General features: G+C 29.2%; 1 protein-coding gene across 1 annotated transcript; it reads left to right on the top strand.

The window, feature by feature from the left end:
* The first annotated feature begins 40,251 nt into the window (after nt 1–40,251).
* LOC100214419 (P2X receptor E) lies at nt 40,252–68,352 on the top strand. The gene is made up of 6 exons (XM_065791305.1): nt 40,252–40,472; nt 44,460–44,710; nt 45,611–45,751; nt 64,317–64,502; nt 67,345–67,502; nt 68,095–68,352. The coding sequence occupies exons 1-6, from the start codon at nt 40,305–40,307 to the stop codon at nt 68,298–68,300; spliced, it is 1,110 nt and encodes a 369-aa protein (XP_065647377.1). The 5' UTR covers nt 40,252–40,304; the 3' UTR covers nt 68,301–68,352.
* The last annotated feature ends 3,737 nt before the right edge of the window (nt 68,353–72,089 follow it).

The raw sequence follows: 72,089 nt of genomic DNA, 5'->3' as shown, positions 1-72,089 counted from the left end.
ATATATATATATATATATATATAGACACTTACATACACAAACAAAAATTACTTGTAAAATATTTTAATAAATGCTTAAAGATAAAAATCAAGTATGAAATTAATAAGACAAAAACTTGTTAAACGCTTGTAAATTTTCGCTTTTTTTTTAACCCATCTTTGCTAAAACAATTTTGCACGCAACGCTTTATTAAACAATCTATCTCGTTCCTAATAAGTATTCTTGGACTTGGTCCGCCCACAGTTTCAATCTGACGAATCTATACACAAAAGTAAAACATAAACAGTATTATTTTATTACTCCATGATAAAACAAACCAGAAACGGTTGCGTCAACTAATTTTTTTTATTTTTTTTATATACATATGTATTTTACAACTACAAAGTATTTACAAGTAATCAATCACAAATTGGCGGTTGAGATATACAAATATAAATATCATAAACATAAAGTTTGAAATATACGAAATAAATAAAAATATAATTGCATACAACTCCGAGACATGATTAAAATAAATATCAACTCCAGCAGTATAATAACGTGTATGTAAAAATAATCCGAGAAAAATATCTCTATATTCTTCCAATTAAAATAGAAAACACAATAGATAAAAATAAATCTGCTGATTTTTTGGAGATTTTGATGTTTCACTATAAGTTTATTTACCACATTTCAAAATAATGTTTGTGCATAAATATGATAAAAACGACATTTGTGTAAGATTGTTAAAAAGAATTACTTGTTTGCAGTTATAGGAAGCTCGCAGAAGACTTAAGTCAGTCTTGCCATAGAGTACCTTTAAAAATTAAAAGTGATTTTATAGCTATTTTAAGTTCGTCTTGATTTATTTAATTGAAAGTGTGAGCCTGTTAAGTAACTTTTAAATGTATTTTTTGGTCATTAACTTTTTGGTGCATGATCAGCACCAATGTTGGCAAAGTAGTTGTTAAATTCATTGGAAATATCTCGCTTGTTGTTTTATTCACCTTCATTAATTATTACTCTAGAAGGCGTTTCGTTAAAATTAGATTTACTTTTACCAATTATTTCCTTCGTAATGTCCCATGTCTTTTTTAAGCCTCCATTAAATTTTTGTATTTTATTAGAACAACGTAAAAAAAATTTTTCGTTAGAGTTTTTGTATTGCTTGTAGAGAATAGGTTCGCTTCGCTTCTATTTTTTAAGTATTTTACGTATAGTGTTTGTTTTTGTTTTGAGGATAATTACAATTAGAATACAAAACTCTCCATTTGATACTAAGGTTACACTAACAAAATTGCTTTCAAGTAAATCCAAGCGATCGATAACCCTTTTTTAACTTTTTTGATCAGCGTAAATTCATTGGCCAACTCTTTGAATATCGCATAATGAAATTCTAGTAATCATTTAATTATTGCAACATTTTAAATTTGAAAATCAACTGTAGTAGTTTTTATATACTAAATACTACATTGTATAATGGAATATGTTTTAAAATGTACCTTTAAGTGATGGCCAATATCTCATTCATACTGACAATAAAACATATTTGATTTGAAATCTACTAAAACAAGTACAAAAAAAAACAAAAATAATATTGCAATGTTGTTTTATATTAACGCAACAACCTTAAAAAACTGTTTTACACATATATTTTATATATATGCTTTTTAAAATTAGAATTTTAAAGAATTTCATAAGTCTGATATCGTCAGTATAAACATGGTACTATCATAGAATTATAATTCTAACCTCGCGATAGATTAGTAACAGTTTTTATTTTGCTGAAATATTCTACAGCTAAATATATACATATTCTGGAAACGGCCATCATGAAGAAAGTAAATTATACATGCTATACGTAAATATAAAATAATAAAGAAGCGTTAAGGGTTTAAAATTTTCCTAAATCAATAGTTTCAAATAATGATATAAATGAGCTACTTTGCCAAAAAAATTATGTATTGAACAACGTAAAAAGGTGGGCAGTTTTCATGCTCTTGATTACCGCCTGTCGCTGAACTAGCAACACCTGAAGTGCCGTAAACATTGTGAGTATGGTGCCCGTTGCTCTCCGATTCTCTTCGCATCTGGTGCCCTTCATTATTCTTATTTGATCTACCTGATCCAGAACCTAATGGAACACTTACTTCGATGTTTGACTGTTTAAATATTCTACGAAAACTGTCACTGTAAAAAATGTCTTGATAACCGTGAATATGCTCCCCAGCTTGATTGGTATGTAGACTAATTTCATGAGTGTGTGGATGTGAATGCGAGGGAATTTGTTCCAGTGTCAGTTTCACTCGGGAAGATCCTCCTGTTTTTCCAACCTTTTCAAATTCTTTTTCATCTTTTCCAACTAGAAAGCGGCCACGCAAGTCTGGTGTACCATTTCTTCCGTCGCATAAATACCAGCCTTTCATCTCTCCTTTACCCTTTCCATCAGAATCAAATAAATCAAGCATATCTTCTGAGACCAGCATCTTAATTTGATTTTTTTGATTTTTTTCAAATCCGTCTACCTTCTCTTTCATTTGGACTATTTCTTTTTTTATTTCTAATTGGAATTGATTTATTTCCTTTTTTTTATTTTGAGTGTTGAGACTGAATTCTTGTTTGTAATCAGCGTCGTAATAAAAGTTTTTTATTCGAGAAAAAAAAATAGTTTTCTTAAATGCCGATGATTGTAGTTTACTCACCTCAAGTGTCTTGGGCACAATTTTGTTACCCTCAAATTTATACGTCATTTTGTTCTCTAAGTGCGTATTTAAATTTATCAGTTGATCATCCAAGCTGATTCTATTTTCTACCCAATGATCAGACTGACTTTTTGCAAACGATGCTGCAGCTGAACCGCCGCCAATCGAAAATATTTTAGCTGACACACTTCCGGCGCCATTTGAAGATGATTGTTTTTCCAAAGCTTTAAAATATTTTTCATCAAATATAATTCGGCTTTTATTTGCTCGATTTTCAATTTTGAATACTTCAGATAACTCTTTTGTTATTTGAGTTGGGTTCAAGTCGTTTTTGATATCAATGGAATATTTTGATAGTATCTGCAAAGCGTTGTTAAAGCTTACAGGCTCAAAAGATGTTTTACTACTAAGGCTAATTAAATTCTCTACAAAAGTTGACCTAAACTGTTCTTCGGTAATTTGGTAATCTTCAACTACATTAAAGTAGGTGTTGACTTCATTGCTTAGTTCAAACAATTGATTTCGTGTAACGTAACACTCCGTGGCCGGACCAAACAGTTTATCTCTAAGTTGGATATTATTGCTCTCTTGCAATGTGATGGTAAATGTGTTCGACTTTTTTATCTGAGCACCAGCTGTTACCGTGCATACAATCTCAAAATTAGGCTCTGTTTTGAATTCATTGTCAAAAAGTTTCCTTTTTTTGGTTCCAACCGGATATTTAAAATTAATTTTGTAAGGTGATTTATTCAAGTTGACTACTTTACCTTTAAGAATATTTGTTTTCAACTCGTTAACGTCGTACAACTCAATGTAGCATTCAATTGAGTTAGCGTTTATGTCCGAAAATTGAGATGGTTCTACAAATATTTTTTTTGCTCGACCAACCTCATCCGCCAACTCTTTTTTATCTTGGATTGTTAACATTTCAAACTGAAGCCAGAATAAAAGTTTATTAAATCCAAATGTAATGTTTTCGCTAATTTCAACAACTTCTGGTTGACCCAATGAAAGCCATCTTAAACCGCTATGTTGGTTAGTTTCTAGTAATTTATCATTGTTTTTAGTCCGATAAGCGTCAAGACGTATTTTTACTCCGTCCTCTCTAATATACTCTCTAATAACATCTGGGGTATCAAAAATGTAGTCACTTAATTTTAGTTTCAAATTATTACTAGTTTCGGTATCAACAGCTGCTGCAAACAACATACTAGAGAAACAAACCACGACATAAATTTTAGAACTCAAAAACATTTTGATAATTTTAAAAGTCATAAAAATAATAAAAATGCAATTCGTATCAAATTTTTAGCAGATTTGTTTTAACCTATTTATGATATCAAATGTAAATATATCCACAAGATATCGTGGTATTAAATAACATATTTACATTATTCTATAATGGGAATTCTTATAACTATTTATCTATAAGTTTTGCGTTACTTCTATACTTTTCCATTTTTAATTTAAACGCAATGTATATACTTTATATGTTTAAATTTTTACATAATGTTATAAGTATAATTTTCAGTCTACATTTTGAGTACAAAAGTATGTGTTAATTTTAACAAAAAAAAATTTAATTTCTGAGAAAAAGTTGAATCACGTGATGAAACAAAAATGCTAAAATGAAATAAAATTAATAATCGAAGAGAATGTCTTTTGTCACTTCACAGTGATCAGGATAACTTTAAATCAAGCAATATTAATTTTGTTACAAATATTTATTCAAAATTGATGAAAATTTTCTCCGTCATTTAAAAAAGGAAGAAAAGGAGAGAAGGTAAAAAAGTCTTTCATATAGGGTCAGGTATAGTCAGTATTTTTATTATATTTTTTAACATCTTTTAAAGCGTTCTTTGATAATTAAGTTTTTTAATTTTACTTCTAACTTGAGAAAATATTTTAGTTAATATTATTGGATCACTTCTAATAAGAAGATATTGAAGTTTGTCCTCAATTTTATGGAGTCTTGTATCTTTTCTTGAATTGTGAAGTCTGAATCTTCACTTCTAGATTCTTGAGCTTCTTCTGAAAACATTCTAATTGGCAACAAAAACTTATTTCAGAACTATGAAGCAATAACTTATGCATAGATACAGGCATATAAAACCAATTATATTTTTTACAAAAAAACTTTACTGTTTTAGTGTAATATTCCCTGAACTTTGTGGTATCTCTCTCATAACTTGAATTTATTATGTTTTAAATTGAATTTATTATGTGTAAAATGTTTGTTAAACGTTCTATTATTTTTATATTCTTTTTATACTTCTGTAATAAAAGAAAGTAAATCGGAATGTTTAAATGCTCGTCTGCAGTGTTACAACCATTTGAAGTTCCATAACCACTTTACCTAGAGAAATCTACTCTCAAGCCTAGCTTGAGAGTAGATTTCTCTAGACAAAGTGGCTCCTTTGTTTTGGATTTCTAGTTCTGGACAACGGGTTCTGAAACCCCTATTGCAAAACAGGGTTCTGAAAAACTTGGTGCTCTAAAATTCCTTAAACTGAGTTTCAAAAACTAGAGTTCTAAACCTTTCGTGTAAAAAAAGGGTTCGCAACCCCAAAAAGTTCCAGAGCACCAATTAATCAGATTTCCAAACCCCAATTATAACCAGGTGTACTAAAACTACTTTTTCACACAAAGTGGTTTGAATAAGTAATGCATATATTAAAGTGCCTTACTCAACTAACGTTTTCAAGTAACTAAGAAAAGTTTAAAATATAAAAAAGTAGTATTTTTTTTATTTTTTTATTTTTGTTCTTTGTTACAATGTTTAAAATACAAATACAAACATACATGAGAAAAATTACAAGTGAAGATATCGTAAAAATAAATAAAGGAAAAATAAATGAAAAACGTGGATACTCAAAGAAGACCATTAGGTTCATCATTGAGAACAGCAAGTATTTGATTTAATTAATAAAAAGAAAGCGGACACTTGCAGAAGACCATTAAGTCTTCATCGAGAAGACTTAATGGTCTTCTGCAATGCTCATAAATTTAAAATTTTCATAAAAATCAAATCCATACATACATGGTCGAGTGTATAAAGTACAAGAAAAATCTTACTGCATTCATATGCATATTCAGTTACGTCACTTCATAAAAAATAAAAAGTAAGTTATTCAATGTTTAAAAATACAAAAATATATCATCAATAGGTAAAATGATTTTCTTAAGACTTTTTTTGAACTCCATTTCAAAGAAAAATCAAAATGTTTTAAAACTATTTTATTCCAAAGAGAAGCTCTACGAAATGAAATGCTTGATTTTCCAAAAAATGGTTTGAAAAAATGGCTGAAGAATTAAATTATCATTTCTTAAGTTGTATTTATTTTCATCTTTTAAGGTATATAAATTATGGAAAGAAACTGGGTTGGAGTTAGTTTACATTTGTACATAAAACAAAGAATATTAAAAACATTTAGCTGATATATATCAAGAATTTTCATTTTAAATAAGAGAGGCTTAGTATGAGTAAATCTATCTTTAAAATTACTAAGACGAGCAACGTGCTTTTGTTGACGATAAAGAGGCCTAAGTTTGGATTTATTAGCACTACACCAAGCAATATTTGCAAAGTTTAAATGACAATGGATAAAGGAGTAATATAATTGAGTTAAACTACGTTTATTTAAAGCACTTCTAGCTTTATACAATATTCCTATGCTTTTAGCAACTTTATTACACAAGAATTCTAAGTGATATTTCCAATTAAAGTTTTCATTGATATAGATACCTAAAAAGTTTTTATTAATTACCCTTTTTATTAGAATTTTGTCATAAAAAGTAACGGTAAATCGCAAGGCAGAAGTATTTTTTTTAGATGCTGAATGAAAAAGTATCCAATTATTTTTTTCAACATTAAGTGAAAACTTATTTTAAACCATTCATAAATTTTTGTTAATTCGATATTCATATTATGAAATAATGTTGAAATGTTGTTATCAGATAAAAAAAGGTTAGAGTCATCTGCAAACGTAACAGCGATCAAGTTTGAAGCTTTGCGTAAATCATTGATGTAAATGAGAAAGAGAAGGGGCTTAAGTGTAAAACCCTGGGGAACACCAAAGGTTATATTTAATAGATTGGATGAGTCAGTTAAATTAATATAAACAAACTATTTACGGTTGGTTAAGTAGCTTTTAAGTAACAGTAAAACATTTCCTTTAACTCCATAATATTCAAATGTTTAACTCCATAATATTCAAACATTCAACTCCATAATATTCAAACATTTAACTCCATAATATTCAAATGTTTACTCCATAATATTCAAATGTTTAAATCCATAATGTTCAAATTTTTTTAGAAGAACTAAACAGTAACAAGTGACAACCACTGGATTTTGATATAAATAAAAACTTGAAATTATATTAAACAAAAGTTATTAAATTTATTTCATTTTCTAAGAGGACTTGATATGAATTGAATTAAATTAACTTACAACTTATACTTGAGTTAATTGTAAACCTACACTCTTAAATAAAAGATATAAAATTACATCGCTTTGTTGTTAATATAACCTCAAACGGTGTTTTTTGAAACTTATTTAAGCAAAAAGTTTAAATTTACACCGTTTTGGTGTAATTGTACACTCTGAAGGTTAATTTTTAATAAAACTGTGTAAAATAACACCTTTTTTAATCACTACACTGTTTTAAAAAGGTATAAAAATCGAATATTATGATGTTTTTTCATTTACACCTTTTAATAAAACGGTGTAAAGCTGTTTTACACTGTTTTACACCGTTTCAACCGTGTAAGGTGTAAAGGGAGAAAAACTTTACAGTGCTTAATTTTTACACCTTTTTGATACGGTGTAGTAAATATAAAAAGGTGTTATTTTACACCGTAATATTAAAAATCAACCTTCAGAGTGTACACTCTTAATTTAAAGGTGTAAAATTACACCATTTTGTTGTTTACCTAACTCTAAGCGGTGCTTTTGAAAGTTATTTAAGCAAGAAGTTTAAATTTATACCGTTTTGGTGTGAAACGGTGTAAAGCTGTTTTACACTTTTTCTCCAATGCTTTTGTTAACAAGGCAACGACAAGGAGTTAATAATTTAATGTTAACAGATAGTAACGAGGACCTCGTCTCTGCTTGTTAACATCAAATCTTGCAATCAATTTTTGAGTAACTTCCTGAGGATAGATTTTCTTCAAATTTTGCATACATACTCCTGCTTGATGACAATACAATATTCAATAATTAGTTTTCCAATAAGTCAATAACCTTAGGTAATTTTAATTAAGTTTATTCTTTATATGGTTAGAAGAAGAATAATTTTAAAAATAAGTATATTATTTGGTGTCACTTAAACGCGCATCAAGCTTATTTGGAAAAAGCGTTGAAAATGTAAACGGAATGTCTGTGGTTCGAAACCCACCTTTTCCTGAATTTCTTTTGTTTTTTTACACACGCATTCAGCCGAATGTTATTAAAAAAAAAGTAATATCAGAAAAAATTGATTGCAAAATTTGTGTTGTAATAACATATAAAAGCATTGGGTTTTAAAATTTTTAGAATATATATATATATATATATATATATATATATATATATATATATATATATATACATATATATATATATATATATATATATATATATATATATATATATATATATATATATATATATATATATATATATATATATATATATATATATATATATATATATATTGGGCAAATATCTTATCAGTAATAAGACATTTGCCCAATATTTATGGTAATAGTACTGAAATATAAACTCAATGAAAGTTTTTCTTTTCTTTAATAGTAATAATAACAATAAAGTAAATAACAATCAACTTGTGAAAAATAAGTTACTAATATTGTTAGTAAACAAATATTTAAATGAAATTATAAATATGTGTAAAGCATTTAAAAGTATTTTTACATTTATAATATTCGAGCTATAAGTTTCCTTTTTCCTTTACAGTTAAATTATTTTTACTATATTTTACTTGTTCATATTGTTAAATTGAATGACAGAAAATTGAATGACAGAAAATTGAATGACAGAAAATGTTTTATTTTTGTTATTTATTAGTATTAACTTTTTAGAATTTGTTCCACGTGTTGTTCAGGATAATACTTCTCCTGAATAACATCAATATCAAAGGTGTAGAAAGAATTTTTTGGAGTTCGAGATTGGTAACTTCCAGACATGGAACAAACTCCAAACGTTTATATGTTTATACTTATGTCAAATAATGAGGGTTTGCAAAAAATTGCGATGATTGGAGGTTGGGAACAAAAAAGCCCGAAAATTTTCGCCCCCCTGCCCCAAACGTGAGTGCAACAAGTTGATGAAGTATTTTTTGTACTATTCTTAACTAGACTTATATTCATCGATAAATTTTAGATTTCATTTTAAAATATTTTAGCGTTCAAAAATTATGACCATATAAAGTTTTAACCCCCCTCAATTTGAGGGGGTTGCAAATTTTATATGGTAATAATTTTTAAACGCTAATAGATAATACTATGAAACTATCCCCCTAACCACCACCAAAATAATAATAATTAAAAAAATAAATTGTTATAAACTATTATTTCTAGTATTCACAATATATTTGAAAAATTCGGTATTTAAGACAGTTCACGAACTAAACAATAAAACACAACAAAGAAAAAAAAATATTTCTAGATTTGCTATCAAGTTTTTATGGCATTATATAAAGACTTTACGAGCTTTTCTAGCAGCAAAGTTGGAAGTTACAACATCGTAATTAACTTTCGTTGCAAGATCTGTTTCAATTGAAAGGAAAATACAGTCGTTAAGACGATCCTTCCCTATAGTAGCTCTTAGGGAGTGTTTAATAAGAGTTAACTTGCTAATAGATCTCTCGCCTTCAGCCACATATCCTAGCAAAGTAAAAAAGATACGAAGACAGATGCTTATCTGGGGGAAAGTCCCTTCAAATCCTTTCGAATATATGTTATTCAGAAAATCTAAGGGCCGATCATGTGTCAGTAGATGGCGTCGAACAGAAAAAAAGTGGCAGAATCATAAACTCATCTTCATTAAGATCATTTGGATACAGATGCACAAGATCTTTCATTTTACTTGACTGAACAATTCTTCAATGTTTGTTAATTCCGAATTACTTTTTTTTATTTTTTATTTTAGGTGCCCCAAGAAACGGTCTTGTCACAGAGCACCACGGAAATGCATTTAACCAGGAATTTAACGCCTTCTTCCTTACCGTGACGCGAAAATATGTCGAGAGCTCGTTTGGAACCTAGATCTCCTGCTTATAAAGAAAGCGTTCTAACCACTGCGCCACGGCCGCATATCATATCAGGCGTATATTAAATGAAGGAAATTATTCTACATTGCTGCTTCAGAGCTTAAAATCCCTCTGTAACTTAATGCATGAAGATAACAAAGTAAACAATTTTTATTTCTTTATTGAATGTTTTCAATTTTTTATTTAGCATACTGATATTTTTTTTTTGTCATTTGATGATGCCCTCTAAACGTGATGTGCGGGGAAAACCGACCCGGATCCATCATCAGTTTCATAGTATTATCTTTCAACGTTCAAAAATAATGACTATATAAAATTTACAACCCCCTCAAATTGAGGGGGGTTTAAACTTTATATGGTCATAATTTTTGAAAGCTAAAATATTTTACTATGAAATTTAAAATTTATCGATGAATATAAGTCAAGTTGAGAATAATACAAAAAATACTTCATCAACTTGTTGCTCTCACGTTTGGGGCAGTGGGGCACAAATTTTGAAGCTTTTTTGTTCCCGGCCTCCAATCATCGAAATTTTTTGCAAAGCATCCTTATTTGACATAAGTATAAACATATAAATGTTTGGAGTTTGCTCCATGTCTGGAAGTTAGCTATCTCAAAGACCAAAAAAAGCTGGTTCCGGCTCTGTATATATATATATATATAAATATAGTGATTTCTTCAGCTAACCCTGTATATATATATATATATATATATATATATATATATATATATATATATATATATATATATACATACACTCAGTATACTCAGTGTAAGCCATCTATTAAATGCTTTTAGTAAAAAATCTTTAAGTCGCTTTTTCAACTAGAAAAGTTTCCTTAACATTTTAACTACTTTTCATCGTAGTGAAAACATTTTAACTACAATAGACTAATTTTACTTTTTTTGTTGTTGATGAGCTATAGATTATATTCAGTATAATTTTATATTTCAGGGCCAACGACAGGGGGGAGCCAGGGAGATGTACCTCCCCACTTTTTTTCTAAAGGACTTTTTTTTTTTTAAGAAAATTATAGATATAGAAGACTTTTATTAAGAATTGGCGATTGTGCCCACCCACTTTGAAACCTGTGTTGCCAGCCCTGTATTTGTTTTTACAAACTTTAGGGTATAAATTCAATAAAATATCTCACTTTTTCCTGGCTTTAAAAATGTATTTTTTAACTTTTAAAAATGTATACATTTTGTTAAAAACAAATCAAATAAACTTTTTAAGTTGCAGTCTTCACATTTTTAATAGACTTTAAAGATCATGTCTTCTAAGCACAATATCTTCTCAAATAGACAATTACAAAATGTAAATAATATCGCAGATGCATAAAAGGGACAGAGTTTATTTCATACAACCAAAGTGTTTTTTTCCACCACAATAGTTTAAATAATTCGAAAATATAAAGCCTTAAGTAAGCTTGAACAATAAGTTAAGTAACATTATGCTTAAGGGCTTTAAAATTAGAGCTTAGAAATTCATAGAATATTAGTGTATACACACACACACACATCTTTATTTATATATGTGTGAGTGTGTGGGAGTGTGTGTGTGCGTGTGTGTGCGTGTGTGTGTGTGTGTGTGTGTGTGTGTGTGTGTGTGTGTGTGTGTGTGTGTGTGTGTGTGTGTGTGTGTGTGTGTGTGTGTGTGTGTGTGTGTGTGCAGACGCTGAAGACACCACAAGTATGTCATAATAGAATATTATAACAATTTTTATTTCCTGCTTTGTTAAAATTTTAACTAGTTTAGTTGGACTATATCAATATCAATATCTATATCAATAATAAGGATTAAAAAATCATGTTTTTTTGTTTGTTTATTTTAGGATTATGATGACGACATTCTTTCAATGGCTATTGTGTATTATTTAAATCCTTGTTCAACTGTTATTAAGCAAAACCCAGAAGTTACTGACATGCAGTTTGCAGACTACTATGGAGGAGATGAATATCTTGTTGTTGTTGTGGTTGCCCCCCCAAAAAGCTTGTTGATATTATACACGCTAAACTATGATTTTTTTAATACATTTAAACTAGAGTGTTCTTTTAATTCAAAATCATTTTAGAAAATGTTAGCAGTCTACATTAAAAAAAAGTCATCAATTGAAATCATTAACTTTAAATGAACCATAGAGACATTTTTTAAGAACTTTTTTAATGAGTAGAACGTAAACAGGAACATATTTTTATCTACTTTATAATTAAGTATGTGTGTATGTTAATTTTTAGATGTGTTTTGTTTGTTTGAAACTAGCTTGAAATAATCAAAACAATCTAAATAAACTCTAAAACGGTGTGAATTTACAATAAAAAGGTGTGCTACATAAAATAAACCAAAACGGTGTAATTTAACACCAAAACGGTATTAAGTTACACCGTTTTGGTGATTAAATTACACCGGTGATGCACACTTTTTTAGTGTAATTTAATACCTTTTAATTAAGAGTGTAGAATAACTTGTGCCATTTCATAACAAAGTGGAAGAACTAACTTCCGAATATCTCTCACTATGATAACACATCCATATTTAATTCAATGACTGATCATTTTTGTAATCAGGAGAAAAGCATTCAATTTGTTTTTTAATGCTTTGTATTACTGGATTATATTTACTTTGTTCTTTGATAAATTTGGCATTTTCCTTTTGCAACTTTTTGGCCAATTTCTGTTCTTAAAGTATTGTTTTTTTCTCCGTAGCTTAAAGTGGTGTTCTGTTTCTATTCTCCGTAGCCTAAAGTGGTGTTCTATTTCTGTTTTCCGTATCTTAAAGTAATGTTGACTTCTATATCCTGGTCTACAACATATTTGTTTTCTGTTTCGATTTCTAAAACTCGAGCATTTTTTTATAATTTAGCTTTCTATTTTGACTTTAGTAATCTTAGGCCCAATATTTCTAGATAAGATAATGCTGATAATGAGATAAGTTTGAGATAATTTCTTTTTATGTTTTCCTATCTTACAATGACAGCACAAAATACAGGTTTATATAATATTTCATGACATTGAAACAATTAAAATTATTCTTTGTGGCTGGTGAGCCCCGACTTCTTCCAATGTACACTACAACGACAAAACGGACATTAGGCTATCCCGCTGGATGTGGTTACGGCGCTTCTATTAGCCATCCATTTCCTTATGCAATGTTTTGCTATCATGCTTTTACACTATATTTTTAGGTATCACCTAACGTTAATCGTTCTGCTTGTAATTTTTTGGTTGCTATTTTACCAGGTCACATTTAATCAAAATACAACTGCAACGTTTTCCATTTATTCAATGAGAATACAAAACTATTAACCTCTTCTCTTAATTCATTTAATTAAATCTCGATATGGTGCAATAGATTTTAACATATCAAAGTTAAAGGCCATCTAGTCAAAACAACTAAAACTGATCGTTTCAAATTCCTAATTATCAATTATTTATAGTATTGTGGTGTTCATAGTTTTTTTGAAGCAGTTCTAAATCTTTAGATTAAGTCGTGGTTTTTAAATACCTTTTCCACGGCAGTAATTACCAAATCCAAAGTATGGGCTGAACAACTTTTGTTGCAATTTAAAATTTTAATCTTAATATGTTATTTTTATGTTCCAAACATATTTCGGATATAATTTTCTATCCTTTTTCTAATTATTTTTTAGATTTTAATGTTTTTCCAAGTTCATTTTATTAATTGTCTGAAAAGGTTATAGATCATAGTTGAATAAATAATATGAAATATGCAACAGGTATTACCAAATTTAATTGAAAGACGAATTTCTATTTTAAATTTGGCGCCGAAGTCGACGCAGAAGCCAACTTCGCTTTTCAGTAAAATTTGAATTTTAACGAATACGAATATTTACTCCCCCATTATGAATGGAAAATGAAATATTTAAAATATTTCACGCATTGTTTTTTATAGTATTCTGCGTCTATAATTATAATTAAAAAACAAAAAAAGAAAAAAATATTTCGCATCTGCGGATCATGGTATTCAACCAAACGATATTTACGAAATGTCAGTGTGGTAATCCCAATCATCAAATGCAAGAAATAAAAGCTTAATTTTTTTAATAATATTTGTTATTTTTATACTTTTTATATTATGTTGTATTATATAATTATTTAAGATGTCGTGTTATAAAACAAAACTTTCTCTCTGTTATATAATAAAAATAAAGATAGGCAATGTCATTGAGTACGTTGTATTAAATTTTATAAATTGATTCATATTTTTATGTGTAGTTGTTTTCACATTAAAGCTTGAATACATAAATTAAAAAATAGTGTCTAGAAAAAATCTTTCTGGTTTACTGAAACTCTGTTTTTATAAGACAGCAAGAGCCGATAAAAATTCACTCCACTTTATTTACTGTTTATGTATATTAAAAACAAGGAGAAGTTAATTGTTCGCGTTTGGTTTAAAAGTCCTAATTTGTCTTTCAGCTAAGTTCAGGGTACACTTAAGGCCTAAATTCGTCTTCTAGTTAAATTAATGTATGCCGTAAATGTTGCACTACCGAACGGGACGGCCCCACTACCAACCACTCACCCACTCAAAAGAAAAAAAAAGTAATTAAACATTGGTATTCTAACGGCAAAACATTCGCTCCAATGATGATTTATTTTGTAACATTTTGTTCAATAGGAAAGTTTACTCCTTTTTGTCGGTGCGTATGTATCAAAGTTAACAAAAAACTAAATTAATTAGCGATTCAATTAAGAGTAAATAATTAAACATAACCTAACGACATAAAACATTTACCAAAACTATTTTTTTACATACATTCTTCACTCACCTTGACTTCATTATTGCTTTACTTTGCCCATATTTTCTCAGCTGTTCTGGTTTTTTGTAGTTGCTCTTTTTTCTGTTTTACATAATTGTAGAACTCGCTACACTAAACTTAAACATTCACAACACATTTAATTCTACATTACGCTTATTACTCTTATCTTTTCACTGCGTTAATGAGAACACACAGTCAACATGCGCATTAAGCGGTAAAACATCGAACAAATATTGGCACATTTTTATTAGATTATTTTTTCTTTCTATACTTTAATTCTTTATGATATAGTGCAACCATTTATTATGCACATCTTTCATTTTAAATTCTTCATATGGTTCTTTTTCAATAAAAAATTTCAACACATAACTTCCTCATTAATTGAATCCGTAAAAAATAGGCTCTTTTTACTTAAATATATAGTAGTTTATTCAACATGTTCTCATTTGGGTACTTCGTTAAAAAATATCCATGAAAAACATCATCTTTGGCTATTGGAACTGACCACTTTGCCAATTTAAATAATCCCAACGTTAAAAAAATTGTCCACATCATTTTCAAATTCTTTTTATTGTGTCATAGTAATTTTTTTATATTTTAGTTTATTGTATGCCTGTCTTGTTTGAGCACCAAAAATCTTATTACTTTGTCTTTCAGTTAATTATTTTTTTAAGTCTTAAATATTTTTTAATCCAATAAAAGTTAAAATCAATTTTTTGATTTTCTATATTTTTTTTTTAAACCAAAATATTTGACTGTGCACAAATGAGGAGCCCATCTGCAAAACGCGCTAAGTCACAAAAATAAAAAAATTGAGTTAATTACATTTCTACATTCTAGATACTGAAATCTATAATCTATTTAAATATTAGTCCTAATAAAAGGCTCTAGGTAAAATTTCCCTAAAAATATTTAGGGAAAAGATCACAGCATTTTCAAAACACGCTAAGTCAAACAGAGTTACAGCTTCAAAACGTACTAAGTCCGCAGCAAATCAAATGACGTTATGATTTTTTAACAACCAATAAAAGGAGTGTTTATACTAAAATTAACGCAATCTTTTTTTGGCGCTTCAAGTTTTATTTAATATTCACATAGAAAAAAATGGCTGAAATTACACAAGGTTTTATAGCTGTTGGAGAAAAAGCAAGCCACCGTCTTACTAAGGGTAACGCAAGGAAAAGAAAACAAGTCGAAAGGCATGTAGTGTATTTTTATAATATGAATATTAAAAGTTTTATACAAAAAGAATCAGCAAGCTTATTACAGTAGACAACTATACATATACAACTTGTGTTGTAGAAAAAAAAGTAACGGATCATTAAATCAAGATAATGTCACTATCTATACTTGAAGAGAACGATTTCAAAAAGAATAGTTCTTCCTATTCCAGTGCAGTATTTGACAAGCTCTGCAATACAAACATTGATAGCATAGACACTGTTCATTTAGTTTCTGATGCATGTGGTGGTCAAAATGAAAATAGTAAAAACAATTGAACTTTTGTTTCCTGTTCGAGAACATACATTTTTGCCTTGTGATCGTGTATTTGGAACTTTAGAAAAAAAGCTTAAAAAGATTGAACGAATATATTTCCCCGAAGATCACTATAATGTTTACAGTAGGCGAGAACGGGGTGAGGTGGGAGAAAAAAATTTGCTTGCGCGCAGCGCTTTAAATTCTCCACAAAAACCATACAAATCGGTTTAAAACTATAGTCCAATGAATTGTCATGTTAAATTATTGAAAAACCCATTATTTAACCATCAAATTAAGTTCAAGGGCTTGGTTTTTTAAAGTGACACTATTTGTCTCATGTCACCCCATGTTGGGGTGAAATGGGACAATGGTTGGGGTGAAATTGGACAAAAATAAAAAACAAATAATTTTAAGCATTATTTTATTGTTTATTCTACTCCTTATAAAACATAACAATACACAAATATTATTTATGCTTAACAAAAATAAAATACCATTCTAAATGCATTTGTAACTTTGTTCAACAGGTTGCTTGATGTTTAAATTGAGTCAAAATTACGTTGATGTCTGAGGGGGTAACTTTTTTTCTTTTTCTTATCTTTATCTTCTTTTTTTTTTTTACATTCTGATAAACTTTCAACTAGTTCATTTCTTGTTGGTTTGTCAGTCAATACGAGAGACCTAGAACATTTTCTTTTTCCATTTTTTCTATTTGTCACCCTTTCACCCGCTTTTGGAAATGACCTTATATCTTCTGCTGTCCAATGGTAGGCAGAAGTGCTGATTTGCTGTTTCTTTTCATTAATAACTTAAGATACAATACACAGTGATGTAAGGATTATTTGTTTGTCGGAATTGTCATTTGCTGGAATTGGTCGATCAGATACATAAGAACATAAAAAGTTGACATGAAAAAAATGCCAGCTGCTTTAAAACCATTTTGAATGTTTTGGGAAGTAAAGGCACTCGTCTAAGCTATTCCTAAATTTTCAGAAATGTCATATATCGTCATAGGAGTATTTGGATGTGCCTTTAACCATGAATCACATGCTGAATTGTAAAATGGCCCAAATACTGATCTGTCAAGTGGTTGGAGTTTGTGGCTGCAATGGGGTGGCATTGTCAAGAGCACAACATTGCTTTCCTTAGCTTTATCCATCAGTTCAATCAATGAGTTTTGTGGTTGTCCATTATTAAAAGTAATGGATGATCCTTGCTAGGATGTCCATACTCCACAAAATGATCAAACCATTTCAAAAAAATTTCTATATTTATCCATCCACTAGGATTAGCATCACCTTTTGTACCTGTTAGTGCACCTTTAAGCATATGGCTACGAAAGTGGACACAAGGAAATATCAAAAACGGTGGAATAAAATTTCCAAGGGCATTAATGCAACCCAGCATTGTAATAAGGGTTCCCCTTTCAGAAGAAGTTACCTGTCCTACTTGCTTTACTCCTTTACCAGCAATCACTTTCACTGGCTTATGAACAGTTGTCAGACCTGTTTCATCAATATTGTAAATGCAATCAGCAGAAAAGTTATAGCACTTCAACACACTGTCAAGGTTTTTGAAGAAAGTATCTACATTTGTACGATTGAAACTAGTTGTTCGACTAAGGCTGGTAGCTTCTGGCGTACGAATAGATAATTTTGTACGATTTAAGAATAAATAAAACCATTCAGTTCCAGCTGTTTCATTCTTTTTCCAGTTTTCTGGTATTTTAATGTCATTTTTAATTGCATATTGATATGCAAGTTGTTTTGTTTCTCTAACATCAAGTCCATAATGCATATTAGATGCTTGACGAAGATATATTGAAAGTTCATCTTCTTGTGTCTTATTAAAAATATATTTATGTTGTTCATCATAGTATAAGTTACTGTAAGAAGTTTCTTTATTAACCTTTATTTTCCGCTGTAAACTTGATTTTAAAATTGTATGCTCTTGTGCAGCTGCTCGTAGTGATAAACTGCCAGATTCGACAGCCATCACAGCAGCTTCTATGTATGTAAAACCATCGCAAAACTTAATTTTTTTTACGATCTAAACCTAGTATTGATCCAATGTCTCAACGTTGATTCAATAACCCAACGTTGATTCAATGTATACGGATTGAGGTTGACCCAATGTATATAACCCAACATTGATTCAATACATATGAATCAACGATGTAAGTAAATCTTTTTATGTTGTAAAAAATGGATTTCTTAAAAAGATATCTATACAGCTATCTGAGGCTAAAACACACTACTTCATGCAAAAAACAAATCAGCCATTGTTACAGCTACTACAAGAAGAGACAACATACAGAATTAGTAGCAATCAAAGAATAACTTAATGAGTAATGATCATGTAGAGTCTACTATAAGGCCAAACATCACCATCCGCAAAAACAAAATCAATCAAATTTTCAGAATGAATAATAATGAAGAACTAAGTGAAATCTTGCTACCTAACTTAGAAATAACTCTTCCGAAACTCGACCGCAATAATATAAAACTTGGTTCTAAACATAAAAACAATAAAGACTCATTCTCCAGCTTAAATTTTTTTACACGAATGCCACCTCTGTTGTTAACAAAATGGATGAATCTCTTGCAACAATCATAAGCTCTCCACATATTTTTTCAATTACGGAAACATGGTTTAATATCGATTCGAATACATTGATTTCAAGCTATCAATTATTCGACAAGAACAGAGAAATCAGACGAGGTGACGTTGCTATTTATGTTATAGACAATATTAAAGACATCGAGATTAAAGTCATAAATGAAAATCAGGACTGCAAACAGATTTGGTTTCAAAAATGAATCCTTGTTGAATGTATTTATTGACCTCCGAACGCATTTACTACTCTCGATATCAATAATTCTATTAAAACAGCCATCAATCTAGTTTACACTGGTCTACCGATTTACATTTACCAATCAAACATACACAGTTCTATTGATCATGGGGGGTTTCAATCATCAAGACATTAAATGGACTCATTTTGGTGGTCTGTTTATACATAGAGGTAAACTTGCTAGTCGTGAATTCATCGATCATTTGAACAACAACTTCCTATTACAATACGTGCACGAACCAACTTTTGAACCAAACAAGCAATACTCTAGATCTTGTCATCACTGAAAATCCTACAAAAATATTTTAAACTAGTATTGGTCCACCTTTGAGCTCTTCTAATGTTAACCATTTTCTCTCAACTCTGACTTGGAACAAACGATTTGAGAAATTTAACTAAACTTAAATACAAGCTCTGGTTTAAAATGTTTAGCTCGGCTAATAAATCCAATACTATTATGGAATTTAAACAAATCTCGAAAGAAGTTAAAAAACAAATCAAATTTTATTTTTGATAAAAAATTGTTCGAATGTCAACCATTTACTCCCTATTTTCAAAACACAAACATCTAACATCTGCTTATTCAATCATTTTTCTCTCTAGATTTCGATAATTGATGGGAAGCTACAAAATCTCGACTCACGCAAGACTCCTGGTGGTAACAACATCCACCCTCAACCACTACACGAGTGTCATTCCAGCTTTTCTGAAGCTCTTCTTCCGATCTTTGTTCAAACCCTTTAAAATAGTACTCTTCCCATCTCTTTTCTATTTGTTTGTCTCCGATTTTCAAAAACGGAGACAAACAAATAGCTTCAAATTATCTACCAATCTCCCTCACATCTGTACCTTGCAAGATTATGGAACGCATGATTAAAGCAGTAATGATGAAACACCTTATCGAAAACAATCTCAATTCGGCAAAGCACGTCTTTGTTCCCAAAAAACCATGCCTAACGAATTTAATAGAACTAATTGACATTATCTCACAAGCTCTAAACGAAGATAATGTGGAAAATGTTACATTCTTAGATTTTGCAAAAACCTTTGATCTTGTTCATCACAACTTTCTTCTCTTTAAACTCCGTGCGTATGGTTTTAAAGATCACTTGCTTGTTTGGCTAAAATCTTTCTTGACAGGTCAAATACAGAGAGTAGTCATAGGTTCAAACTTGTCAGAATGGAAAGAGGTAAAAAGTAAGCCTTGACCCAAAATACATTAGGTTAAGGCTTAGTATTGGGCCCGCAGCTTTTTATTATAACAATCAATGACATTCCCGATGCGATGACACACTATGTTAAACTCTTTGCAGATAACTGTAAACTTATAGGAATTATCAAAAGTTTGAACAATCGAATGGCGCAAAAGATTTGAATGAAATTGTTGATTGGTCAAATGACGCTACAAAATGATTTTAATGAAATTGTTGATTGGTCAAAAAATGGAAAATGAAGTTGAATTATGCAAAATGCAAATCGATGGTAATCAGGAAATCTTCAGCGACGCCAAAAGTTCCTACATATAATTATACAATACTTAACAACAATGGGTCTCATTATTCGCTAGAAAAAAAAAAAAAAAACTTTTTTTCTAATGAGCTAAGACTTGAGCTTCTCTTAAAACTGAAGTTGTCAACACGTAATGAAGTGGATGTCTTTAAATCTACATCATTACTGATCTACAAGATGCTGACTTTATGGAAGTATATTATACTGGTTTCTTGTGGTGTCTCCTTAAAATTAAAGATGCAAACAATTTAGTAAACTAGGTTAATGCTATTTCAAACTCAACTATTTAATCCAAGTTTTTTAAACTATTAAAGGTAAAAAAACTATGGGCTGTGGGAAAGAGTATTTTAAACTAACTCTTTGTAAACTGGATAAAAATGCAACTCAGCCAATTTTTTCAGAAAATGGATTACAAATACTTGTAAAAATATGATAAGTATTCTAGATGGCATAATGGTAGATTTATTGGTGGGTGCTGCTCTAGCCTTTTTCTACTTCTGCAACAGTTGTGATACCAATGACCTGGCATGCATTTTAAGTGGGTTAACCATTAAATAAAAAAAAAATACAATGGTGCAATCTGCATTATTAAGAAACTAGTAAATTTTTAAATTTCTTTTAAAGATGCTGAAAGATGAGGTCATTGCCATGAGCCTATAGTATCAAATATAACATTTTTTATCTATTCTTCACCAGACGCTACGGGTACTAGACCACTATCTGACACTGTTTTACAACATTGTGGGCTACAGACTCACACAAGGTCTGAGTAGCACGAAAGGGTAAAAACTGCGATTAAGACAGCAAATAAAAAAGTTGTTAAACCTGTACGCAAGAAAAAAGGAATGCTTTTTGATTATCCTTCTTCCGGTGGTGGAAATACTAGCAATAGACCAATGCACATTGGGCCAAAATTAACTTTTACTGGACAAAACTATTAACTCGTCATATAAAAAAAATTTAGGAACCATTTTTGCACTGTTTACTAATTTGATATTTGCGGTTCAATGGTGACATTAGTTTTAATTTTGGGTTGTTATGAATACCTAAATTGCTTAGCAATCATATATTTATTAACCTTAACAAATATAAACTGAAAAAAGTAATAACTTTGAAAGACTAAGTATTTTTATACTAAAAATGTAGCGTACCATGGATTTTTTATTTGGCAGATAGTGACACCTGGAATGCCTGGCAACGGTTCATTTTGTATAGTTACTAGCTTAAGTAACATTTCTTAAAGCACTAATGTTATAAACTAGACTAATATTAATGTGACAATCTGATTAAAAACTATTTTATGCATTTAAAAAATTTAACTCATTTCCAATTAGTAATTTTAAGTAGTTTTTGCAAATCCAGAGCTCTTTTTTATATTTCATGAAACTACTACATAATCCATACAAAGGAACCTAAAACCTAAACCTTTTTGTGCATATAATAATATAAAAATTTTGATTTTTATATTGTTATATACCAAAACTCATATATTTTGATCAGTATAAAACAGCTTTAGCTTCTTTTTCTTTGCCATCTTGGCGCAAACTACAACCTGGTTCTTATGGCATCAATTTTCTTTTCCTTGTTTTACCACTTTAGGTATCAAAATTTAACTGGGGCCTGCCACATAATACAGTTGGATAAGAGCACAGTTTTTCTATCAATGGAAGCAGTTAGTAGAACTTTTTTTATTATCAGTTACAAATTGAACTGATATTAGTTCATTTTGTAGCCATTGATTGTTATTCTCTTCAAAACGAATTTTAGAGTTTTTGCATATATACCTTTGTCAAAGATGCTTTATGAAATTAGACAGGTTATTATTTCCAGTTAAGTTTATGCCATTTGCAACTGCATCCAAACTATTAGGATTAGCTGATTTAAAGTTTTCTTGTATTATATATGAATAGATGTCAATATTTTTCATGTTTTAACTATATAAAAATATGAACTTCATTTATAAAATCTTATATGTAGTTATTATAAAAATATACATAATTTATAGCAAATTCATAAGCATTTGCAAGCAGGGCGACTAACGAAGCCCCGCTATGATAAATGTTAATTCGTTTTGTTTTTAATTAAAAGTTTTTAAAAAAATAAGTCAAGTTGACTTATAAAGGCGTTAACTGACGCGGCAGATACGATGGAGTTTGGAAGGATGTTCCAGTCAGGTACGATGCGATTACAGAGGAAGGATTCTCTTTGTAAACAATTTGCTACTGCTTGACGTTGAAGACAATGGCGTTGGCCACAGAGACCGTTGGCTGGTCCTTGCACATTTATTTCTAGAGTTAGTGAGTTTGGTTTACAAAGCTCAACTTCTTTAATGCCGTGGTATAGTTTGAAAAACTGTATTAGGTCAGCGCTGTGCCTTCTATCCTTAAGAGACTGAATGTTTATTGCGGATAGTCTTTGGTAATAAATTAAAGGCTTGAAATGAGGTACAAGCTTAGCGGCTCTTTCTTGCACTGATTCAAGAGCATATATGTCTCCGTAATAATAGGGGTTCTAGGCGTATATAAGTTGTATAAATTACGCGAAAGCTGTTAATGTCCCAATAATTCTTTTTAACATGCCTAGTGCCGTGTTGGCTACAGCATGTGCGACTTGGTCTTGCCACTTAAGTTGGTCGTTGACAATGATACCAAGGTCACGCTCGGAGGTGGTCTCACTAAGGTTGTGGTAGTTACCAATGCGGTCAGTTATGGTAAATAATACCAGACAAATTGTCAATAAATGCAGTGTTGCTATCCAGCTACATGTACTTGTGTCAAAGTCGTACCCGCGTAGTTTGACAATTAGAAGCGAGTGACTAACCTTGTGCGTTAGATATAATGTCAAAAGTCTCAATTAGATTTTACATGCACGATCTGCGAAGAACAAAACCGTGCTGATTATTGTCAAGCAGATTATGATCATTCGTATGCTTGAGCATGGAATCACGAACTAACCGTTCCATCACCTTGCATGGAAAAGAGGTAAGAGAGATTGGGCTGCAGTTACCTGGCTTTGTCTTGCAACCTTTTTTAAAAATTAGTAATGAAAGACTTTGTGAAGACCAGAGAGAAAGATAGTGCAAACGCTTAACGAGCTTCTGAAAGTATGAAAAGATGATCCGTATCAATACCTGGTGGTTTGTGTTTGTCTAGTATGGAGAAACGCAACTAGACAGCGGCTCGGGAGAAGTTTTCTTTATTTATAGTGTAAATCGTATTGATGCGTGGTTGGAGAACAGGAGCATCACCAGAAGATCCTTGCTATATGCAGAGAAGAACTGATTGTTTAACAAGTTGCATATCTCAGTTCCGTTGGATGTTAGCACGCCGTTTCCATTCTAGAGAGCCCTAATACGATTTTTGCAGTTTTTTGCCTTGTTAAGGTGAAAAGGTCTAGAGTTTTGCTTATGATGTTACGTCGTATGTGCAAAGGGCTTTATAAACAATTCTTTTCATTTTCCGTTAGGCTTTGTTAAACTCCAGCTTTACTACGTGTTTTCGGACTCGGGATGCTGCAAGAAGTTGGGCAAAATAGCAGATTTCTCTTTTGACGCTTCATCGTTAACATTCATTAACTTTATCATTAGGCCATTTTGGGTCTGTTCTAATTCAGAATAATTTGCGGCGAGTTGGAGTGAATGGTGATATAGCGGTGAGATACACTTTCAATAGATAGGCATAACACTGGTCAACCATCAGGTGAGAAAATTCCAGGACCCAATTGATCATGTTGAAGTAGTTAATCATACTTTTAAAGTTGGTGAGTTTGAAGTTGAGATGCTTGCAATTTTTATCGAAGCTGTCCGAACGGTTGTCCTTAATTATAAAATCCCAACAGAGCATAGCATGTAGATGATTTTTATGTGGGGTTCCAAGAGGAGAATCAACTTTTACATAGTAAATGTATGACGGATCATTTGATAACGCAAGGTCAAGTTGATTTTTGATAAACGTTGGTTGTAGGACAAACTGAGTGAGCAGACAGTCTTGAATTGTTTTGAGGAATGTATTTGCCTGTTGATTGGTTTCTGTAGAGAACCCACCAGAGCTATTCCATTTGATTCTGGGGTAGTTGAAATCTACAACAATAAGGAGTTTAGTAAAATTCTTTTGCTCAACTATAATAAAAGCTTGACGGTTCGAACGGTTGATGATTTTGTTTATTGCAGGTTCGTACCAAGGCGGTCTATAAATACATCCTTAAAGAATGCATTCAGATACATTTATTTGAACCCATATCTGTTCATTACTAGTTCCATTGAGAGTTTTGTCATTTTTGAATTCGAAAGCGCTGAGTGTGTTTTTTGTTCAGACAGTGACTCCTTCTCGGGAGGAAGTACGCGAGAGGCAGAAAAGTATTGAGTAGTTTTCGATTAAAAGTGGTTTTTCTGGGTCGAACCAGGTCTCACAGAAACAGAGTACATCTGAATAAATTTTCTGAACAAGTAGAAAGTTTAGTTTGTTTGGATTTGTGATTCAAGAGCAAGATTGGATTTGTGTAGAGGCATTTTATTAATTTTGGAAAAGGTGAAGTTGAAGGTGGCTGATAAATTTAGTGGTTGCGGATACTTGATTGAAAGATTAGACTCGAATTTTTGGCTTGGCGGCATCGCAAGCAGCCTTCCAGTTGCCGAATGACCATTTCTCTGTGTTAAAACAGCGGACTCGGTTGCCCCGGACGACAAATTGAAAGGGCTGGTTGAGAGTGTTGTTGGCTTTAAGACCGTCGTTGAGGTTTTTTTGCTCGTTCTTAGGTTTGTTGAAATTTTCTTGTTCAGCTGCGGTGCTGTTGGGGCGGATATAGATGTTTTTGAAGTTTTCAAGGAAGGCATACTTTTTGGATAAGGACAGTAGATTGTTGCAAGATTCTGTCGGTTCTAGTTTGACGATGAGTGGTGAGGAAGAAGGAGTCTTGTTTGTGGACAAGTTTTTAGGTTGAATTCAACCTACAACTTTGAAACCATTTGGGAACTTCAAGGATTCTTATACATTTTTTACTTTTTGCATTTCGTCAACTGCTCCTTCAATTATTTGGGTTGAACCCGGGAGCCCAGTGATAATGACTCGTTTTGCTTTAGTTAGCTGAAGTTTGGTGTTTTTGGTAAAGGCGTTTATAATTGCAACGTTAGTTGAAGAACTGTGTTTAGCGAGCTGAGATGTGATGCGGTTAATCGAGTTTTGCAGCGCTGACAAGGTAGATGTAGGGCCTTACTTTATTTCTTTAAGTTTGATTTTGAGAACTGTGTTCTCTCTTTCGATTATTGCCAGTCGCTCAAGAACATTTTTAAGAGTTTGGGCAAGAGATTTTATCATAACTAAGTTACTCTTAGTGATAGCAGATCCTTTGTTGGGGACGGACGACCAGTCATCCAGCAGGTCTAATGGATTTAGAGTGAGCAAATTAATTTCAATAACTTCGACCATTTTTGTAACGAAATTAGATATTTATGAATATTAGCTCAGAAATTACGATATTAAAATAATACTAAGTGACTTATAATCACAATAAAAATATAAATTTTAATGTTGTTTTGTTTTGTTTTTTTCGTTATATAAAATATATATATGATAAACGAGATTAGAATGGTGCACGGTAAAAAAAAAAACTTGCCGTATGAAAACTTAAGCAAGAAAAAAAAAAAAAAACTTGAGAAAAAAAAAATTGTTTGTAATATATAGTACTAAAAACTTATGAAAATAAAATAAATTGCACACAAATAAAAATGTATATTTTTAAATAAATAGGTATATGTATATCAGGGGCGGATCTAGGATTTTTATTTCTCCTTTAGCAAAATTTTTTTTGTTAATCTAGTTTTATGTCTGAGTAAAATTATTCTTATTATGTATGTATATTAATTATGTATGTATATTATTATGTATGTATATTAAAAATCCTTACTAAATTTGGGTCATTATCTTTTCTATAAAAATATCTATAAATTTAAATTAAATTGAAATTAGACCTATATCTCATTCTTAAAATCCACAGTGTATACAACTAAAAGTAATCAAATCATATTTAATATTCAAAACTAATTTTAAAATGATTCTTATAACCTGAATATTACTACTCTCTGAAGAAAAATAGTACAGTCAAATTTCTATTTATGAAGTATAAACTAAATTCAGAAAATATGCTGATGCTCCACCCCCACAGTATAAAGGTCGAAAGAGTATATGTCTTGAAAGTATTTGTTTAAAGCACATGAAGCACGTCAAGGTTTCTTCCTATTCATTAGTACGATTTTTTTATGCAGAATGAATGAAGGCATTACATTTAAAATATAATATATTATGGCAATGTGCAGTAGTGGATCAAGATTTTTTGGGGCTCAGGGCTGTTTTAAAGCAGGAGGCCTCTTTTCATGATTAATTAAAAATTTATTTTCAGAATTTCTTTTAAAAATATTTTTATCTATGAACCAAAGCCTCAAAAACTGTGGAGCCCAGGAAACTATAGCACTGGCAATGTAACTCCATAAGAAAATATGCAAATGTTTTCAAAACTCTAAAAAGTGTTAAAAAATATACCTACTGAGCACAAAACCACATTTTTAGATAAGTAACAGATCTAGATAATGCAATCTTAAAAATGTTATTAAAAGAAAATTTTTACTTACCACTGGTAATTATACCATTAAATTTTGAATGTTAGAAAAAAACGACGCATTAACGGACAGGATTGAAAAGTCGTGTTTTTCAAAAGATCTTTGTAAACTAAATTGGAAATTAAAAAATTAATAAAAACGTTAAGAAGGGGGCAAAAATACTAAACAAACTACCTATAAATATCTATTTAATTTTGAGAAAAAACATTGTTAATAGAATTCTAAATTTTTAATTATAAGCATTAAAAACTTGTGTCACGGAAGGAACGATAGGTTACTTCCGTGACACAAGTTTCAATGGCTATAACAAAAAAGTTATTATTCCACATGCAATATCTTTGTCTGAAACTAAATAGGTCTTTATAAGTTGTATGTTAGGTATTATTGCCCCCTTCTAAACGTTCTTATTTTTTTTTGAATTTCTAATTTAGTTTTTAAAGGTTATTCCTTTTGAAATATAGACTTTTCAATCCTCCCCTAATATACAATTCTATTGAGGTAAGAACCCGTAACCAGATTTGATCTAAAATAAATTCAGATAATACAAACAAAACTTTTACGAACAATCCTTTAGAACTTTTTTTTTAATAAATAAAGGTAACTCTCAGGTAACACATTATGAATAACTGAATCAATAAAAAACATAACTCTTAGACGGTGCTTAAAAATTCTAAAATTTGGCACCAACCATCAACAGTATAATTTAAATAAAATTAGGCTGATTAATAAAAAAATATAAATAACTGACAATTACTGCAGGCATAAAGCTTTAGGCAACATCAATCAGTTGTATTTTTTGTGGAAAAAGTGTTGTTTATATTATAATTGGCATCATGAAAAATCTATATTTAAAAAAATATATGTTTACAAATACAAACATCACAACAGCAACATTACAAAACTATTGCTGTTGTGATGTTTAAACTATAAGACAAGCATATCTTATTATTGTCTACGAACGAAAAGAAAAGTTACATAGTTGTAAGTACTTATTTATACTTGTTAAAAATAAACCATATTTTAAAAAAACGTCAAGAAAACTCTACAAAGACGTAAATAAATTTTACGAGTTAAACTAAAAAACATTAAATTAGTAATTAACCAATTGGTGTTGAGTTTTTAACACTAATAGGGGTCATTAACCAATAAGTGTTGAGCTGCAATTACGCTATTAAAAAATTCAAATAGCGTTATAACGACGCTCAAATAGCGTTATAACGATGTTTTATTGTGGTATTTTGTTTAAATATATTTGGATTTACAGAGATGTATTTAATTTATTGCAAAATGTCTGAATACGTTGATCTTATCAAAAGAAAACTATCTTGGTCAGAATATAGACAACGGAAGGCAGAAAAGGAAAAAGAATTTCAAATACAAAAAAGTTTATGAATATAGAGAAATATATCACAACGAAAAATCAAGACCTGAATGTGACATCTACATCTGGAATAGCAACGAATGCATCAGTAGATAAGATAGTCATTGAAGATATTGTGGACGAAGTTTCTCGAAGTGATGAGATAAGTTGTACTAAAACTACAATATCTACTTGCGATGGCGATGTGCAACAAACTCCGTTGGCGATGTACATACAAACTCTAGATGACTTAAGCACTGTTTTCATGAAAAAATCGTATCCAGCCATATGGCCACTCATTTGAAATAGTAAAGTTATTGATCATATAATATCTAACTGCCAAGTACAAACTCACATTGATCATTATCCAAAGAATGATACAGGCCGGCATTTCTCTAGTTGTCGTTTCACAAAAAAAATTGCAAACAACGAAACAATTCAGCGCCGTTGGTTAATATATTCCGTCTCTAAGGATCGAGTTTATTGTTTTTGTTGCCGGCTATTTGATAGTAAATCAACGTCGAGTTTAGTATCTGAAGGATATAACAACTGGAAATACTTGCCAGAAATGTTAAAAATTCATGAGAATAGCACTTCTCATAAGAAGTTTTACCTTTCATGGATCGACACTGAACTACGATTAAAAATAGAAAATAATAGACTGCCAAGAGCAACATTTGATTAGAAAAGAAACAACAAGATGGAATAATGTTTTGTGTATATTGATGCATGTTACACTTTATTTAGCTGAAAACAATATGGCGTTCAGAGGTGCCTCCGACAAACTATATACGCCTAATAATGGAAAGTTCTTGGGGCTTAGTACAACTTTTAGGCAAATTTGATCCAGTAATGCAGGAGCACTTGCGGTTAGCTACGAAGGGTGATGTTTCAGACCACTACTGCGGAAAAGATATACAAATTGAATTAATAGAGGTGATAGGTACAAAAGTGAAGTCAGAAATTATATTGCGCGCAAAGAAATCGAAGTATTATTCCATTATAGCTGACTGTACTCAGGACTCATTTAGAGCAACTTTCACTGACAATACGATTTTGTTGATTTATTATGAAATGACGATAAAATATCAGTGAAAGAACATTTCATAGAATTTTTGTCTGTCAATCAGTCGACTGGTGAAAGACTCACTAAAGTTATTATAGATGTTTTAAATAAATACGAACTGGAGTTGAACCATTGTAGGGGTCAGGGTTATGACAACCGGGCAAACATTAAAGGAAAAAATATTGGGGTTCCAAGGAGAATTTTGAAAATAAATCCCTTAGGTGTTTATGTACCGTGTGCCTTTCATAGCTACAATCTCGTACAATGTGATACCGCTAAGTCTTCTGTAAAATCAGTCACTTTATTTGGGATACTTCAGAAGTTGTTTACATTGTTTTCAGCTTCTGTTCATCGTTGGAAAATTCTAACCGATCACTTGGAAATATATACCGTTAAAAAGCTAAGTGACACAAGTTGGGAAGCAAGAATAAGCAGTGTTAAAGCAGTGCGTTATCAAATTAGTGCCATCCATGATGCTTTAATTACTTTGGCTATTGAAAATCAAAAAACTGATGTTCAAGTCTCTCATGAGGCTTCTACTCTAGCTGAACTGTTAAAAGATTTCAGTTTCATAGTTTCGTTGGTTGTTTGGTATGACATGCTTTTTCAAGTTAATGTCGTTAGTAAATCTCTACAATCATCAGAAATGGATTTTTGTAAATGCACAGAAAAATTGAAAAAATGCTGCACTTTTTTGGAGGAATATAGAAATACAAGTTTCTAATCCGCCATTTTAACGGCAAAGGAATTGGCCGAAGAACAAGAAATCGAGCGTGTGTTTAAAGCCATATCAAGAGTTCGATGTGTTAAGCGTCAAGCTGGAAAAACTGTCTGCAATGAGCCTATAACTTCTCTAGAAAATTTTATTGACTATACCTGTTACGGTTGCTAGTGGGGAGAGGAACTTTTCAAAGCTTAAGTTGATAAAAACCTATCTAAGATCAACAATATCCCAATCTAAGTTGACAAACTTAGCAACTTTGTTAGTAGAAAACGAAATTGCTGAAAAAATTGACTTTGATAAACTCATAAAAGAGTTTGCCGATAGAAAGGCAAGAAAAGCTAAATTTTATTAGTTTTTCTTTTTAATAAATAGTTATTTATATTATTGATTGGCTATTTAATTGGTTATTACTAATTGGTTATTTTAGCCTATGCCTTTTTTTTGTATGGGTTTATATATATATATATATATATATATATATATATATATATATATATATATATATATATATATATATATATATATATATATATATATATATATATATATATATATATATATATATATATATATATATATATATATATATATATATATATATATATATATATATATATATATATATATATATATATATATATATATATATATATATAGGTACCGGGAAATCGCGATTTCTTGTTTTTCTTGTTTGTTTTGTCGCGATTTCTTGTTTCGCGATGGTTCTTGTTTTTTTAACTCTTTTTTTTTAGGCAGAGTGAAGCAGACGTAGTTTTGTGGAGTTTCTTTCTAGAAATATATATACATATAGATACTTTTTTGAAACAAGAAAAGCTAATCTTGATTTTTTAAAGACTTTTTTGTTTTGTTACTAAACTTTTTTATAGAATATTTTGCTCCTGAATATTAGGTTGATGTTCTCTTATGAATTTGTAGTTAAAGAAATGTAGAGGCCGCTTTTTTTATTTTGAAAATAGTTTTCCTTGTGTATTTTCTAATCACATGCCAAATTCCAACGAAAAATTAATATAAGAAAATAGTTTAATTAGTGTTATACCAAGTATACCACTTTTTTCAGGTAGCCCTTGGCAAACGGTTTTTTGAGGTGGTTCATATTAGAAACATATATGAACCTTGACTATTTTTAAAAAGAAAAAAGTTTAGGCTTGATTTTCATATAGCTATTGTGTATTGTTACCATACTTTTTATGGATTATTTTGCTGAGAATTTTGCATGAAAATTTGGTTGATGTTGTCACATAAAGTCGAAGAAATGTAGAGTCCGCTTTTTTTATTCTTAAAATAGTTTGCTTCATGCATTTTCTATGCACATGCCAAACTCTAACGAAAAATAATTATTAGCAATTAATTTAATTAGTGTTGGACTTTAGGTACCTAATTTCGGTTTTTGTGTTGTTGTTTTTTCGGTTACCGAAATCCATGTGGGGTCGAAATCCGGATAAGGGGGCGATTCATAAAAAATCTTATTATGAATTATTTTTATTTATATTATTAGATTTAATTTAATATAGATAAGATCAATAAAAACGTTTTAGATGCACAAACAGATAGTAAGATCAATTTTTTTTATTCATAATAATAGTATTAATAACTATTTTCAAACCAAAAAAATAATGATTATTGTAAAACCTTAATTGTTTTTTATGTAACATATAAAAAAAGAATAATGTTTCAGATTAAAACTGTTGCTATTGAATAGCAACAGTTTTGATATTTAAAAACACTAACATTTAATATTTTAAAAACACTATCAAATTTTTTGTTAAGATTAAACTAATGAAGTATGTAATATACTTATTTATATGTGGTTCATAATAGCCTATTAAACTATTGAATCGATTAGTATCAGTTGACAATTATATTATGACATCACATATAAATAAAGTATATGAGATACTTCATTAGTTTAATCTTAACAAAAAAATTTTTTATAGTTTGAAATATTTATAAGAATGTAACATTTCACTACGAGGGTGTTAGACCATAACAAAGACACCCAGGATCAAAGATACACCTCTAATATTTGAAAGTGGAATGGAAGCAAATTGTAACAACTTTTTGTGTATAAAGATAATAAAGTTAATCTAAAAAACACTTTTTAAAGTTGAAAACTATTTTTTTTTAGGGTTACGATGGTGTTTCGGAACCTCCTCTGGCCCCCTAGATACGCCTAGTATCTATAGACTAATAAAAACTTGAAGCCTACTCTTACATCTATCTTTTGATATCAAGTTATAGGCATTTGGATAGGATTTAACAAAGTTGTAACAAATTAAGTGGGAAAAAGAATATTTGGCACCAGTTATTTGAACAAAACTATATATCTGAATTATGCTACTAAAAACGTCATAACTTTTTTTTGAATTTTTGTTTTCAATACTTTTTTCACTTTTAAAATGCTGTATTGAAGGGGTTTCTAATGACATATAACATTCAAGTATATGCTCAATTAAAAAATTTCAGTCCACATACCTAATATATATTTTATAATTTAATAATATCTAAAAAATATACATCTATTTAAAAAAATATATAAATGTTTACATATACAAATATAACAGCAGCATCACACAAAACTATGCTAGCAATTTTTAATTCATTGAGCTGAGCTTATGTTTTTATAATGTAACAAAAAGAGTAAAAAAGTTATTGTTTACTTTTTGCTAATTCATGAAACTGCAGATAAAGCAACAAATTATCTTCACTGAAGAAAACTTGTTGCTTTATTGCATGATAGAATAAACTAAATAATGCATTATAAACCGTTAATAGCTTACTGAATGGATACAAGTTTATCCCATTTCGAGCTTTTGAGGTTTGGATCTGAACAGAAATTTTGCTTAAGATGAATGGAGGTTTTCTTTGTACAGAAAACATGAATAATCTACTTCATAAGACAACTTCTTGCAAATTTTATTTTATAAAACTACATCCTTCTGTTCTTAAGCTATTCGTACATTATAACAAATGTCAGACATCATAAATAAGGCACTTAAAGAACTTTACAATGCTAACTGCAAAATCCTTTTTAAAATCTGAATTTCACAGCACGTGTACAGAATAAAGGTCCTGCAGACCTAAACCAAGCCTGCAGAGCTAAACCAAGGGGGTCAGTACCTTTCGTCTATAACATCATTTAAAGAAACAAAAGTAACTGTGTCAAAAGTAACTTCAGAATAAACGGCACACAGTTCTTGCAGTTCAGTTCTTTCAAAATTTAATGAATACCTATTCTCTGCTGTGCTCAGGTATCAGTTGTGACCATACTCAATCTTATGGTATTTGTAAATAAGATCACTTAATTCATTTTGTACGTTTTGATTTAAAGGTTTTAACACTAAATCAATGCGGCCAGATCTAATAAAGGAGAAAACACGGCAAATCTCGTTGTCAAAAAATATAGTCCATTTGTTACGCTGTTATTAAGGAATACGCTGTCTCTTAAGAACATTTTATAAAAAAAAATATCGAAAAAATACCAAAAGAACATTGTGATTTTAAAATATATTATAAATATTATGAAAACCTTGTAATTTATTAAAACCAGTTTTTTTTTTTATTACAAAAAGTTCCATAACAAAAATATCATTTGAAAAACGTTCATTAAAATTATCGACTCTATGAAATCAATTTTGACAAAATATTGAAATTACGTTTATTAAAACTATCGTTTATTGCTAAACAATAAAAAAAAAATGCTGACATAATCCAAGTTTACTTGGATAATAATAATTTATTTCTCCCAATTTGTTTATGATGAACTACTTGCAAATATAAAAAAGTATAAAAATAAAATAATAAAATATAATAAAAAAAATAATAATAATAATAAATAAACAATATACGTTTAAAACACGTGTTAATCGTTAATGAAAGATTAAGTAGTTAACGCGCGCAATTATTGCATTCAACTTCCCGCCAACAAAAGACGAACTGGAAGTATTTGAGGCATAAAGTTTAATTGATTTACGCGCCAATTATAATTGAGATTGCGCGCACTTTACTCAATATTCAATAACGCATATTTGTTTTTTTCTTATTTTTGCCGAATTGTAGCTCTCGACAATTTTTATTTTCAATGTAAAACAATTTTTTTAAGATTTTTAGCAACACAAAAAGCAAGTGTCGCATAATGTTCTATAAATAAATAATATTTGAAAAACAAACTGGTATAACCTAGACTGCTTTCAAACAAATAGCAAAAGAAAACAACCAAAGCGCATATAGTCGCCAAAAACACGCGCCTAAATTTTTAGCTTTCTTGTTATTTGGATTAAAGCTTAAATTTCTGCTAACTATAATAAAATAATAAACTAATGGGAAAAAATACCGTTAATTAATTGATGCCTTTCATACCACTTTTTACGACAAAGAAGAAAAAAAACGTCCGTCACTTTTTCTTTCACTTTTAAAAGCGTAGGGTTTTCCTAAAGCTTGGTTTCCAATTGTTGTAAAAACGCCGTACAGCAGTTGCACAACAACTATATTTTGTAGCGGAAACATTTTCTTGCTTAAGTTGTACAACTTTACATCGATTGCACAGCAAAGATTCTGTTGTAAAACAAAGGTTGCAGAAATAAAAAAAAACAATTTCTGTAATAATTGTTATCAACAAAATCGCACAGCTGTTGCACAACATTTCTACAGCTATTAAAGTTCAGGCTTAACATAACAGATTGTGTTTGTCCGCATATCATTTTAGTGTTTCAATCAAATTGTTTGTTCACATCCAGAAGTCAAATAAAAACTAAAAATCAGAAAAAAACCTGGTCGACCGTCATTAGAAGTAGATCAACCTCTTCTTTTGAAAGCGATAATGGATATTGCTCTCCATGTTTCGTCCGCTGATGAAAGACGTCGGTCAGAGGTTCTTCGGGTTATGATAGCTTAGCTATATTTGTTAAAATTGTATTTGTTAGAATTTTACTTTTAATTAGTTGGTTCTGTTTTAGGGCCAGATGAAGTACGTTTCATTAGCCAAGACGACAAGGCTAGAGTGCCAATTGGAATCAGCAGCCCAAAAAACAGGCGCCGTTGTTGATGCATTTGGAGTACCGGGTAACTTTCCCGGACCACGACTGGGTCGTGGCTGCTAAACACAAGCTCATACTATCTGTATACGCTGGAATTACGATCAAAAAACATGATCTCGGAAAAACAGATGCTGTTACTTATTCTGGACCTACCTACATTGCTGTTCGATCAGGAAAACACGCATTCTCGACCGCCTTCGCTCATGGATTAGACTTTCGGCGGCTCTTGGAATCAAAGAATTCGACTCTATTACCAGAGATCCTCAAACTAATATGGTTAAGCCTATCGTTGTGTTTAGCGTCGATTGAGGACCCGACGAAAATACCAGATACCAGAAAGTAATTGAAATCGGGATTCACCATTTCTTGAAGAATATCCTTGACGCTCTTTTTATCATGACGAACGCTCCAGGCCGCAGTGAATTCAACAGAGCTGAGCGATGAATGGCACCTCTTAGTAAAGAATTATCTGGGGTGATTCTTCCGCACGATCATTACGGAACTCGTCTTGATTCTCAAGGTAATTACATTGACAAAAGTTAATTTGTAAAAATATTAATATAATTTTTAACCTATAATAACCAACATATCTTTTTAAATCAGGCAGGACAATAGATGAAAATTTAGAAAAACAGAACTTTGGTTTGCTGGACAGGCTTTGGCTGATATTTGGTCTGATCTACAAATTGATGGTTATCCAACCATTGCAGAGTATATTGATTCAGACAAATCAGAGCTAGAGTGAAGGAGCCTTTTATTACAAGATCAACGTTGGATTGCCTATCATCTTCGTACAAGTCAATATTTTACTCAAATTGTGAAATGTAAAAATCGTTCTTGTTGTCGGACTATCAGAAGCTCTTAATTTACTCTAATTAAGCAAGACTTCTTCCGCCACCTGTCCCTGTCAACCAAACGAGAGACGGGCTCAAAGCAGTAGATGTCTCAGAAAGAGTAAAAGAATTGTTTCCATCCGTCTTTATGCTCATCGCATCAAACATCGAAAGTATTCTTCCACGTACTGCCAATGGATTTCCAATTTTGCCGAATGATGCGTTTTTTCCATCAATTCAATCTAGCCTAGCTGATAGAACCTGTAAAAAGTGCAGTATCTACTTTGCCTCTCAAGCTATGTTGAAAAAGCACGCTTTTATCCATTCTTCTGCTATAACACTCCCTCTAATCAAAAGGGTCCAAACTGTTCTTATCGCTACCAAGCGTCAGACAGAATTTTTGGCAGTCATCGCCTTGCAGAAGAGTTCGGAAACTGCTGAATGGTTAGATGAAAATGATTTGATTGTACCTCAAGAATACAACATCCTTTTAGAGCGCGGAGATCATTCACTACCTATTGTTTCAATCGATGATCACTTCAACAACCCATGGGAAGATTATATTAAAGATATATAATACTATTTGCTTAGTTGATTATTTAATGAGATATCGACTAATATATAATATAATTTGATGAGATCTGCTATTATATAAATGTATAATTTAGTCAGAAAAAAAATCATATTATACATATGTATAATTTAGTCAGAAAAAGTTTTTAAGCATTTTTATTGTTTTTTAGGGAGGGAGTACACAAAAACTGACATCATATATAACGGGGGGTTGGCCAAAAATTGACACAGTTTGACAAAGGAGGGATGGGGAGTCGAAAAATTGAGAAAAAACACTGACGAATAACTTAATGGATGACCCATTAAGTTACTCGTCAGCAACGCCGTAACCGTGAATAATAAAAAATGCTTGATGGAATTTTAAAATGTAAAGAAAATTACATCTTATAAGTAATATAATATTTCTCCTTAGGCAGCCGCCTAATGTGCCGACCCTTAGCAGATTAGACCTTAGGTTAGCAGATTTATATTGCAACAATTTAAATACTCAAAGAAATTGGAATCTGTTATAGCAGAAGTAACAAACAAAATAAAGGTAAACAGATAGTAAATAAAAAAGAAAATAGTGAGAGGAGAGAAGTATTAGAGAAAAGTATATTAAAATAAATTAAAGAAAAGAAAAGCTACAGATAAAAACTGTAGAAAAATCTAAAGACTTACTCTTAAATGAAAACGCGTCTCGCCTATTCAAAAGTCAAAAGCCGAAAAAAAGATGATTTAAGATAAGTAGATTCGAGATATTTTAAGATTTATAAATATTAATACAAGTTTGTAACACCAATCTAGTCTTGCTGAGACCCAATTATTACATAAACATTTAGAATAAAATACATAAAATCGGATACGTCATTTAACTTATAAAAATCATTACTAGAGACCAGGCTGACATCGCGGATTATAAACCAAGTTTGTATAGATTGATAACATACATATTAAACAATGTATTTCAAGTCTCAAATTACTGGAACGCTTTGGACCGCAAAAGTATTAGACTATATAAGTGAAAGTTTAACTATAAAAAGTATTTCGAATACGCCGTCATTTGAAATCATTTTATTCGACATAACTTTCGTACAAAATAGTGTTGTAAAAGCTCATTTAAAAGATAATACTTGATTTCTTTCAATTATGCAACTAAAAGAAAGGTTTTAATACTAATATTTATTCCATGCTTATTAGAAACACAAAAAATATTATCAAATAAAAAATAAAAACTTTTGAAAATTGTTTTTTAAAAGCTTTTTATTCTACAGCTTAGAAGTACACGGCACGATAATTATACAAAAATATATACATTTTATAAAAGCTGAATATTTAAGCTATAAAATGGCATATAATAATGTAATTTTTGAAAATGTACTTTTTTTACTTTTGTCCACTGCCAGGCTCACTGTTCAATGGCAGATTTTTTTTTAACCCAAAAAAGATATATTCTATGGTAATGGTATAATAGATAATGGTATTCTATGAATAGACATTTTCGTGGGGTATTCTTAGTCTTAACGTGCATCTAATGTGTACATTTGCCTGAGAAAAGTTTTTGATTAAAGATGGATCACCTATTACTAGATACTGTAAACAGCTAGCAAAAAGCTGGAAAGTATCAATTAGGCTGATAAATGGCAAAGCAAGACAGATGTCATTGCAAATAATATACATAACATTTACTGAAATATACATAACATCTAGTAAAGAATGATGATAAAAACATATCCAGTGATAGCCAGTAAAAAAAGCAATGTAGTAAATGAGGAAAACTCGGACATACCACAATTTTTGTCCGAGTATGGTATGTGCTCAATGTATATAATGTTATCGTATCAAACATCATATCAAATATATCATATATAATATCATGCGATAAAAACAATTGTTGCTGTTATTATTATCATATTTTCTTTTTTAAACTCAATAAGAGCTGGATATGGTGCCGTTAAGTTAAGAGTTTTATTTACAATAGTTTAAATAACCGGTCCTTCTTCCGCTCCTCGTGTTGTTGTTGTTGTATTTTTTTTTTTTTTTTATATACATATATATATATATATTTTTTGTAATTTTTGTTATTTTGTATTTCTCTCTCAGTTTGTTTAATTATTATTCTATATCCAATGGTCAGTTACAACAAATCGTCTCTGACAAATTACTTGACAGTTACAACAAATCGTCTTTATGAGTTTTCCCCTCTCTACGATCTTCAAATAGGTCGTAAAAGGCTGGATGACAATCTCTAGCTACAATAGAAAGAACAAGTTCAGCTACATGCAAGTTTGTTCTATCTTTTAGTGTGTCCAGTTTTAATTTAGTAAGAAGAGGGGCTAAATGGGCATCTTGATTTGCTCCGTAAATAATTCGTGAAACAATTTTTTGAACTATGTCTAGTTTTTTTAACTGTGATGGTGATACAGATACAAGAATTGCACTAAAATACTCAAGCTGAGATCTTACTAATGATATATAAGCAAATCTCAGAAGGTCCCAAGTTAAGTACCGACTAGCTCTCAAAAGAACTCCCAAGATACCATGAAATTCTTTTTTAATATTATCTATATGAGAACCAAGGGTTAGATGCCAGTCATAGGTTACTCCTAACAACTCAACTGTTTTGAGTGGATTGATTATATAACTGTCTACTACCATCTGTAAATTATCCAGCAGTTTCGTTCTAGGGTTCTTAAATATTATAAACTGTGTCTTTGACAAAGTTATAGTGAGGCCATAAGACGCACAGAAGTCTTTGGTTTTATAAAATATATGTACCAATTGCGTTGATAGTGCATACAAGTCCACATCTTTCTCAGAGTGGGTAATATCGCCAGCAAATTTAGCTGTATGAGAATTAGAGCAAGTTGGAAGATCTCTAATGTAAATATTAAAAAGTTTAGGACTAAGTCCACTTCCCTGAGGAAGTCCACGTTACACTGACTTCCACTGGATTAATTGATTGGCCTGAATGACTCTCTGCTCCCTAATTAGACAAATAGCTGTGGAACCAGGATATTGTGCTCAAGCTACAGCCTATTTTGAATAGTTTGCTAATAAGAAGTTGGTGTGGAACGGAGTCAAATGCCTTAGACAGGTCAATCATAATAGCATCTGCAAATTTACCCTGATCAATGCTACGCTTTCAAACGTCCACAACATTTATAAAAGCATACTCTCTAAATCCATATTGTTCTGGAGGAATTGTCTAATTCACACCACAAAAAATAGACTACTATCTACTATCTACTAAGGAAACTAAGGAAAACGATTCGACTAAGCGAATGTTCGACTTTAGCATAGTAGAATACTTTCAAGAATTAATACATTACTTTCAATACATTTACAACAACACATTCAAAGGACTATAGAAAATAGTTCAAGATAACAAAAGTTCGAGTTAACCGGTGTTTGACTAACCGGTGTTCGACTTACTGTATTTTATCTAAATCCTAATCGCATTGGTCAAAATAGTTCAAGTCTCGAATTTTCAAAATCGGCTTGACCTTATTTTGGTATTTTTACTACTGATGGTAACTTGTATCTGCTTATTAGCTGAGATGTCGCTCTTTCATTATATTACGTATAAATGTATAATTATAAAAGACAAAAGACTTGGTTTTGCTTATTATTCGCTTGCTCTTATTATATTATTATATACATTCGTTCAAATAATCATAAACAAAGCCTATTTAAAGGTATTTATTTGTGTAGTTGCACTGCAACTTATAAAGTTAACTCATAAAAAATTATAAAAATAAAGTATATTATTTTTACTATTCAAACTAAAAACGTTATTATTTTTTTTTAATAAAATAAACAGTTTTTTGTTTTTATATTGTCATCAAAATCACGCCCAGCTTTTATTTCTATTAAAGTTGTTTGTATGATAAAAAATGTATCAGTTTTTACAAGTTTTTATTTAATAATATATGAAGAGTTTGTGAAAAACTAGCTGTGTATTTATTAGAATAATGTTTCTCATAACTAAGTCAAGTTAATGGAATGCTTTCCAAAATAAGATTTTGTCAACTACAAAACATTGATAAATATTTGGCATGCCATATTTAATTCACACCTAAGGTATGGCTGCCAAATATGGGGGCAAAGTTCATCTACTCAAATTAACATCTTATAAAACTTCAAAATTAATCTATACAAATAGTTCATTTTTAGTCAAGCAATTTTAATCCAGACTTATTGTATAGTTTATCAAATATTTTGAAGGTGGATGAACTCATCTACTTGTTAAACTGTGTTTTTGTGTGGGATATCATTCATAATACTATGTCTATTGCTTTCAACAACTATTTTAAATTCACAAATGATATTCATAATTACAAACTTAGATCAATATCTTGTTATAATCTAGCTCTACCTTCAAAAAAAACTAGCAAATATGGTATTCAATCTACTAAATACCAATCAATTAACTCTTGAAACTCTCAGCCACTTTCAATAAAAATAAATCTCCCGAACATTACTAGAAATGTTTTCATTGCCAATATCAAAAAATTTATCTTACATAAAAACACTCAATAAAATTCTAACACAGCATTATCACTATCTTATATCTTCAATCAGTTATGTCTATTTTTCTAAAATATAACAGCTGTTAGTTTCCCCTTATTTTAAACCTATTCAGTTATCTCTTCTTCTACTCCTTACCCTTCTGTTCTATATATGTACATATTTGTATGAACCTGAGTGTGCATTGTGTGTACGTATAATGTGTTTACTTATTTATATGTGTTTATTTACATACATGCATATGTGTGATTGTGTATATGTATGTATTGTGTGTATGTGTATGTTTGTATATTTATATATGTGTGTATGTATATGTATGTGTATATGCGTATGTGTGTAAATGTGTATGTATGTGTGTGTGTATGTATGTGTGTATTTGTATATGTGATAAGTATATAGGTGTATATATATGTATTAGGGTGCTCCAAATTTTTTTCTTCTCAAAATTACTTTGCTCCCCGGGTGTTTTCCCATTCCTTTCAGTATTTAAAGTGAAAAAAAATCATACTTCAAGATTTTAAAATAACTCTAAGTCTTGCCACCATGACAAAAATGTTTGTCACATTGTTTAACATTGAAAAAGTAACATAAATTGTTCGAAGTGAACTAGAGTTATTAAAAGTTGAATTTAAGCAATTAAAATTTAAATGTAAACAATGATCTAGCCTAGCTACCATGATATGATAATGTTAGGCCTAAGAAAAATACTGATCCAGCCATATTCGGAAAAACAATTATGTAAGTTTTTTCATAGCTTTTTCAGTGTTTTTTTTCTGAAATCTGGTACATGTTGTTCCACCACTTGTAACATATTTTTTTTGTGCTTCGTCTCTTGGTAAAGTATTTGCAAAGTCTGTGATGAGCTTCATTGCCCTCTCGGCTAAATCATTGACAACTTTTGCATGACATATAAACATTGCCGCTTCTTGAAAATTATTGTCGGTTTCCCACTGCTTTGGAGGCAAGTACAACCAGGCTGTTTCAATTCCAAGTAAATTAAACAGAAGCCAGGGTTTCTTGCCAATCAGATGTACCAATTTTGTTGAGGATACTAGCTGTGAGAAGACAGGAACACCTTTATTTAGTGGTTTGTCTTTTTTTGCTTTGATAAGTTGTCTGGCAATTTGTTTTTTTTTTTCCGAATCTGACACCTAATTTGAAAAGAGCAAAAATGTGACCATTTCTTCTGCTAGATACCACATATGCCTGTTCAATGCTGAAATTGTTGCTCCAGCTACCTCGGGGTTTTTGATCTGTTCAATTTTCTTGAACATATGTAGATCATGCCATAACTGAAGATCATTTGATGGTGCATCGGCTGCAGAAGGGGCGGCTAACCACGCTTTCACATAAAATAGGGCATTGAATGTGCAAATACGACGCAACTTTCCCATTTTTTCAGGATCATAATTCAGCTGATCACCAAAAGCATACATTTTAGCACTGTATATAACAGTTGCCATCTAGCGTGCATGATGGTGTGCACCAGGCTTGAGCCAGTGCACCCCACGAGGAGGCGTTTCTCCTAGAAGTATGAGCACAAGTTCTGCACATTCTCTGTAGTCATTACGAGGCATGCTGTTACCTTCTGAGGCCAAGATTTGTTGCAAGAAATTAACAACATTTTCCTTTTGTTGCTTGAGACATTGATCAGTAATATTTAAAATTTTGAAATTCGATTGTTGTTTTATTGTATCCCAAGATTTTTTAAATTCCATGAATTCAGGGGTGTCCGGACTGGATGTTGGACCAAAAATCTGTTGCCATGCGGAACACAAAGTTCTCTCCATCACATGATGATGACAAGCAAAATATAATACTTACTTGTTTAGCATCAATTCCAACTGTATACATGCACCATTATTCCATCCTGAATTAGATGCAGTAGTATCGAAAACAAGACCAACAATGGACTGTTCTACTTTGTTCCTGAGGATGCTGTTCAGCATCCTCAGTAACAATTTTCTCATCCTAATGTAATGTTACATACTTCGGGGAAACAAATGGAATTTCAATCTCATTGGCATTCTCTATTCGAAGCTTTTTAGCAGCCGTCCTACTGCTTGTTTTCGATAAAGTCACACACTTCAAATTAGCCCCACCCTCTGCGAGTATAGCCGCTGTGAAAGCCGTTCTTTTACTAGCTGATAAACTCAAGTGGTCCGCCATTGTTGAAATTTTGTCACTTTTGAAAGGATTTCTTGGAAGATCCAGTGTAATTTTGTCTTCTCTGTCAGGTTTGGTTTTCTTTGTTATATTATCAGCTTCCTGACATTCAAAATCTTCATCTTTACATTCGTCTGAACTACATGTAACACTAATATCCTCTTCTGATTCCATGTCTGACTCGGGGGAGTTAACACTTGTTGTTTCAGGATTGGTGCTCATTGTTGCTGCCAGATTATTTTGACTTCTCAGTTCTCCAGCCATTTTTCTTGCCAATTCAATTCTCGCTCTCTGTATTTTTTGAGAAACTTTTCCTTTGTACTTTTTGTCTTCTGATCTCAAAATAACTCTTTCTTGAGATTTAACTGCTGTAAGAAATTCAACATCTTTTTTTTTGCTCATTATCATGAAGCCGGTCTGTTTCTTTTTTGTTTTGAGCATCTTGGAGAACAATATAAAAGTATTTTTTCATATCTTCAATAAACAGTTTTTCCTTTGCTTTATTTGATTGACATCCTTTTTTCTTCTGGAGTGTTCTATAAATATTATAGAGATCCAATATTTTAGCTTTAACTTTGTCTTTGCGTTGTATTGCAATTCCAGCTTTATCCCATTGATTTTGAATTTCCACAACAACTTTTTCAGCTATAGCATTATTACAACTGACATATTTGGTTTGTTTCAGTAACAGTTATCTTAACAAAAAATAATTACTTAATATATCACCAAACTAAGAAAAAATAGTTGATACCAATTAAATAAAAATTTCAAAAATAAGCTGAGTTGCTATATCATTGTTATGATTTATATATCATTTTACGTATATAATTGTTCATATATGTATATTTTTATATACAAAATTTGTCTAAGCAATTTGTACTTTTTTTGAAAAATAACTGATAAAATTTCTTTTATAAGTTTTTATTAAATTTCTTTAGTTTGTTTATCATTACTATTATTATTATTTACTTTTTTCTTTTATTATACAGTTTGATTATTCTCCAAAAGGAAGTATTAGACTTCTTGTTAGCACTCCGCCATTTAACAATGCAGATCACCTTTCATATTGTGATAAGAATTTATGCAAGCGAGTTGATGGTTTAACACTCAATTGGCCTGTGGAATCTAAAGCTGTTACAATTGCTACGTTTATGAAAGAAATTGTGCAAGAAAAAAATTGCTTTACCAAATCAATAAATGACATAAATTTTAATTCCCATACAGACTATTCTGCAATAAGGTAAGAAAATTGGTTTTATATTATTAAGCTTTTATTTATGTTAGATAAAGTCTTTAAAAATTCATAAATTTTAAAGGGATTCCGAAGTACTAACACATTTTGTATTTAAAAAATATTTAGCAATATTTACGCCCTAAGATATTTTGTATTTAACGCTTGTTTTTGATTGTATTTTTCTTTTTTAAGTGAATTAAAATTATTCTTTAATTAGTATTTATTAAAAGACTCATTCATCTATTCTAGCATATCATGCTATTAGTGTTACACGATTTTTGTATTTATTCATTAATCTCACAAGTTAATTGTCAATTGTTATTTCACGTTATGTTAAAAAAGATTACTTTTATAAAATAATGTAAGAAACAGAGAGCTTTTTATTTTCTTAATTGCATTGAAATTTCAAAAATGTAATTTCTGCACAAAATTTTGATTTTCAAGATATTAACCATTGCCTTTTAATTTTTGCTTTGATCGTTATTAAATTTTTTTTTTATTGTTTTTATCCTCCATTATTTTTATTTATTCCTACTTTTGACCCTTTATCTCTGAAATGCTAACCTTGACAAATAATACAGCTGTGCAGTGTGAAACACTAACCTTGACAAATAGTTCAACACAGAAATTTGTTAGCATTTGAAATGCAGTTGTACAGAATATAGTTCAACACAGAAGTTTGTTTAAAATCTTATTTAATCAAATTTGTATCATTCATTTTGTTTCTTCAAAAAGAAACAATCGTAGCAATTATAATTCTAGTTCTCGTAAATTGAGAAAAGTTTTTCTACAAATTAATTTTGCTTTTTGTTTTTTTTATTTTAGTTCAAAATGTTATAGTTAAGAGATAATTTATCATTAATTTATAAACATAATATCAAACTATGTTTAAACATTTGTTTTAAGCCATAACAGTTACTATCCAATGTATCCTGAGGAAGCTTTGGTGAAAATTGAACATTCAATATCAACATCTTCATCATTTTCTGCATCACATAGAATGATGACAGGTGTGTTATTGGGATCAGATGGACTTCCTTTAAAACTGTATGTCAGTTTGTAAGGTATTATGTACTTTCGTCTTGTTATTCAGAAAAATACATGTTTATTCTCTTTAAAATATTACAACAAAACAAGTTAAAGATTGCAAAAATAAAAATAATTTAGAGTATACAAAATACCCAAAATATGAACAGTGAAAGATAGGACTCTTTAAGTTTATGTACATAGAACTGTGGTCTTTCAGTTTATACAGCTATTCTATGTATAGTAATTATGTATTATAATTATGTTAGCATTAAACAGCATTAATTATCATTATTAGGTATTCATAAATTGTATTTTATAATTTTATTTTAAACATTTTACAACTTTTAATAATCTGTAGCTACAAGTATTTAAAACAAACATATATATAAAATTACATAAAATGACTTAATTATAGTTATAATTCACAAAACTTTTATTTTTGTCAACTTGAACTTTTAATTTAATCAAAATTTAATTTAATTAAAATGGCTAAAATTATAATGACTTTAACTTACAATCATCTAGTTCTTATTTTTACTTACAATCAAAGGAAATTTTGAAATGTAAATAAAATAATCGAATTTTTTTCATACTTTGCAATGACATCGCAAATGGAGGAAGTGTTTGTTTAACGGTGAAAGAAAAAAAAAAAAAAGTTTTATGAAGAAATGAAAAATCAAAAAACATTTTGGTAATAAAAGTTTAAAAAATAAGTGTACTAACAAGAATAAAGGATTTAAATAAATAAAAATCAAAAACAAAGTTAAAAGAAAAAGTCTTCGAAAATGGAAAATAATAAAAAAGAACTAAAATTTTTTCTGCCACCATTATTTTATGGAAAGAAAAGAAGAAAACAATTTTAATTAATTTTGTACTTTGTTAATATGTTGTTTATTTATGCATATAAATAATGTTGAATGTTTTTTTTTTGTTGTTTTTTTCTCTGTCAATTTAGTTGTTGTTGCTTTTTCTATATCTTGTTTTTTACTTTGTTTTACTAATCTATGTCATGTGTAAAATATAGGCTTTATTATTGTATGTAGTAGTGTATGTATATATTTTTTTTATTTAAGTTTGCCTTTTTTTTTACTTTTTTATATTTTTCTACAAAAATTTTTTTCTCTCACTCTATCCTTCTGAACTTATGTCATTAAAATTTTTGTTTTCTCTTACATTTTTATCCATATATTTTCGTTCATTCTCTCTGTTTATTTTTCTTAGCTTACTTCTTTATAATTTTTGTTTCTGATTCCAATTTTTTTAATATTAATATTCCTATTACTTCTTTTTTTATGACTCGTATAAATGTAGTTTACTTTCTTTATTATTTATTTTCCTTGTCTTAATATTTTTTTATTTTATTTGTTTATTTTATATAAGGTGTCACTCCATTGACTAGTTTTTAACTATATGAGTGACACCAAACCTAACTTTGTAAATTATAATTAAAGTTGTAATTTTTGATTTTATGGTTAAATAAATGGGTAAATAAAAATAATCATCTTTAACCTTTAATCATCTTATTACATATTTGAAACCAAGAAAATAAACGAGTATATAGATGCAAATGTTAAAGGGCATTTTCATTTCTGTGCCCAATTTTTTCTTTTTTTCTTTTTTTTTTTACTTTTTAATGCTAATATTTAAAGAAATATACATACATACGTATATGAATAAACGTATATTTATCTTAAAAAACAATTATAACAATATAAATATATATATACATATCAGTCTTCTCCGTTTAGCGCTTTCACACTCAAATCTTTTCACGCCTGCAAAAACTTTGCAAAGCGCATAAAAGAGCGCCTGCCAAAAAATAAAAAAGTTTTATTTTAATTGCAACAAAACCTTTTTGTTAATTTGTTTAACTTTTATATAAAAAGATTTTTTTTTTACCAGATATTTTTAAATTATTTTATCTAGTATTTATTTAAAGCATATTTTTCGCTATTTTTATTTTAATTTAAATAGCAGAAAAAAAGCAGAAAATTGTGCAGGGTAACTTAAAAATGACCATCCTGCCAGCGCTTTTTCGTGTTCCGGCATTAAGTTTCAAACAGAGAAGACTGATATATATATATATATATATATATATATATATATATATATATATATATATATATATATATATATATATATATACATATATATATATATATATATATATATATATATATATATATATATATATATATATATATATATATATATATATATATATATATATCATTTATGTATATATATATCATTTATGTATATGTATATCATTTATGTATATATATACATATATATATATATATATAATATATATATATATATATATATATATATATATATATATATATATATATCATTTATGTATATATATATCATTTATGTATATGTATATCATTTATGTATATATATACATATATATATATATACATAAATATATATATATATATATATATATATATATATATATATATATATATATATATATAAGTGTATAAATATATATACAGTACTGGTTATAAGTTTAAAGCCACCTCATTTTTTTTAGTTTTTTGCAGATTATAAAGCCATAACCCCAGTGCAGCAAAATAATATATTACTGAAACATGCAAAATATATTGTTATAACATTTTAGTACCAAAATGAGTATTAAAATATTAATAATGAGTAAGTCCACCTTTGTTTTTAATTACTTCAGCTAACCGGGCTAGCATAGTGTCAACAAGCTTCTTGCAATCAACAGCAGTAATACTAGTCCAAGCGGCAGAAATAAAGTCCCAAAGTTCATGTTTATTACTAGCATGTTTGCCTGCACAGTGGCGATTAATTTCATCCCACAAATTTTCTATGGGGTTCAAATCCGGTGACTGGGGTGGCCAGTGTAAGACTTGAACACCATTAGCAGCTAGAAAATCTTTAGCCACTTTGGACATGTGCTTAGGATCATTGTCTTGCTGAAAGATCCATGGAAAAGTTGCAGGAAACAATGCTGTTGCTGAAGGTAGCAAATGCTTTCGCAAAATACCTCTATACATGGCATAATTCATGATTCCTTCCACCTGATGCAACTGGCCTGGCCCAAAAGATGACATACAACCCCACACCATGATGCTACCACCACCATGCTTTACAGTTCCCTGCAAACATTTCGGTTTATATGATTCATTTTGACGACGCCAAACGAAAATACGTCGAGAATCATTACCAGCTAAATTAAATTTGGACTCATCAGACCACAACGCCGTTTGCCAATCAGTAGCACTAAAATGCAAAAATTCGTGTGCAAATTTGAGAGGCTTCTGCTGATTAATTTTGGAGATAAAAGGCTTTTTAATAGCAACACGACCATTCAAACCTTGTTTATTCAAACAACGATGAACAGATTTTGGAGATACTAAAGGTCCACCAACATCATGCCACTGTCGAGACAAAATTTTGGAAGAAAGGCGACGATTTGTTAGGGCCAGGCGTTTAAGGTTCTATCTTGACGTAAAGTTGGCGTTCTAGGATGGCCACATCTCGGTTTGTCCGTGAATGTATTTGATTCCAAATGTTTCTTATATGCATTTTGTACAGCATGGCGACTTTTTTTCAATTTTTTGGCTATATCATTTAGGCTTAAGCCACTAATTTCCTTCAAAGCCACCACCTGGGCCCGAACAGTTGTATCAAGGCTTTTAGCTTTGCCCATTTCAGAAAATATTTTCATTTAAACTCTAAAATAAAAACAAAAATAACATTAAATACATTATCTAACTAGTGTACCCATTCCAAAAAGTAGCATAAATAACAATTGAATTAAGCAAAACATTGATACCAATACATCATGAAGTTACCAAAATAAGTTAAAATGTTCAAAAATTGGCTATAATATTAAAGAACTCATGAAAATCAATATTTATATTTGGTTTAATGCACAATTATTCATGAATATCAATAGATTCGTACCTTGTCAAATTACTATATGCATTGTTATGCTTATAATGTTAACCTCACCATACTTATGCCGCAAAATGATGAAAAAAACAGGCGGCTCTAAACTTATGACCAGTACTATATATATATATATATATATATATATATATATATATATATATATATATATATATATATATATATATATATATATATATATATATATACATACATATATATATATATATATATATATATATATATACATACATATATATATATATATATATATATATATATATATATATATATATATATATATATACATATATATATATATATATATATATATATATATATATATATATATATATATATATATATATATTTATTTATATATAAAATCATGATGGTTTATCAATGAGGTTATGCATAAAACCATTAATCATATAAAAACCTATCTTTGTCCCACATTTACAAATATTCATAATTTTTCTGATGGCTGTGCAGGAAAGTATAAAAACTGCTAGCATTTTTACAAATTATGTCACCTTGCTCAAGATTTTTCTGTTCATTGTATTTGGAATTTTGCCTATGTTACCTACAGTTATAAATCCAGTGAAACAAAGATTAAAGTGCGTTATTGAAAATCAAGTAGATTTAAAACTTGAATTCAATAACCTAGAAAAAAACTGTAATAAAAATCAAAACAATGTAAAAGAAATACAACCTGATACAACCTGAGCAGTAAACTCTTCATTATTATCTTTCTTTTGAAGCCAATTCCAGCAAAACTTGTTTTTAATATTTGTCTCAGTAATGTCAGATAACTTCCATTTTATAATTTTTTTTCTTGATTGTAATTATTGACAACAAAAGCTTTTGTAAACTTTTAAAATAGAATTGACATCAGTAAATTCTGTTTTTAAAGTAAGTAGTGATGATAGTAATAATGTTCAATCAATTTTTCATTGTTGCCATTAATTAACGCAATACTTTGCTTTAATTTTGGTTTGTCCATAATAGAAATGTATATAAAGTTTTATAATAATATATAGTTTTAGAAACAATGATGCAACACTCTTCCCAACATAAACTACTTTCCAATATAAATTATTCATTTAGTCCCAATATAATTTTTTCATTTACCTTCAAAGTTTAGATATAATAAAAATGATAACAATACGTTTAAAATGAATATAAAATAATACATAATTGTACATATTAATGTATTATTGTGTATAATAGTAGTTAATATTTAATTTAATTATTTATAATACATTTGTATAGTTTATTCTGTAAAAATGAATTGTATAAATTAAATAACATAAATCTATAAATCTATTAGTATAGCTCTTAAAATTTATTAAAAGATTGTCCATTTACAAAAGCATTTAGATTCATAAATGTCCATAATTATAATGTAATTACAATCATTATAATGTAATTAAGTAATTAGACTGTATTAAAACATTTAGTGTTTGTTATTTTGTATAAAATTTCAATAATGAAAATAAAAACAAAGATAGTAATAATAACAATAATAAATATTATTATATAAATATAATAATATTTATTACTGTTATTATTATTATCTTTGTTTTTATTTTTATTATTGAAATTTTATACAAAATAACAAACACTATAATAACACTATAAGTTTATAAGGTTACCATTTTTTTGATGATTCTAAACCAATCTCAATACCAAGTATTAAAGATACTAATGTAATTATTAAATCAATATTAAAATGAATAAATTGATACAATTCATTTTAACAGAATAAACTGTAATAAAATGGAATGTAATAAAATTACAAGTTGCAGGAATAATAATAATATTGGGAAAAAAGGGCATCATTGTTTATTATATCTAAACTTTGAAGGTAAATGATTTTGTTCTTGAATGATTTGTTATTATTGTCAGTAAAGATATGAAACAAAGAATTTCAGAAAATGTTGTCTAAATATTCAGAGATTTAAGCTGGCTTTTATAAGATTTTTATTAAAATCACCCATTAAAAAGATTAGTTCTTTTAACGGATGAAAATAAATTTTTTTTTATTTTATAATTTTCTTATTATTAATATAATTATTGTTACTATTGTTAATATTTTTATTATTATTGCTTTGTTATTATCATTATCGCTATGGTAAATTTGGTAGAATCAAGCTTCAAAATGGTATTTAAACATTTTAAATCAAGAATGTTTTTGAAAATGAAAAATAAAAAAATGCCAATACTTAGAAAGTTAATTAATGGCCCTGACCATAGCTAGCCAACAGTGTATATATATAACCAACCAAAGAATAAACTATATCTGTTTCGAACTATGAATCTGCAGATTATGACGCAGCGCACTAACCACTATGCTATAGTGTCAATATCTAATTGTAAAAAGTTGTTTATAAATGTCGTATAAATAATGTACTAAACAGTAAAAAATAGGAAACTGACAACTCCCTGTGTATCAGCAAAATATTTAAATATTGTGAATAAAACAAATATATAATAAAAAGCTACCAAAGTGTAAAAATATATGGGTACAAGAGGTAAAAAAATGTTGGTGCCATGATAACCAATCAGAATTAAGTAGTGGATAATGGTGATCCCTCTCCTCAGGAATGCACTGCGATCACCAATGACGTTTTGGAGAGCCCGAGACCTGCACTAACGCCACTCGTAAGGAGCGTGTCCTTGCAACAGATCTCACCGCCTGCATTCTACATCATGCTAGTCAATATTGCAATATAATAGGACTACACTACAAAAGCCAAAAATCCCAATCCCTATACCAGTTTTTAATACAGTTGCAACATTCTTAGAGATCTTGTGAGGGTGGTGAGGGATGCGTGTGGTGTGAATATAAACAAGTATGTAAATACATATAAATATCATGTACACTTACACTAGAAGAGACAAAGGTGTACACATGCATGTATGCGCATGTATTAAAATATTTAAAAAATTTTAAAATTTTAATTTCTAAAATATTTATAATATATAAAAATTTTAATGTATAGAAATAACACAAAGCAAATAGAAAATAGTAATTAATAATTAAGAGTAACTTACCGTTTCTCGTATAGCTGTAATATGTCTTATAAACATAATAAGTAAATACCACTCATAAACATCGAAACTAAGTTAAGATGGTTTGTGATTAGTACAAAAGTAGTTAGTAGAAAATATGGTAGAAAATGTGGTAACTCCAATAGTATGAGAAATATAAATCTTGCCTGATAAGTAGAAACATTAAGCTATCACACAAAGCAGGCTCAGATTAATAAAAAAATGATTAGCTAGAGATAAAAAAATACAAACATATAATCAGTAGGCAGAGAATAGTGAGAAAATAAACAGATGAGACAATAAATGCAATTTTTAACTAATAGCTTATAACCCCTGAAAAATGAAACGTTAAAAAACAATATTGATGACAAAACGACCAAATGAATGTTAGTGAAGACTGTATAGTGCAAACCACAACAAACTAACTAAGCGATGTCAGATCAAGAAAATTAGATAGAAACAAAAAACCTAATGAGATCGTGATATGTCTTAACTTATCTAGTAGTACTGTTAAGTACATTCCAACCAAGAATGCATTTGTTATAAAAGTACGCTAATACATATTTTTGTGGACAATTTCTCGCTGTTATGCTTCTCACAAATATATGGTCTCATTTACACATTATAACACAAATCTGAATAAATATACAAGGATAAGGTCAAAAAAAGAATATGAACAAAAGTATATAATAAAGAACAAATATTTGACTTATTTTAAAGACTGTTGATGTCTACAGGTGTGATGATGTAGTGCATTAGTATGTTCCGTTTGGTCGTCTCGTATGGTCTCGTTATGTTTTTGTTCACTTTCAAATCAGGTGAATAGAAAGCTAAATACACTCACTTCTTGCGCTTATGGGCTAGCACATCAGACGTAAGACCTACAGAATGGATTTCAATTTGTTGAATGCACACATTAGTCACTGTAGGCCACAAGCCATCACTCTTAGCCAAAAGAGCTACGACCTCATACTGGTGTGGAATGATGTGCTATGAAGTGAGATTTTAGATCTGTTCACATAGTCAGCAAGCGCTGATCCAACGTGCATTGTGGAGCTTTTGAATGAACGTGTGCGTGAGGGTCAGCATAGTCATTAAGTTATTGAGCGCCATAACCACATTCAGCGGGATAGCCTAATGCCCGTTTTGTCGTGTATGTGTGTTTTATCGTTTTGTGGTGTACAGTGGAAGAAGTCGGGGCTTACCAGCCCAAAGAATAATTTTTAATTGTTTTTGCGACTCAAAGATTGCAAAAAGTGACCAACGGAGCCGTCCAGTTATGTAGACCTGGGAGATGTGAAAATAAAAACAGATTGTTGATGGTGTCATTGAATAAAAAATAAAAATCATAAGAAAATATAAAGTGAGTGGTAAGACTTTTGTGAAGTAGAAGAACGAAGTTAAATGCTCGGGGGGCAGGGGAAGAAACAACTAACAGTCTAGTCACTCCGTGTGTAGATCATATGTAACAAAGAACAAATATTTGATATACTGATTTTAGAAACTGTTAATGTCTACAGGTGTGATGGTGTAGTGCATTAGTATGTACCATTTGGTCATCTAGTATGGTCTTGTTATGTTTTTGTCCACTTTCAAATCGGGTGAATAGAAAGCTAAACACACTTACTCCTTGCGTTAGATTATTGAGCGCCATAACCACATCCAGCGGAATAGCCTAATGTCCGTTTTGTTGTTGTGGTGTACATTAGAAAAAGTTGGGGCTCACCAGCCACAAAGAATATATTTATTGTTTATGCGACCCAATGATCGCAAAAAGTGACCAATGGAGCGGTCCAGTTATGTAGACCTGGGAGATGTGAATATAGAAGTAGATTGTAGATGATGTCATTGGGTAAGAATCATGAATGAATGTAAAGACTATTTTGTAGGAGGAATAAAACTTTAGGACTACAGGGAGAAGGTGAACAATAACTTACGCTTCTAGTCATCCTAAGCAAATGATAAAACAATGGTCTATCGGTAAACAAGTATGTATAAATCCCTTGGTGTATTAGTGGCTATCATGACTAAAAATATCATACAATATAAAATGATAAAATAAAATAAGTAAATAAAAAATGGTAATAAATTGTAACTATTGACATTTTTAAACTATAAAAAAAATTATATTTTACTAAGTGACAAATTCCATTTTATTGCCACATTTATAAAATATGTACATTGAAAATATAAATCAAATTGTTTCAGATTGCAAAGTTGGAATAAGTGATTAAAAGATAGCTATTTTTAATGATTTATTTTTTTGATTGCCGATAGGCGGGATACTTTAAGTTCCATTAAAAGTTGTTTTTTCTAAATTTAAGTATATATATATATACATACATACATACACACACACACACACACACACACACACACACACACAGATATATATATATATATATATATATATATATATATATATATATATATATATATATATATATATATATATATATATATATATATATATATATATATATATATATATATATATTAACGAAGAAAAAACAACTTTTTCTACGATACTTTAAGTTTCATGTCTATATGGCAATCATCAGCCATTGAATACAAAATCAAAAACAAAAAATGCCCGCTAAAAATTACAAAATACTGTGTAGTGGAATTTTTATGTCACTAAAAGACGTACTTGATGGCAACCAAAGAAAAAACAAAATATCAGCTAATCGCCGGTGTCAAAAAAAGATCAAAGGAATTTATTCTTCTGTCTGCATTTTGAAATCAACTCATTTTATTTATTTAACAAATAAAATGAGTATTATGAGTTAGTATAAATATTAGAGTATAAGTATTAGAAGTATAAATGAGTTTCTTTGCAGGGCGTCGAGTATTATCTATTTTGAAATCAACTCATTTTATTTATTTAACAAGTCTCACTTTATATGTTAGAATAAGGAATTTTTCGTATAAGCAAAGATTGTAAACTTTTGACAAGAAGTTATAAAGATTGCAATGTTTCACAATTTTCCACTTAATTAAGTGGAAAATTGTGAAACAAATGTAAACATTTTGTCTTATTTTGTATATCGCTCTATTTGAAATATCTTTTTAGTATTGAGCACTCTTTTATGACTATGAGTTTTGTTTTATTATTATAATACAAAACAGCCTTAAATATCAATATATATATATATATATATATATATATATATATATATATATATATATATATATATATATATATATATATATATATATATATATATATATATATATATATATATATATATATGTATATATATATATATATATATATATGTATATATATGTACATATATGTATATATGTATATATATGTATATATGTATATATATATATATATATATATATATATATATATATATATATATATATATATATATATATATATATATATATATATATATTAGGGCTGTTCATGTGAACACAGGAAAAAAAAATTTTTCTCGGATTTGAATGCATAGTTGTTTATTTTGTGCCATTTGACATAGTAATTGACTGTGGAAAAAATCTTTCCAATCAGATAATGTTTAGGGGGTGCTCAATGACCATAAAGTTTTACGAAAAACGTCAAAAACGTGTAAAAAGTTCCAAAGTTCCAAAAATTTCTAGAACCTGGTTAGTTAGATTTTTTCCACTGAAATATTGTCTGATTGCGTGCTATATAGATTAATTAAAGTGCAGCAGATTAACTGTCATCAGGGCACCAGACTAAAAAATGTCTGCTAGTGTTTAAAACAACTGTGTTTATATCATTTTGTTAAAATTTGTATTCATAATTTTAATACTATTATTTAACTCAATTTAGAATTTGTTCAAACAGAATAAAAAGGTTTACAAGTATAAATATTATTTTTATTTGGAATTTCAGTTTGACAACAAATGTATTAATATTTTGATAGTACCTAACCTTAGTAACCTATTACAGAAAACTAGCATGGTAGTCTGGTAGTGTATTGTTTGTTATTAAGTGCAGATAATAATAATTTCTAATTTGAAAATATTTATTTAATTTCTTTAGTAATAATTATTATAATATATTGCTGCAGCTGCATAAACCAACAACTGAATGATAAGTTTGTATAATATGGTATTGAGTTTTGATTTTCTCATAATATTTCAGTTATCATTGAAATGGCAGCATCATCTCGTGTTGCTATCTCTACACGACTTCAAACCAAAATCTTTTTAATTGGACAACCAGAGCCAAATCTTCCAGATAAAGTTCTTCCCTTAACATCTGATGTTTTAAAAACATTTTTTTATCATCTTAATTCAACCAAAAAGTCAGTGCCTGAAAGTCTTAAAACAACTGTTGATGAACTGATTATTATTTGGAATAAAGCCCGTATTCCGACAGCATTTCATCCGAATGTAGTCTTAAAGTTGAAAACTTTAGTCCAGGAATTTAAATTAATAAAAAAAAAAAAATCCAGATTGTCAGATTCTCAGAAATCGAGAGAGAAATCATTTACAGACACCATTGGCCTACTTTTTGACATTGCCCACAAGGATGCTGAAACCATGATCAGAATTGAAGAAGATAAAGAATTTTTATTGGATCAGAGATGTCAGAGAAAAATGGTGATGTTTGGAGAGGACAAAGAACTTCCAAAATTAGAAGAAAGAAATGAAGCAAGGAAACAAGCAGAGAGAGAACGAAAGCTAAAAGAAGAGCAAAGACAATCTGGTGCGAGTGCAATAGTTCCTGTTATTGAACCTTTACATGACGAAAGTTATAGTGATGACAACGATAACGATGCTGTTGATAATGACAAAATGGTTGATAGAGGTTTTGAGATAGAAATCCCTGTTTATTACAGACAACAAGTCAGTAAAGCAAGTTCTTCAGGGTCAGCTGAATCAAGTTTAGCAAGTACTCCAAAACGACAATGTATCTTAGATACAATTCTTGACTCGCCTGATGTTTCATCAACATTAGACAGAATTAATCTATCTGACACAAAATTTACTATACTAGCAGCAGCGAACCTATCATCGATCAAATATTGAAGCCACTGTTCGAACTGAATTCTGCGATTTGGACAAACCACCATTAATCGTCCACTGGGATGGCAAACTGATGATAGATCGTACAAGTTCTGCAGCCCCTAAAGCAAATGTTGACCGGCTATCTGTAGGTGTGACAGGTCACAATGTTGACAAAATACTTGGAATAGCAAAACTATCAGCTGGAACTGGAGAAGCCCAAGCAAAAGCAGTTATTCATCTGCTTAATTTCTGGGACATAATTGGTGATGTTATTGGAATGAGTTTTGATACTACAGCCTCTAACACTGGCTCCAAAAATGGTGCATGTGTAGTTCTAGAGAAACATATAGGTAGAAATTTGTTATATTTCGCTTGCAGACACCATGTTCATGAGATCAAAGTAGCAGGAGTGTTTGGATCACTATTTGGACCATCATCTGGTCCCAACATACCTCTTTTCCAGAGATTTCAGCAATATTGGCCCAAAGTTAATCAAGGAAATTTTAAACCTCTGGATGACATTCGAATGAAAATACCCCTGGTGCAAGAACTACAAAATGAAGTGATTGCATTCCTCAAAGAAAACCTGCATGTTAAAATGCCAAGGGATGACTACAAAGAAATCATGGATCTCTGTCTGTTAATACTTGGAAAACTGCCTGATCAAGAAGAGAAAAATTATCATTTCAAGATCCCTGGTGCTTATCACATAGCTCGCTGGATGGCCAAGGTTATTTATTGTTTTAAGATTTATTTATTTCGTGAAGAGTTCAAGTTGACCACAAAAGAGGAAAAAAATCTCTGTGAATTTTGCTTATTTGCTAGTCTGGTTTATATAAAATCTTGGATATCATGCACAAATGCCAGCGATGCTCCAGTTAATGACTTGTTTCTGTTTCAGCAACTTAAGCAGTTTGCAGTTGTGAATAAAACAATTTCCGAAGCAGCAGTCAAGAACTTTCAAAACCATTTGTGGTACCTTTCACCAGAATTGGTCCCACTAGCTTTGTTTTCAAACAAACTTCAAACGGAAGAGAAGCGAAAAATGATTTCCAACATGAAATTTCACGGTGAGAACTGGACTGAAAGGTTGATCAAATTAAAGAACATTGAAAGTCTAGAGAAGAAATCTCTGGACATGCTGGTGACATCAGTTTCAGCAAGTGCGTTGCGGTCAATGAAGGTTGATATTGATTTTCTGTTCAACAACGATCCAGCTACCTGGAATGATTCCCCAGAATACCAAGAAGGAAAAAATTTAGTATATTCATTGAAAGTAGTAAATGATGCTGCTGAACGATCTGTGGCTTTAATGTCGATGTTTAATGAATCGATTACAAGGAATGAATCTGAAATGCAGAGGTTAATTCAGGTGGTTGAGGATCACAGAAAGCGAGTGCCAGATGCCAGAAAGTGTTCTCTGAAGAGTTATAGTCCTCGCTAGCATTAACATTGCACGAACTATAACATTACGATAATTAAATGTTAATTGCTCATATGTTTTTTTGTTTATAATTCGTATTTTAATCAATGACAAAGAGTCAAAAATCCTAGTGTTTTATTTTGGAAAAATTCTGATATAACAAAAACCGCAGAACTTTAGTCGTATTGCAGTATTTTATTTCATTAATTTCTCTGCTAATAAACCAGTCTAAAGTGGATGTGGATTGTAATTTGTATTCAGAATTTAATATTTAGAGATAATTAAAACTGATCAAATCTGAAAAATCTAATTAACCGGGTTTTAGAAATTTGTGGAACTTTGTTACTTTTTCCATGTTTTTCAAATTTTTCGTAAAACTTTATGGTCATTGAGCACCACATAAACATTATCTGATTGGAAAGATTTTTTGCACAGTTAATTACTATGTAATATGGCACAAAATAAACAACTATGCAATCAAATCTGAAAAAAAAAAAAAATTTTGGACAACCATAATATCTATATATATATATATATATATATATATATATATATATATATATATAAATATATATATCAGGCCTTGTTAAGAAGCGTTACGCAGCTCGCATTTTGCTTGCGAAAAGGCGATTTGCCTACGCGTTCAGCAGTTTTGCGCTACGCAAAACTTTTAGAATATTTAAATTATCTTTTGATTGTCGTTTACGTGACGTTTATTCAGAAGAAATAAAGTAAAATATTCAGAAGAAATAAAGTAAAAGCATTTAACCGCAATTGTAAACTAATAGATTTTTTGTTAAAGAAGCAGTTTGTTAAATAATTTTTTTGTTGTTGTTAAAAATTAGTTGTAAAAAATTAAGTGTTTAAAGTTTTATTATAAGGAATAAAATATATAAATTTCTTTTAAATATAACATTTTTTTTTAGTCATAATAGTTTAAAAAATGTACGATTTATTTTGATGTAAATATTTTATTAATAAGATATTTTGTTTATTGTTAATTCAATAACGTAAAGTTTTAACGACGTTTGTTTAATTTATGAAAATAAATTATGATCACGAATATGTTATCGGTAACTGATAAACAAGAAAAAAAAACTCTTTCTTGTTTAAAAACATTAAAATGAGTTCACATATTAAATAAAAAAAAATTTATTAACAGTTAATAAAATAACCAAAAACCAACTGTAAAATCATAAGAAAATAAACAAACATTATTTTACGTTTCATGAAAAAAATATTTTTTTCAAAATAAAATTTAGTTCATATATGAAAAAAATAATAAAAATGATTTTTTAAATAAGAACTTAGATTCTATTTGTAACTTTTGTTATAGTGAGAAAAAAAAAAACTGTTTGTATGATTTTTAACGCGTTAATAAAATAACTTTACAATGCGGTACTTGGAAAGACGCGAGTGACGCAATATAACTTCTAACGATGCAAAATATATATGAAGAGTTGAGTTACTTAGAAATATGTTACGCGTTTTCGCTACGCAGCGAAATCTCGTAACAAGGCCTGATATATATATATATATATATATATATATATATATATATATATATATATATATATATATATATATATATATATATATATATATATATATATATATATATATTAGGTCTACTGGAAAGTTCTGTGCGTTTCAATAAAAAAACTATTTTCAACGCGTTAGAACATGTTTATTTTGCGCATGTTTGCATTATTTTTATCATTTAAAGTGTTCATATAAATGAAGCAAATTAACTCAAACAAAGTTATTTTGCATTTGTCTTTATTATAAAGTGATAGTGTAAACATAGTTACTAATAAAATTCATTTAATCACTGTATTTTATATGAATTTCAACAAGGATGTAGAAATTTATTGAAAGTGTTTGGTAAATGTACTGTTTCTGATAGGACATGATTACGACCTTTCTGGACAGTCATGGGAAATTATGTCGCATCTACCATATTTTCCTGGACTTAGCGCCCTCTGAATATCGTTAGTTTTTGTCCTTACAAAATTTCTTGAATGATGAGAAATTCAAAAATGAAAATGTCAAACAAGCACTAATTCATTTTTTTGAATCAAAGGATAAAGCGTTTTTAAAAAATGGAACATACCAACTACCATTTTGCTGGCAAGAAATAGGGAGGAGGGGGTCCATAACTCTATATTTTTTGTTTAACCAATTATTCTTAAATATTTTTTAAATAAACAATTCAGTTTTTGTTATTTTTTTGTGGTTGACCTTTTACTTCTATTTTTAACATTTAAAAAAACTTAAAAACTAGAAATCTTTGAAGCGTTTCTTTGCGTGTAAAGTTACATAACTTTACACGCAAAATTTATGCAATTTAAAAAAGTTACATAACTTTACACGTTTAAATTTATGCAATTTAAATTTTGATTGGATAACTTTGAATTAAAATGAAGGAAAATTGTGTTTGAACCCAAATAATCTTCTAACGCAAACTTCTAAACAAAACTTAAAAGATCAAAAGTTTTCCCTCGCAGAGTCTTAATTTAAATAAGTGAAATGAAAATCGCCACGTAAAAGAGCTTAGTAACTCCTACTTTTGTTTTTAAAATATATTTAGTTATTTATGAACAATCCCTTATCTATTGTAAAAATTTGTTTTGATTTACTTTGCTAGAAAATACTTTGCTAATAAAATTGTTAACTGAATTGAGATACTGATTAAAATGAAAAATATTGCAACAAGAAGTAACTAACTAATAAATTAATAAATTATAAACTAGTAAACAAATAAATCAAAATTAATAAATACTTTTAGAAACCTCCCAATAAATAGACAAATTTTATCATACAAAGTTATTTCTACTTCTGTTTTGTACTTGTCTTTAATAAAGTCAACAATAAGTAATATTTTGGAAATTTTCATTAAATAATATTGACTGCTCAGTAGTCATAGAAGCAGTTTGTATATATGCGTCAAAAAACTTTGATGATTGTATCATTTTGCAAAAAGTTTAGCAAAAATAACTATTTCTTGAACAAAAAATAAGAAAGTATTATAAGTTTGAAAAAAAGATACAATAACTGATATATTATGTTTTTAATCAGGTTTTTGCAATTTATAAAACAATTTCAAATAACATTGAACTTAAGCGTCAGTGTGGCATTGCAATCGGCTTCAGATATACCGTCGATTACAAAAATTTCTTCTGGTAATATACTTATATATCCAAACCATTGTGAAATCAAGATTTAGGTAATTTATAAATATTTCGGGAAATGTGTCTCATTGTTAAAAAATTTATAAATATAAAATACAGTTGGAACCAGTGACAGAAACAACTGAGACAGAGTGGGTTATCAAAAAAAGAACTGTAAACTTTACATTAGGCGTCCAAGAGATTATATATATTCTAGCTTGTTTGAAATTACAAGGCAGCTCATTTACTTGCGAACCAAATGTCAATAAATATATTGAAAAACAGAAAGATATGTTAAATGTCAAAAAACAATTGATGAATGGGATGTTTGTTTTAGTAATAATAAAAAAATAGTAAATCATTGCAGCAAAGATCCACTTTATTTAAAATTATAATTATTGATAGAAAAACAAAAAAACATTGTCTTATTGTCTACAGAAGAATAAGCTAGTAGTTTATAGTTTCTAATTAACTTGGAAAGTCCTCACAACAATCCATACTCACCTATGATGACTTCTTCAGTGTTTTGTGATAAGCGTCTTATCACAAAGCACTGAAAAAGAGCAATTTAACTAGGAAGTTTACACATCTTTCCTTATCAATGTCACTTATCTGGGCAGAGTCAACAATGAACCTCAGACCTCTTGATTCTGAGAAAGAACTCAAATCACTGCACTATGGTTGCAATAAAGTTATTTCGCATTTTCACTAGTAGTTGTTACAAATTGTTTCTTATATGGAGTGATTTCATGTATTATGTCTAATTATTTGTTGCATTTGTAACTACACATTATGATTACTTATTTTATTGATATAACGAAAAAAAAAATATTTACCACCAATTATACTTTGATAATAATATGGATTTCATTTCATTTAACAATTGATCGTTTTGTCAAAATAACTATTTTAATTGAAATTGAAGTAGAAGGCAAAATATTTATAATGAAAAAAAGTATTAAGTAATTCAAAATCAGCATAAAAATTTAATTTTGGACCCCCCATACAAGAAATCATTGAAATTATTTGAATAAAAGAATTTTAGAAGACTAAAATTTTTTTGTTCAAATAGATTTCTTTTTAAATAAAATTCCTAAAAACAACTTGCGTATTTATAAAAAATGATTGATCTTGATATCGCTTTAAATATTTAAAAATGGCGTTTTTTATATTAAAGATTTCTGGTTAAAATAACTTTTACTTAAAAGCTTATATTATGTGTTAACAACATATAAGATATAAATAAAAACATTTATATGGCTAATTTTTGCGAGTCTTTGAGTATATTAGGTAAATTTAATGGTCGAGTAACTGTAAGTTACTTTAGTAACTTAACTAGTTGTTTTGATTTAGTTTAAAGGTAAATTTACTGTGATGTACTTTATTCTTTCAGTAAATCAGACTAAATTTAACCTTAAAAGAATATTGGTTTCCAAGCAGATATTTAAAATAATTTAAATTCAAAAACGCTTGGAATAAAATGTGGAATGTTGGAATAAAATCTCCGTGCTAAAGACCAAAGATTATACTTCTATTCAAGAGATAAATTTAGCGTGGGGTACTTTATGACGCTTAATAAAAAACTTAGACAAAAATATTAATTTTAAGAATGGTCAAAAAAAATGATGAATTTAGAAGAGAAAAAAAAATTTACCAAAAAAAAACAACAAAAAAACTAACAAATTGCAAAAATATTTTTTTTAAGAAAAAACTAATCGCGAAGGTGTGAAGGGCAATTGCGATTCGCAATTTATGTTTATATTATTCATAGTACCAATATTTATATTATTTAAATTACTATATTTTGTTTACATAATATTTATATTAGAAACTGTCAATTTTATTATTTTTAAGTTAATAAACATAAAATTCTGTGTTTGATTGTTGGGAAATGTATTGTAGTGTATGTTTGTGCATGTTTAGTTATTGTTTAACAATATAAATTTAATTAATGTTTTTTATTTTGAATTTTTTTTATAATAACACTGCAGTACTCATTGTTACTTATATTTAGTCTAAACTCAAACAATTCTTCAAGTGTTGACAAACTCTATTTGAAAGATTTTTTAAAGGCAGCTAATATATCATTAGATCGTCTCTCTGATGCTTTAAGTTCACGTAATCGCACATATCGCCAAAATGGTCTTGTGCTACGTGTCACCATTGATTACAGCAATGCTAAAGGATGGTTCGGAAAAGGGTATATATAAAATAATTTGTAATTAAATGTCATAACCAATGTATAATTTTGTCTGCCTAATTATTAGATCTGCAGTATTTTTGTGCTAAACATTTCATTTGAATATAAATGTTTTTTTTATATAATTTTTTTGTTGTTGTTGTTTATTCATAAATTAAGTCATTCTTTGGATTATTTATCACTAAACTTAATTTACCAAACCCTTCAGGTGACAGGAATAATGCAGCAAAATTTAGAATGTCATATGCTGCATACAAATATGGACATATTCAATATAAAGATTGTTAAAGAGAAAGAAAACAGTTGACAGAAGACTTTATAAACTTTAAATTGTATGAGTCGGGAAAACATGAAGATAAAAGGGAGTTCCAAAGTGTTGATGTGCAAAGAAAGAAATTAGACAAATAAAAATTTTATAAGCATGAATAGTTACAGTTAAACAATGCAATTTTGCTGAATGACGAGTCAAGCATGAATCGGTTGAGAGAACTAGAGATATAAACTGTTTAAGCACCAACCATGATAATATTTGTAGAAAAGAGAAAAAGATGTAAATTTACAAAGATGGGATAGTGATTCAAGCTTGGCAGAATAAGCAAGTTCGATGACATTTACCTTTTTGGAATTTGTCAAGAAGAGAATAGACATCTTTAAAAGAATCACCTCAAATATGACAACAGTATTTCATATAGGTACAAATAAGAGATTTGTAGAGGTAGAGAATGGAGTTTAGAGAAAGAAAATGCCTGCCACCAAAAATAGAGGCAACCTTAGCAGATGCTAACAATTGTTTGTGAATTTAGTGTTTTTATAACTTTAGCAATGGAAGCTTGATGTCTAACAATAGATTAACTAGTTTCTCTGCAAATAAAAAACCAAGTTCTTTGCAAATTGTTTTGTCATATCCTTGGGAGAGTTAAGATCAGACCCATGTAGTAGAGATGTAATGCTAGACTTACCTTTGTTAATGACACTGATGAAGATTTTGTAAACGTCTTTCTAACCTAACATCTGTATGATTAAATATGAATTTTAGGTGAGTTTAAGGTGTATAAACATGATAATAAGCTACAATAAGGTGTATAACCATAGGATTTGAAATTGGCGATAAGAAATAAAAAGTTTCCATATATATATATATATATATATATATATATATATATATATATATATATATATATATATATATATATATATATATATATATATATATATATGTATGTATATATATATATATATATATATATATATATATATATATATATATATATATATATATGTATATATATATATATATATATATATATATGTATATATATATGTATATGTATATATAAAATGTACTTTACAGTTGCCTCAGTTGCTCTACTTAACCCAAAGTTGTAACAAAAGGCTCCTTATGTGGCCTTGACAATAGACATTAAAAGCACTAACAAGGTCGGCATTCATGTGCAACATGACACTGTTAATACACAGACATTTTACAGCTGTTGATGAAATCAGCTTCAGAGAGCTACTTACTAATAGTCAGGTTACCAGAACTCTAGTTCGGTTAATCTTACTGCTGGCTGGACTCAGAACAATTAAACTAAGTTTCAGACTCTCATCAGGAGATAACAGGATGCGTTGCATAGCCACTATCATGGAAACAAGAAGATCCAGCCTTTATCATCTTAGATAGAAAACAATACAGGCTTGCTTCCATGCCAACCTAATAGATAAAGAAGAGGGTGCAAGGTCAACATAATTTTTCTTCATACCCCTAAAGTCTTTGCCTAGGAGGTCTTCTAAAAGACAGTAGTTGGATGCAGTTAGCATCTGTTAAAGATGATTATTGTTATCAAGACACCTCTATCCTTTACTCAACTAAAAGAACCAAGGCTGGGGTATTTTAAGTCAGAATTTACTTCTCTTAGTCTTTGTCTAGAAAAGCAAGTCCTATAAAGCAGCAGGACATAGGGTAAATTGTACTGGATTATGTGTTAACAATTCCATGGTGATCAGGATGATCCTGATCACCATGGAATTTTTAAAATGTTACTTTTGTAATTATATTGTAATATATTTTGGTTGTCATTAATGTCACACCACTGGCTTCTTGGGTAGTGATAAAAAGTTTTTCTTTGGTTTTAACATTTAATTGCTTTAAAACTGAATACTCAAAATGTTTTTACAAAGGTTCATTAAAAAATATTAATATTTACAATTAGAAGATATTAATATAGAATAAAAAAATATTTAAGATCTTAAAAAGTTAAAATAAAGTAGCTGCTTTGAAATTAGGAATGTTCTAATCATCAAAATCATCTTAAAAGAAATCATAAAAAAATGTGTAAACAGTAATTTAAAAAAAAAATTTTAATTAAAGTTAAACTGAAACAAACAGTAAAATGTCTAAACAATAAATTTTATTTGATTTAGATTTTGTTTTAATGTGAAACATTTATGTATCTATTACCATTTAGTTTTTATGAGCCCAGTTTGCAACAAATCAAGTTAAATATATTACAAGTAAACATGTAGAGATATATATAACGTAAATTTTTGTTAATCAATAAACATTGTAACTAATCGCAAAAGCTAAATGTCACAGTTTTGATCAATTTTAAAAAATATGACTAATTAAAATCTTTTATTTAAATCACGTGACATTATATGTATTTTCTCACTTAAAAATCTATAAACTTAAATAAATATGCAGATTGACTGTAATAAATATATTAAATATTCTTAATTGAATATAAATGATTACAATTTTTTTAAATAATTTAATAGTATACAGTTTTTAAAGTTTGGTATTTAAATCCACCAATTATGGAAACACTTTTATTTATTTTTTTAGTAAAACTGAATACACATACAGTGTAGAGCATAATCTTTACTCTGACTATCGTATTAAACAAGAGTTGCCTATCGCTTTGCCTAATGGAACTATATGCAAGAGAGTTGTCATAAAACGCTATGCTGTTCGTATAGAATTTGTTCAAGTTGGAAAAATAGGTCATTCGCATTTAGTTATTTACTTGTTTGTATATATATATATAAATATATATATAAATATATATAAATATATATATATATATATATATATATATATATATATATATATATATATATATATATATATATATATATATATATATATATATTATACTTTATTTTCATTATCAGGGAGGTTGCTTTTTTGTGTGTTAGGGGGCTTGAAACGCTAAAATATTATTAGATGAAATTTGAAATCTTTCGATGAGTATAATTTTTTTTGTGTGAATATTAATAGTATAAAGTTCAGTAATTTATTGTCCTCACCTTTGGGGGAAAGGGAAAACAAGTCTTAGGAGTTTTTTTGTTCCCAGACTCCAACTACTGCAATTTTTTCCGAAGCATTTTTATTTTATATAAGCATAAACACACTTAAGTTTAAAATTTGCTCCATCTCTGAGAGTTATTATTTCAAATACCATAAAAAGCTGCCGTCGTCCCCAATCCATGATAAAACTTTACTAACATGTATATTCTGTTTATTATTCAGTTTTTCCTAACAGTTCATTAAATTCAGTTTCAATTTATTCGATATTATTCCTAATATTTTTAGGTGAATATTCAATGTCGAATTTAGTACTGCAAATAGTTTCATTAATGGGACTTCTCACACTAGCAACAACCATCATTGATGTTGCAGCACTTTATGTTGTACCTGATAAAGGTATATACCGCCAATATGTTTTCGACTCCTCTCCTGAATTACAAACTAACGTTCCAGATGAAAAAGAGAATTTATCAGAAAAAAAGGATCAATAATTTGAATTCATTGTTATAAATTAAAAAGTTCAGCAATATTTTATAATAAAAACCCGTGTGTTATATTACGAATATTCGTGTGTTATGTTACGAATATTCGTGTGTTATGTTACGAATATTCGTGTGTTATGTTACGAATATTCGTGTGTTGTTTTACGAATATTCGTGTGTTGTTTTACGAATATTCGTGTGTTGTTTTACGAATATTCGTTTGTTATGTTACAAAGACTCCGCGTAAATTGATTAGTGAAATTAGCGTGTTTAAATCGTAAATTTAAAATGTTTATGTATTTTGTTCGCTAAACATTTAAATTTTAATAAAAACAAATCTAAAAAATTAGGATGGCCAAAATCATTAGCTGGACAAAAGTAATAACTTTTAAAATATCAGATTTTCTCCATAATGACTAAGTTGAGAATATTTCATACTACGAATCTAATTGTATCATTAGATTGTTTTTTTGGTTGTTATGGATACATATATCTCATAACAACAGTGTATTTTGCATATTTACCTAAATTAAGACTTACTTTTATAAATAAACTGATATAGCTACAATGCTATTTTATGTATTTGAATAATAACACAAAAAATTACTAGTTTTTGGTGTTGCGTGCAGTTTTTGGTGTTGCATGCAGTTTGCTGAACTCTTAAGATCCAGTCATAAATTATTTTTTTTAAACTTAATTCAAAATTTCTTTAAAAAATGAAATAAAAACTTTAAAAACAATCTTAGCTCTAAGGGTTTGTAGAACAGTTAATTAAATTTGAATTAATCGTATCTATGTAGTTCAATTGTACTTAGCAACCAAATAAAAATCAACAAGCTTTTACACAATTAGAGCTAAAATGTAAATACAAAAAAATGTGTATATTCATAAGAAACATTTGCATAGCATGCATTATTTTTTATATGAATAATACTAATAAAGTAAACACCACCTTGATTACCAACTAAAAACAAAGCTATACATTTGCAATTAGTCAAAAATTGGAACGTCTTTAAGTGAATCAAGAACAACATTTGAAAGAGCGTTTTTCTTAGGATGATGGGCTTTTCTCAAACTACTTTTATTATCCAATTAACTAATAATATTCATTACTTAAGTAGAAAGGATAGTCCTTCTAATGTAATGACAAATATGTCTTAAACTTGGAAAAACTTAATATTAGGTTATCATTTTTATGTTCAAATTTAAAAGTAATATGCGCCCGAATTCTCTTCCACACCTATTCAAGATGTAATTGAGAACTTGAAAGTTGTAATTAAGAAAAGTAAGATGTAATTGAGAAATACAACATGTAATTTTTGAAGTCGCAATATGTAATTAAGAAACACAACATGTAATTAAGAAATTTTAAAATGTAATCGAGAAACCCAACATGTAAATAAGAAATCGCAAAATGTAATTTGAAAAACAAAAGTTGTAATTAAGAAATCGTAATATGTAAATGAGAATACATTCTTTGTAATTGCGAATTCAATGTAAGCTTAAAGGTCATTATAAAAGTTCTTCTTGAACATGCATTTTAATAAGTTAATAATATCAAATTTAGCATTTGTATGCACCAGTAATACAGTAATGGAAATGAAAGATCATTGTGTTATTTGTCAATACACTATGAATAGAAAGTCTGTTATTAAAATGAATCCGTGAAAGCATTTATTTCACCAAATTTGTTTTCAACCACTTCTGGAACAACCAGAACCACCTTGTCCGATTTGCAGACATGAAATACATACAACTAAACAATTTGAAAGAAAACATTCTGTTTTATCCTCATTGAATGATAGAAGAAGAGTAATTTAATGTGCTAAGCGAAACAACAATTCGGTGCCTCTGGCGCAAACTTTCGGTGTCAAATAAAAGGCAGCATACAATTGGGTCCGCAACGGAAATTTAAATTTTATTGGAAGAGGTGGTTTTAAACCAAAAAAAATTAACCGATGATCAAATCGAAGAAACACTAACATGGATTGAAAGTGACTGCCAGTTGACATTGGTGGCCATTAAAACAAGGATAGTAAGACAGTTTAATATTAGCGTCAGCACAATCACAATTGCCAATTACCTCGAAGGCAGACTATTTACATTTTAAATAGTGCACAAGGAGTCTACTACAATTAATAGTAATGAAAGCAAACAAAAGGAGCTGAATATGTTAGGAACATTAACGAACACATCACAAATGGTCATCAGATAGTTTGGTTGGATGAAACGATTTTTAATCTTTTTTGTAGAAAAACCCAAGGACGTTCCAAACAGGGGAAAAGAGCAATAATGAAAATACCTCTGCGAGTTTCCATTATGACCTGTTGTCTTGATGGAAACTTGCAGAGGATCATTTAAAGCAGATTCTTGTAACAAGTGGATTTTGGCTTTGTTTAACCCGTGGCCTACATCCAGGAATCGTTTAGATGATTTGATTGTCGTAACAGACAATGCTCCATGTCCCGCTCGTTTGGAAAGGGTGTTTTAAAATTCACCGGCTCAGTTGTTACGATTCGGACCTTTCAGCCCAATGTTAAACCCAGTGGAAGCTATGTGGTCCAGAAAAAAAAAAATGGTCAAAATCTCGCATTCCACCTGTATTTGATGCTGGGATTATGGAACAACGAATGCAGTATTTAGAAAGAACTGTTACCTCAGCAAAAAATACAATAATGGGAGGTAATTGTACACGCGCTTTACAACATATGACCACGCATTACGCTACGATTTTGAATATGGAAGACGTCCAAGTTGGTGCTTAACTGTATATTGCAAAGATTTTTGATGACGTTGTTTAAATCTAAATTTTAAAGTTTTATACAAATAAATTATTTGTGTTGTATTTATTATTCATCTGAAATCTCAATCAAATTTTTCACAAAAAAAAAAATAAGAGAAAGTTTTAATTGACTCTCAATAGGATTTTTCCAGTTACCGCCTAAACCTCAAATGACTTTTTCATGACTTTTTATATTTTATTGATATTATATTATTATTTCCAGTCTTAAACTACAAAGTATATTAGGACTACAAAATTCAAAATACAAAGAACTTTGTATTCTTTATACTTTTCTCAATTACAACTTTTATCTTTTCGATTACTTCTTACGATTTCTTATTAACAAGTTTCATGTTCTAAATTACATATTACGGTTCTTAATTACAACTTTCATCTTCTCAATTACATCTTAGGTTTCTTAATTACAACTTTCAAGTTCTCAATTACATCTTGAAAAGGTGTAGATATATTTTCGTCATCATTTTCCTAAAGTTTTAATTTGTAATTAAATAGTTTTCCATAAATATTATATTAAAAAAACTAAAACCCGGTATTCTGAAACTTTAATAGGCCCCAAAACATGAAAAATCAAGGTTTAAAAATCTGGAATGGAGTATCGTTGTTTAAACTGCAAGTAAAATTGCATATTATTGGTTCGTAAAAATTATTAATACCATATTAAAAAAATACATATAAATAAAAGGCATTAATAACAGTAGAAATAGGCAAATATGTCTATATATATATATATGATATAAAAGATATATTACGCTAGATTAGATTAAAATTTATTAGAACAGCGATACGTGTTCTATTGGACACGCAGGTCCTCAAAAACATGTATCATGTATATATATATATATATATATATATATATATATATATATATATATATATATATATATATATATATATATATATATATATATATATATATATATTACAATTTTATAAAAGTAGAGAGTTTTTTAACGATTGTAAATTTTTTTTATTTTAAATGCATTGGATTCCTTACT

The sequence above is a fragment of the Hydra vulgaris genome, chromosome 02 (assembly GCF_038396675.1).
Source record: "Hydra vulgaris chromosome 02, alternate assembly HydraT2T_AEP".
Classification (NCBI taxonomy): Eukaryota; Metazoa; Cnidaria; class Hydrozoa; order Anthoathecata; family Hydridae; genus Hydra; species Hydra vulgaris.
Note: the sequence above shows the minus strand (reverse complement) of the source record. Positions and strands in the feature narration are given on the sequence as shown.

Coding starts and splice junctions, on each gene's coding strand:
- LOC100214419 (XM_065791305.1), top strand. CDS start 40,305: ATGGTAACTTGTATCTGCTTATTAGCTGAGATGTCGCTCTTTCATTAT. Junction 44,711..45,610: donor ACAGACTATTCTGCAATAAG/GTAAGAAAATTG, acceptor ATTTGTTTTAAG/CCATAACAGTTACTATCCAA. Junction 45,752..64,316: donor GATGGACTTCCTTTAAAACT/GTATGTCAGTTT, acceptor ACTTATATTTAG/TCTAAACTCAAACAATTCTT.